The sequence below is a fragment of the Mixophyes fleayi genome, chromosome 5, assembly GCF_038048845.1.
Source record: "Mixophyes fleayi isolate aMixFle1 chromosome 5, aMixFle1.hap1, whole genome shotgun sequence".
NCBI lineage: Eukaryota > Metazoa > Chordata > Amphibia > Anura > Limnodynastidae > Mixophyes > Mixophyes fleayi.
In genome coordinates, this window is record NC_134406.1 from 56,424,585 (window position 1) to 56,485,532 (window position 60,948).

Below are 60,948 nucleotides of genomic sequence, written 5' to 3' on the forward strand. Positions count from 1 at the left end.
TTCTAGAGCAATATTTTGTTAAATTCTATCCTTGCAGGTGGCTTTTGTTTTATGCTAACATTAAAATGGATAACTTATGTTTAGTTAAACATAATCTGTAGATGTTTATAGTTGGGGTGGGTTCTTTCTATTGTGTAGAGTCTCAAATTATTAGTCGGGGTACATCCAGGGTCTGGGAGTAAGCTGCTGGTATGGCAGTGACCATGCATAGTGTTTTTGAGCACCACTAGCTTATTATGCATGTGCAAATGGTGTTTCACAGTGATTCAATCTAAGAAAAATCCTACCTGGGCTGTTTGCTTTGGGACTTTATGATAAGAGATGAGCTGTACTGAAGATTAACATTCTGGTCACCTCCTGATTGGCCTCTATATTTTGTGATGGCATCTACAGTGGATTCTGGCTTTTGTGGAATACATAAGAACTATTTGGTAGACCTTCTCATTCTTCCTTTGAATGATTAACCGCATACTTGCCTACTCCTGGAATGCCTGGGAGAGTGGACTACCCTCTTGCATCATGGCTCTTTTCTTGAAAAGAGGACATTGATGCAATTTGCTTCTTCATTACTTGCTGTCATGATGAAGCAGTTTGATTGTCATTGTGCAGCAGGGGCTGATGACTCGGATTATATCACTAGACCACTTGCATTTGCCTTTTGGATCTCCCAGTGGTGAGTTCCAGAAAGTAGGCAAATTCGAATGACTAGTTGTGCTAGAATATTAATCTGTCTAGGAGCTGGTGGAATTCAGTAATGGAATTAAGTTTATTTGTATTATAACCTTCCTCCCAACTGTCCAGAGGTTGGGACATTGTGATTCACATACCTCAAAAGGGTGGGAGCTTGCATAAGTGGGTGGAGTTTCATAGAAAAGTGGGTGTTAGATTTCTGAAGGTTGAGGTATGTTGGGAATAAAGCATACTTTTGTTTATGGAGTATAGTATAAGGTTAAAGAACTTTAAGTGCTGATGCTCTGACATTGACTAATGTATTCTGCTATCTGGGTGCTTTTGTTATCCCTGTCAAAGGGGGTTGTACTGCTGACAACATAGAAAACTGATTTGACTGTATCAAGTCACATCAGTAATATTCAAGAGCAGTTGGACTCATGGGGGGACTTGTAGAAATACAAGTGGTCTGTCTACAGTTCTTGATTACTATGGAGTTCTTGTCCCTGTCTTGCTGCTGGCAAAACTGAATACAGGAAAGACTTTGATGCTTAGCAGCCACTGAAGAGATGAGCAGATTTTTTTTTGTTTTTTTTTATACTTTGGTGGCTGGGGGATGGAAGTGGCACAACAAGAGGTAGAATGCTGAACTGTATATCTGTACTGTCGTTATGGGATGAGGCTTTGGGCATATGAAACTTCATGTCGTTCTCCTGCTCCCAACACCTTTGTAAAGGTTCCAGCCTGGCTGACATCTTCTGATATTCCACTTTTGGCTTCTTTATAGCCAGAAGAAGGACACCAAAGATGGCCTTACTTTCTCAAATCCTCTCTGGTAGAGCAGCCTGGAACTGCTGACCGATCATTCCCACCTCAGGCCCTGTCCTGGTATTATGATCCCCTGATCTCTCTCGCCTGCAGAAGTGGCGACAAGGTCTTTAATAATGCCCGACCGTGTGGTCCTCAGTTCTTTCCCTCACCTATCTGACTGGTGCAGAGTCTCTGGGCAACTGGGGGTGGAGACAGGCAGCTCAGTCAGTCACAACAAGTGAGAAGCCAGTATGGAACAAATGATCAGTAGTACGATATCTGAGATGGCATCACACAAAGCAGTGGTGAGAAGTGCCAGTGTGGCATACTGCAGTATACCAGCCCACTTTCGTCATTGTGCATATGTGAGATGTTGCTAATCCCTTCTATCCCAATGCCTTTCCAATGGACACCTGATAATCAGAATGAGATTACCTCAGATTGGCTGTTTGTCTTTGCAACAAAACTGACTGCTCCCAGCTCACTATCTACTTCAATGTCTTGTTTTTCAATAATTGGATTATTTTGGATCAAGGAGAGATAATATAAAAGAAAATATAAATTTTAATAAGGGTTATTTTATAAATAAATGGGACAATATTTATTGTTAAATGTATTTACTTCATGAATGATCCCCTCTGTAGTTAGTTCATAATCAAGGTCCTATAATTTAATTGGTTAAGAATCACAGGGCAGAGTTTACCTATTGCTTTAATACAGGGGACACAATTTGTGTTGGCCTGGGACTGATGGTAAGGAAAATTCTACTTGGGCTGTTTACTTTGGAGCTTTATGATAAGAGATGAGCTGTATTAAAGATTAACATTGTGTGTGTGTGTGTTTTTTTTAAATACTGGCAGACAAAAATGGCTCAAACCATCTGCAATTTGAGCCATCAATCGTCAGAACTTTCTGGCATTTTTTTTTTTCTTCTGGGCATGTTTCCAGTTTTCAAAACCACTACTTCATACTAGAGATGGTCACTGACCCCCGTGTTTTGGTTTTGGATTCGGTTTTGGATCTGGATTACCGTCGTGTTTTGGTTTTGGTTTTGGTTTTGCAAAACCGCCATTGCGTGTTTTGGTTTTGGTTTTGGTTTTGTTTGGTTTTGTTTTGCTATTTTGTTGGAAAATACATGTTTTTGTGCCTAAAATAACCCAATTTAGTGCTCCAACTGTTTTAGAGATAAGTAATCTAATTGTTGAGGTAATAAATCATCCAAAAAAACTGTTTAATTCTTCATTGGTAGGCCTTCATTTATTCTACACACAAAACAGATTGTCTTCCTCTCCATCTATGCATATTGGCAATGCAGCCATCGTCTTTGGATGTATATTACACCCTACACTTATAGTTAAATATGTAAAGAAATGGATAAAAACAGTTTGGTTTCTGTCTCTATAGGCCCCCCTCCACTTGTATAAAATACTAATAAATTCAGCCGTTATATACTGTACAATATAAATTGACATGGAGAAAGCCAGTTTGGTTTCTGTCTCTCTAGGCCCCCCTCCACTTGTATAAAATACTAATAAATTCAGCCGTTATATACTGTACAATATAAATTGAAATGGACAAAGGCAGTTTGGTATCTGTCTGCATCAGATCCTCTCTCCACTAGGAGTAAAATAGAAAACTATTCAGCCGTTATATAATCTAGAATATAAATAGAAATTGAGAAAGGCAATTTGGTATCTGTCTGCATCATAATCATCAACATCCTCATTAGCGCCCTCGTCGCCTACACAAATCTCCCCCTCATCCTCTTCTAATTCCAAAGTGGCATCCTCAATTTGGGTATCACCGGCTACACTCGGGCTATTAAGGCACACATCAGCAGAATGCTCACGATTAGACATCCCACTGTTGGATGGACTCTCCACAGGGATTGTTGTCATTTGTGAATCAGAGCAAATATTCTCCTGTAATGCCTCACTGTTATCTTGCAGCACGGCTTTGACGCGTAACAGTAGTTGTGCACCAATTGTAGGCTGGGTAACTTTTTGGGATCTGCCACTAATACCCAAAGGTGAAGGCCTCATTCTCTCTTTACCACTGCGTGTGTAGAATGGCATGCTTGCAATTTTTTTTTTATCGTCACTTAACTTTTGCTCAGTTACACTTCTTTTTCGCTTCAATACAGTAAATTTGTTTTGGGTTTTTGTTTTTTGCACTAATTTGAAAACACTCTGTTGTTTGACATCGCCTTGGCCAGATGACGTACTGGGAACACTAACATCAGGACTGGTGACAGAACCTGGTTGCTCATTCAGATCATATGTGTACTGCTTTGAATCCATTCTGAGCGCAAACCACTGGGGAGTGCTAAAAATTATTTGGTAGATATTGCTGACAGATATGACTTTTGACAGCCAGAAATATTAATGCACAATTAGGGAGGACACCCCAAAAGCACTGAGGAGTGCTAAAAATTATTTAGTAGATACTGCTGACAGATATGACTTTTGACAGCCAGAAATATTAATGCACAATTAGGGAGGACACCCCAAAAGCACTGAGGAGTGCTAAAAATTATTTAGTAGATACTGCTGACAGATATGACTTTTGACAGCCAGAAATATTAATGCACAATTAGGGAGGACACCCCAAAAGCACTGAGGAGTGCTAAAAATTATTTAGTAGATACTGCTGACAAATATGACTTTTGACAGCCAGAAATATTAATGCACAATTAGGGAGGACACCCCAAAAGCACTGAGGAGTGCTAAAAATTATTTAGTAGATACTGCTGACAGATATGACTTTTGACAGCCAGAAATATTAATGCACAATTAGGGAGGACACCCCAAAAACACTGAGGAGTGCTAAAAATTATTGAGTAGATACTGCTGACAGATATGACTTTTGACAGCCAGAAATATTAATGCACAATTAGGGAGGACACCCCAAAAACACTGAGGAGTGCTACAAATTATTGAGTAGATACTGCTGACAGATATGACTTTTGACAGCCAGAAATATTAATGCACAATTAGGGAGGACACCCCAAAAACACTGAGGAGTGCTAAAAATTATTGAGTAGATACTGCTGACAGATATGACTTTTGACAGCCAGAAATATTAATGCACAATTAGGGAGGACACCCCAAAAACACTGAGGAGTGCTACAAATTATTGAGTAGATACTGCTGACAGATATGACTTTTGACAGCCAGAAATATTAATGCACAATTAGGGAGGACACCCCAAAAACACTGAGGAGTGCTAAAAATTATTGAGTAGATACTGCTGACAGATATGACTTTTGACAGCCAGAAATATTAATGCACAATTAGGGAGGACACCCCAAAAACACTGAGGAGTGCTAAAAATTATTGAGTAGATACTGCTGACAGATATGACTTTTGACAGCCAGAAATATTAATGCACAATTAGGGAGGACACCCCAAAAACACTGAGGAGTGCTACAAATTATTGAGTAGATACTGCTGACAGATATGACTTTTGACAGCCAGAAATATTAATGCACAATTAGGGAGGACACCCCAAAAACACTGAGGAGTGCTACAAATTATTGAGTAGATACTGCTGACAGATATGACTTTTGACAGCCAGAAATATTAATGCACAATTAGGGAGGACACCCCAAAAACACTGAGGTGTGCTACAAATTATTTAGTAGATAATGCTGACAGATATGACTTTTGACAGCCAGAAATATTAATGCACAATTATGGGGGACACCCCAAAAGCGCTGGGGAGTGCCAAATATGAAGAAAAAATAATAAACCTCTATCCTCCTCTCTGCACTAGCGATTTTGGTTAGAGCAATTGCAAGAACAATATGGTATTCTCTGTCCCTGCTCTAATTAGCCTATGACTACACCCTGCTCTCTCCCTCTGTCAAATGGCGATGGATTGCTGTGGAGGCGTGTATTTATAAAGTTGAAGTATCGCGAGAACCGAGTCCCGAGATCCGACGACGTCACAATGACGTTCGGCCTCGATTTGGATTCGGAATGGGCGGGAGAGTACCGAGCTGCTCAGCTCGGTACTCGGATACCCAAAGTTCGGGTGGGTTCGGTTCTCGGAGAACCGGACCCGCCCATCTCTACTTCATACATCTAACTACTTGTACGTCTAGAATGACTAAATCGGGACAGGACAGTAATTTGCACTTTTGAGAACTGTAATTTCCCAGCTGTTTGCTCTTTTCATGCATCAGCTGTCTTCATAATGCCCAGTGATCTGGATCACCTTTGATTTTTGTACAAAACAAAGGACAAAAAATCTCCTGGGATGGTAAATGTATCAAGGTGCAAACAGATCTATATTTGTTTAAATTCTATTTCCAGGCACAGGTGAAAATACAATTAGAATGTATTAAACATTCAAAACTAAACATTTTATACAGGTGGTCTCAACCCTGTGAGTTTACAGAAGTGGCCAACTGAACTTGTGACCCATGAATGATGCAGGAGACCATAAACTGGTGGTTCTTGTGGAGAAGGTTAGGGAAGCTTGAGAAGAGGAAGCCTTGGGAAAAGATACATGGGGTGTGTACCTAATTATAAATGGGTCAGGTCAAAGGTAGCTAACAATACTATGCAGAGATAATTTGGACATAAGATAAAGGTCTGAATGTCTTGTTAACAGTTGGAAGATGTTCCTACTAAACACGAACCAAAGTAGCCATATCGGGACATATTTATTTGTTCTGTTTAAATATGCTGTAGACTTCTCCATGGGCACACATGCCAAGGTCTCTGGCGCCGGTCATGCAGCTGCTTCCATCAAGTGTTTTGCTGTTTCACAGGCACACAGTTAAATGACTTAATAAAGACCTTCTGTTTGGTGCCCTATTGGAGACTACCATGACTTTTTGCACCAGGGCTGAACAATTTTGCTGTGGAAATGTTAGGTCTGTTTTTTCCAAAAGATGTATCTTTAATAATGCTCATAAGTAGTAATGATGTCTAATTGATTACATGTTCAGCAGCCTTAAGAGCAGAAACATCAAAATGCAATTGGCTTTAACTGTGGTCAGCAGAGTACAGGGAGCAGATGGTTACAAATAAACAAATGCTTTCTATATACAGCACATATGTAGTCTGTACCACAAGTTTATGATTAGGGGCCCTGGTGCTGCTTTGGGGCATGTTACTCTGCTGCTCCTATAAGGAAGGATGAATAGTAAAATGTAACTCTTAATCTGATAAAATAAGAAGGTAACTGATTTTAAACAGTCTGGATTTGAATCAATTGAACATTGTAATGTACTTACACCCCTTTACTGGAATCATATGACTTGCTAGCATGTGAAGCATCTAATTAACGGACCGGAATCATTCAAATGTAACTTGTCCTGGTGGAAAATTTACCTTCCTATATTAATTAAACTGCAGATTTTCTTGTGTTGCTCATGACCTTTATTATGTAGGGGAAACTGGTTCTATTGATGTGTTCATGAAATCTTTTGACACATTTAAAGGGACTTTAACTTTTGGCCATAAAATAGACTTGGTGCTAGATTTACTAAGCTGCGGGTTTGAAAAAGTGGGGATGTTGCCGATGGCAACCATTCAGATTCTAGCTGTCACTTTGTAGAAGGTACTAAATAAATGAAAGCTAGAATCTGATTGGTTGCTATAGGCAACTGCCCCAGTTTTTCAAACCCGCAGCTTAGTAAATCTAGCCCTAGGTCTCTCTGGGTAGACATTTCTGTGAGTTTGATTTCAAATGGCCTCAATGACTGGGTCTCCCTGGTCCTTCATGCTTCTGCTTTCACTTCTGTCTTCCTGTCCTGTAAACAAAAACACTTCTATCTGCAGTATGGAAGGGAAATTGTGCAGACAGATGCAAGAATTTAGAATATTTAGCATACACAACTCTTGAATGAAAAATAAAAAATTATAGCATACTCAACTGTTATCCAGGTATAATTGAGACAAAATAAGCCTAGTCCTTTCATACAAACCATGCCCCCAATTCTTCTAAATACTCCCTACTCTACCAGTGTCACCCATCTTATTGTGAAGCCACTTATGTTCTGTGAATCACAATTGTTCTGCTTCAAGTGGGACTGTTGGAAGGTATATAATAAGGGTACCTCAAATGAACTGTCTGTAGCAGGTATCACAGAATTTACGGAAGGCCTTTAGTAGACGTGTATATAAAGATTTCTCTAAGTCTATTGGATAGATCTTGAAATGGAAATTGTTAGTACGCCTGAAGTTTTCAATCGCTGGTTCCTTTGCATTAAAAAAACACTGCCAAGTCCTGCTGATTTAAAGATTACTCTTGGGGCTTGAGAGAAGCAGGAATGTCACTGGCATTGTTGGTCCCAGTACTTGCACCCTCTGTTTAGATGACCCATGAGTCACATGAGCAAATCTGGGCAATACCTTAGTGGGGAACTTCCTTTTGAAAAGCAATGTTGCCACAAATTTGCAAAGGGGCTGTCTAGTCACTGTTGAATGCTAATAGCAGTAGTTCATGTTAAGAATTCCAGTATAAAATGGTACTCTGCCAATTCCATGGAAAATTCATGAATAACTATACAATATACTCAGAACTGTCTCTTTGAAATTGTTTCCTTATACCAGCTGTTGGTAAATAGTGTTTTAATGCTTTTAAATGTTACTATGCCTCTTAACCATGACTTGATTTTGCAGTGTCTCCTCCTCTCTAGATAAGATTGGCTAAATCTCTCACCAGAGAGTAGATATCAATGTAGAACATGTGTGGATGCAGAACACTTAAGGGAACTAGAAGTACATGGTGGTGCTTTGTAAAGGATGTTTACAAACCAATAAAGTGGTTATCTGGAAAGGAACATCCCAATCTAACAACTGGAAACCACCCCTGTTCTGTGTGAAAATCAAATTTTAGCTTTAAGTATTCAGGTTGCTGTTGCATATTGTGCACTAATGCTGAACATACAAAACAGGATTTCAGGATGTGATGGAGTTTGGAAGGAGGTCGGGCCGTGAAGGTCACCGTAACCAGATACATGGCTGGTCGCCTGACAGCAGTTCATGGAATGAGAACCTCTATCCTGCCTGGAAATCTGGTGATGCTAGATGGGAAAACTGCTGGAAAGGTAAGAGTGGAAATTGGGTTTACATCTTGACTAAACTATCCTGGCCAAATAATCCCATAGCTATAATATTGCCAGGTCAAAAAAATGTTTAGCTTATAATTTCCAAAGGAGTTTGTCTTGCACTATGTCTAGCACTGAGTGCTGATTTCTGGAGAACTTGCAGATCACTTCAGACTGACACAATCTGCTACTGTTTTACTTGCTCAGAAAAATCAGCTCAAGATAAGTTAATCATGGCCATTTCCGTACAAATAGAATTAGTGGTCTCTAGAGTAAGTGAGCAACTGGAATATGTATATATCTGGCTTCTATACTGGTGTATTTGATTTTTCTGGCTGAATGTTCTTCCAGCACTCACTAGAAAGCTGTCCATTAAATAAATATGATCAGAATTTGAAAGCTTGCATATATTTAAGAGTGAACTAGGGTGCAGCCTGCTGAATCTACAATGATGAGGGATTAGACCTTTTTTTTTTTTAGTGCCACTTGATGATAGGTTGCAAGTCCAAGTCATTTAACTTTCAATATTTCAATTAGATGGCAAAGTTGTGGCACTCTTGACCAGTGACAGCCCTGCACTGATAGGGTCAAATGTCACTTTTGCTGTGATGCTGCAGTTTCCTAGATGCCAAAAAGAAAATGAAGATGGGGACATTGTTTATGAAAGTGGATGTGGAAATGGTAAATATAATTATACACCTGTAACATGACCATACACAAGCATGTCGGTGTTTGTTCAGACCTCTAACATGTCTAAATTGTAGCTTCCTCCAGTTACCAAGACCAATATGTATATAACTGGACCAAGTGGATGGACTTCTGTGATGAAGGAAACTGTAGTTTTGCCAACAAGTATCCAGATGGAAAACCATTCCCACACCACCACAACTGGAGACGGCATAACTTTATCTACATCTTCTCAACATTGGGTTGGTATCAGATTAATGTTTAAATGTCTCAAAACTAAAATGCAATGTTCACTTATTTTGCGCTCCTATAAGTTTCCTGGTGTCTATGAAACTTACACTTAAGGCTAATCTAGTGACTTTAAAATGGCCTTGCTGGTGAAGACTTCCATTTTGGATGGGACACACTTGGCTTAATTGGATCTGTAAAGAGCCATGTACACGGAATATAATTTTTGGGTCTAAAGTGAAATTGTACCAAATCTACATGGAGCCCATGACTTATTTTAGAAAGGTGGTTTTTTAGTGTACAACATAATAACTTGTAAGGTTTGAAAACTATATTACAGTACTGCTGTCTATTAATATATTCCAATTTGCAAGGGGGGTGTGGGTGTAATTATGTCAAAGCTGTAGCAGTCATTTGAGTGACCTAACTTGACAGTGTTTCTATACCCAGGTCAGTACTATCAACAAATTGGGAGATCCTCAGCCATTCTCTCTATAAACACTACAAACATCACAGTTGGCACACAGAAGATTGAAGTATCTGTCTTCAGAAGAGGTCATCGAAAACATTATCCAGTTGCCAAAGCAAGTAGTATCTACATTGTAACTGGTAAGTCTGCACATATGTGTATATATTATTGTGATGAGAGATGTAATGTCAATTTAAGGCCTGGGATCCCCAAGGCTAGGTCTAATAAATGCTCAGAAGTGCTACTTGGTGGTAATCAACACCTTCAGGATGCTAGGGCCGGGTGTGCTTATTAGTTGAACTGTCCTTGAATGTTGTGGTCTTTCTGCCCTGAACCTACACCTGTATTGTCAGAGCTGCAGCATATTTGAAATATGCACTGTACTGCTTATGACTCAAATAATCAATGTTTCAATTCTGTATATCCCAGATCAAATTCCTTTCTATGTGAATATTTCCCAAAAGAATGACAAGAATGCCTCAGACAACATCTACATTAAGGATTCTCCAATTAAATTTGATGTTCAGATCCATGATCCAAGCAATTACCTCAAGCAGTCTAAATTGACATTTGACTGGGACTACGGTGATGGGAATGGCTCCTTTGTCTCCAATAACCCAATATCTAGTCATACTTTCACCTTGCTTGGGAACTTCAGTCTGAATCTGACCATCAAAGCTGCCATTCCTGGACCCTGTACACCTGTTACTCCTACTCCAGTACCTACAACATATCTACCAACAACCACCAATTTTTTTACCACTACTAATTCCACTGGTAAGTTGTAATATTACTAAACTCGTATCCGCTTACTGCAGAGTTTTACAGTATTTCTCATCTACAGCTAATTCAACTGAGTCACTTGAAACTGAAACCCTTCCACTAACCACTGAAGGGCAAAATGTGACCACTGTTTATACAACACCACACACAACCCCTGCTGCTGGCTGCTTTACCTACAGATATGGTTACTACAACACCAAAATGACAGTTGTAGGTAAGCGGTAAGAAGTTGATGATATGCCCCACTCTGGTATGGGGCAAATGGGTTAATTTTTTTCCCCTCTCGCCTAGATGGTATTCTTGAAGTGTATATTATTGAAATGACAAACTTACAAGTGTCTACATCTCAAACGACAAACTTGGTAGACTTTGTAGTATCTTGCCAAGGAAGGTGAGTATCTGGTGTTGTGAGGGTTATGGGCCTTTTTATAACCCAATTGTTAATAATAATACAACGCATCTTCACTTCCAGCCTGCCCACAGATGCCTGCACAATAGTATTAGATGCTTCTTGCATGATTCCTCAGAACGTGATCTGTGACAATGTTCCAGCTTCTGATGAATGCTTAGTGACCCTACGAAGAGCCTTTGCAGAGCCAGGATCCTACTGTGTAAATATTACCCTGAGTGATGGTGCGAGTTTGGCTCTAGCGAGTACACTGGTATCTATAGATGGGGGTAAGTGAAACCTAAAAAATATACACAAAACCAAACTAATCTGTTAAACTGTAGTACAGTAAAATCATAAGCAACTCTGAAATCTCTAAATCCCTCATCTTAATTAAATCTCATTAGTAAGCCCCACCAATATCTCCTTTGACCTATTCATAAACACCCCCACTATAATAACTCCTGCATTATCCCCCTCATAATTAACCTCCTTTATAATCTCAAAATCATTTAGCCTCATTACCCCTCTAAAATCATTAACTCCAGTACCATAATTGACACCAACATCAATCTCATTTCTATTCATTAACCCCTTAATTATTTCCTCCCTTGGAATCTAGGCCTCTTTTTGGATCCCTGACTTTATTTCCACTGACAGCCATACATGTGGTAAGATGAAGCAGGACGTCACCCCTGCAACCCTATGTCTGGGACTGACCTTATCCCAAATCCAGGCCTAACAATGCCCCCTCTGCCAGGTGAAACCTGGAGAAGTTTATCTGCCTACTTGTATGGATTCATAACTGCATGATGCCTATAAACTAGGTTAAATCTTTAAACCATATTGAACTGTCCCAAAACTTTTTACTGATACCCCCTGGACAATGTTGACATTCTTACAGCATAGGTGTGCAAAAAACTAATACTTATAAATGATAAGATGAACAGCTATTTCCAGGTGTGCACTGATACTAGAGAACTGCAGGACATGTAGTGTAAGCCAGAAACCAATCTGCATGCTCTGTTTAGTGGATATAAAAAAAATAATCTACATGACCTTATTGAAACCACAGGTGTTGGCCTGAAATCAAGAAAGATCAGCTTACAAACCCTGGCTGCATAAGTGTCCTTTGATGGAGCTGTAGTGATGTTCAGAGTTAACTAATCACACTCAAAATTAGACTTGTACAACAGGGCAAATCCAAGATTTCTAGAGGGAGATTGCCATGCTGTCATAGTGGACATGACATGCGTACAAGGAGCGTGGCTATCATTTTAGTCAGTGCTAGGATGCACTCAAACATCTTCCCATACACTTCAAATATTGCATTACTGCTGGATGCATGTAACTCCCAGCAGTGTGAAGCAGGCCAAAATTGGAAATGCCCTACTAGAATCAGAATGGCTGGACTGTCCTGCTCTCCTACTTACAGCTGTCACTACCAGCTGCTGGGCTTGCGTCTTGAACAAAGTTCCCACTTGTCTGGATGCTGGAATGTTGGGGCACTATTTGGAAAATGAATCGGAACATGAAATATGTAAAGCCTAGCAATGAATAAACCATCTAGGTCACCCCCACACCTGTCCCACCTTTAAATCAATATCATCCACATTTAATAAAGTTCCCCTCCTGCAACCTGCCCCAACATAAAATACTTTCTCCCCAAATTCATCCCCACACTCAACTCATGGCCCCAAACCTAGTATTAATTTAATAGTTCTGTCACCCTACATAAGAATAAGCATAGCCCCACAACTAAATTACCTTACCACAAGCATTTAATTACACAAATTCAGTTGAGGGAAAGTAAAAAATCTCAGGCTTGAGTATTTTGGAAGGGGATGGCTTTTGCTCAACTGGGGATGTTGAAGAAAAACTAATCTGTACACAAATGCATGTTAATCTGTCAGCACTGCAGAGACAGTCTTTGTGCCTCTTGCATGATGCAGACATGGGATGGCAGCATGTCATCAGATGTGTTGCACCCCACGTGATTGTGACTGTTGGTGAGAGGCAATTTTTTTTTTTTTTTTGTACATTGAGAATTTATCCTGACCTAAAATTAAAAAGATGCTTACAGATAGAGTTTTAGAATTAAATGTTTCTTTTACTAGAGTATTGACTGTAAATCTACAATATTGGTGCTTGCTCAATTTATCCCCTTAAACCATTGGTATCGAAAAGAGGGGATAGAGGTCAGACTAAGATTTCTTCCTATATACTTCAATTGGCAAATTCTATCTTTTAGGTGCTGGAACATCCAGGACTGCATCAGCAGTGCTGATTCCTCTAGGGTTGGTGGTCCTTATTGCTGCAGTGATGGGCATCTTTCTGTACAAGTGAGTCATCTCTCCTCCACTTATAAATGTTCTTGCATGGGGGGGGGAACTGTATTGCAGTCTGCAATTGACTTAAATGATGAAGCACCATAGGCATCCACACTGTAAATGGAAATTTAATTGGTCTTTCTCCCAATCAATCTGATTTGCCAGTCATTTTTGTATATGTGAAAATATCCTTTTTCGTCCCCAGGAAATACAAACAGTACAAGCCCATTGAAGACGCTGCAGACCAACATGGTGGTCATGGAATAGGTGTGTACTTCAGCCAGATCAAAGATGTTCTGTTTCAAGGAAACAATGAGCATGATCCACTTCTGAAGGACAAGGCTGGAATAATATAACTGGTCTCTCCCTATAAATCTGTCTGACCTGGCTTTGATACATATTCCTGCTCTAGATTTTGCCACCTTTATAATGCCAAGTGGTTCAATATTGAAAGTCTCCTGTCTGACTAGGTCAGTGGTTCAAGCAGAAACAGATGTGCATGATCAAATATAGAAGGCTTGTAGCAGCTTTGGGACCTGGTGGTTTGTACATAATCGGGGGGGGCCCCCATGGAAAGGGGTGAATCTTCCTGCTTTCAGTGCTTAATGCATGAGCAAAGTGCAGAACCTCCCTTGGGGTATTATGTCTTAAATGGTAATGGGTGATCTGGTGAGTGGGGCCTATGGACATGCATTTTATTTACTTTCATCTTTAGTACCAAAATCTCTTGTCCCACCATGCAGTTCTGTGTTTTGTTTTTTTTTAATAGCTATTATAATCTAATCTAATCCTTTTATAAGGAAGCTGAAAAGAGAAGTCTAAATGACCTATACTTTATGCTACAACTTGTTTGTTTTGTGTCATGTAATCTTGGGGGTGGAGAGTGCAGGATAATTGCCTTGTAACATTATGCTGTAGAAACCGCATCTTTAATAAAGATAATGTTTGCCCAAGAAACTGGTCTCTTGGTGTGTGTATGAGAAGGGGTATGAGGGGACTTCTCTGATGCCTTTGATTAACTTCCCAAGCTGTCTTATAAAAACATAAATTAAGAACATGGGTGGGAATATTTCAAGAAAAAGTAAGAGTAGAATTTTTTTGCTTGCTTTAAGGCAGCCCTTACAATGGGATGTAACAACTTATATATAGTAATAGTAAATTTAACTAACTTTTTGGATTTGTTTTCCAAACTGCACATCTGCAAACAATGAGACATCTAAAAGGATGTCTAAAGTTATGCAGCTGTTCTGCAGATATCCTTCATTGAGGTCTGAGCTTGTGTAAAATATGCCTTCAGTTTCAGCACATGATTCCTGTGCAATAACATCGCTAATCCATCTTGCCAATGTAGGTTTGGTTGGCGCACATGCTTTGCAGCAACCTCCAGGAAGACCGAAAAGCTGCTCTTGCGTTCTAGAAACATAAGTAGATATTGCTCTAAGAAGATCTAGAGTGGTGTATTTTTATTTGGTTGGTTTGCCAGGATTTCATGGTTAATATGGAAAGGGAAAACTAATTTAGATGAGCAAGAATAGTTCTGCATACTATGACAGTATAGACATTTCAGAAAGGCTCCTCTACAACATAGGGCATGTAGGTCACCTACTTGATGAGCAAATGTAATTGCTACTAGAAACAACTCTTTGAGCAATTTCAAAGAAATATCTTGCAAGGGTTCAAAATGATCTGAAATTAAAGGCCTCCAAAATGAGATCCCAAGGTGCCACAAACAGATTGACCAGTAATCTGTTTACTGCTTGAAATATTGGGTCTTTAAATGCTAGCTTAGCACCAAGAGGTATACTAGGTGCAAATACCTGAAACTTGTGTAGCGAGAACCAAACCATTAATGTATTGCGAAACAAATTGTCATACTGGCAGACGTCTCCTGTTCTTTGGACACAAAATGAATATCCTCGAGTCCAATGGATGTATTCTTTCCTCTGCACTCCTCCATGGCAGCCTCTACTAGAGATGGCTACTATTTAGCTAGAGATGGGTGAAACATGCTCCCTCTTGAGTATAGAAGTCTGCTCCATGTTGGTCAGTCTCTAGCTAGGCAGATCAGCAAGGAATTTGCTATTTTTTTAATGTGTTTGGGCTTACTTGGCTTATTCCAGCAACATTCCACAAATGGGCTAAGATGACAGCATGTTGACCGCTGTGCTTGTACTTCAGGAGAAGTGGTGGTGTAGTAGAATATATTGAAAAAATCATGCTTTAGAGCACTGGAGTGGGTCTGCCTCCTCCCTGCCACAACACTAAACTCCTTTTGTGCACCAATAGGGTCCCTGAGTGTATCTGTCTTGTATCCTATGGCAATGTTTTCTTTTATATATGGCTCCTGGTTTTTTTATGAACAGTCCATGCTACTGGTTAATTCATAGCAGGCTCTCCTGTACTGCCTTTTCTGTCTGTTCCTCAGTGCCTGCTTTCTCTGATATATTCACATCATTGGAATTTCCCACCCCCAAGGCTTTGCATCTCTTTATTAACAAAAATGACATTGTATGCAGATTGATACAGCACAGTGGCTAAGTGGTTAGCACTTCTGCCTCTCAGCCCTGGGGTCATGAGTTCAATTCCTGACCATGGCCTTCTGTGTGGAGTTTGTATGTTCTCCCTGTGTTTGCGTGGGTTTCCTTTGGGTGCTCCGGTTTCCTTCCACACTCCAAAAACATACTAGTAGGTTAATTGGCTGCTATCAAAAATTGACCCTAAAAATTGTGTGTATATTAGAGAATTTAGACTGTAAGCTCCAATGGGGCAGGGACTGATGTGAGTTCTCTGTACAGCACTGCGGAATCAGTGGCACCATATAAATAAATGGTGATGGTGATACAACATATCGTGTTTTCACTATTTTACCATTCTGGTGCATGTTCACTTGGAATAATCATTGTAGCGTTGTATGAAGCCCAAGAAATTCTGTTTGCAGTGATTCAGACAAATGTCTGCTCAAACATCACAAGACTAAGGGAATTTTGATCAGATTTGAAAATGCAAAAAGAGCAAGAGGACCCTCCAATCTCAGCACCTGATTTCACAGGTTTGGGGTTGTTTAAAATAGAAAAAAAAAAATCAAAGGCCCATAATTTTAATGGGACCCATTTGGCAAAGAAACACATTTGCAGGTGCACTCATCCTCAACCATCCCCCAGCACTAGACTGGGCTGGTTTCCACTAAAACAAAGACCATGAGCTCACTACATCAAAGAGTGAAAAAATAAAAACACACACAATTTAAAAAAAAAATAATTAATTATAATCAAATAACTCCCCAGAAACCTTGTTACCCCCTTTATCAAATAATTAAAGGTCGTCATAATCCAAAAGAAAACTAAAACCTAAAGTATACTTATCTGTTCCCTAACGCTAATTCCTGTAGGCGGTGGATGGGGAAGGACCAGGGACGGGTTGGCAAATTTTCGCCTGGGGGCAAGACTCTACTTGGCAGCCTATTAGGAACATTTTAAATGAGAAAAAATGCAGGTGACCCAGCCCAAGCTAGCCTGCCCCTGGCAAGGGCCTAGTTCTAAAGTGCAAAGCATATATTAGTGATAGCATACCTCTCACATACATACAATAGAATTCAGGAAAAATAATCCCCATCAATCAACCAAAACCCTGCCCGATCTGCCCCATAATGCTCACTTTATGATCAAGCCCTGTTCCTTTTGAGATCTTAGATTTGGTACTGTCCTGCTGTGATCCGGACAGTTAGGAGATATGTTGGAAGATATGTGATAATTAGCAGAGCTACTCACATTGTTCAAGGGGTTCTGCATTCCTTGTGGGTACTCGGATGTGGAGACACGGGTGTTCCTGTTGTGGTTGCTGGCGCCATGACCCTCCTACCTCAATACACTAGACTCTGGGCATCCTAGGGCTCTTAACTTCATGGGTGCCAGACCTCTGCTGCACACTGGACTCCACCAGATGCTGGATCTGAACATCTCTGGACAACAGACATATTCTGGATGCTGGATCACTGTTGGGCACCATCTGGACATAGGACCAATGTTGGGCACTTTCTGATTGCAGGATCACCACTGGACGTTGGATACTCGCTGTGCTTTAGAACCAGACAGACTCTAAAGGCTCTTTCTGGAAAGGAGACCAGCTGCTTCTCTAGCTGCAGTTGTCTTCCAGTCACACTACTCCTGCACATTTTCTGCAATACCTCTTCTATTCTCGTTTTATTTACATAACACCACCATATTATGCAGCGCTGTACAGAGAATATGTAATCATCATTCTCACGTTAAAACTTACAATGTAAATATTAACTTACACAGGCACTGACAAAAATAAAGTCCATTCATTTTAACCTCAAGGAGGTTTGCAGCAATTAACTCAACAAGTCCATTAAATATCTTGCATATAAAGGTAACGCACAAACAACTGAGCAATATTACAGCTTTTTTAACCCTCTCTGGGCACTCATGCTCACAACGGTGTGTAGAATGGCCATCCAGCTGTCTAATGCTCCCACATGTTTGAGCTTGTCCCAGTGTAGGCCACACCAGGTCCCAGAATCTTTTGTTTTTGGTGGGCCCAATCATGCTAACTGGATACAGTAGACACTGTACGGTGGTCACCAACTGTTGCTTGCTGTGCAGCTGTCTGAAATTTTTCCCTCCAGAATCATACTCAAAGGGTTCTGTGCCCTACACAGACTTTATATCTTCCCAGAAGTGTAAACTTTTACAAGGGCTAAAAAACTCTGTTTGGAATCATGCCATTAGCTAACAAAGTTTGAGATGGATTGGGCAAAGGTATGATGAAGCTATACCTCCACCTACTCCTGCTGGAATGGCTCTTATGTGGCTGAGATGTAGACCTTGGGCCAATAAGTCACAAATACAGGGACTTAGGTTATGATAGGGCAGTTGAATGCATGCAAGTTTAACCCTGTGGTGGATTTAGCCCAAAAGCATTTTCTAAATCCAAAGCCTATGGAGGGGAACATTTAAAATATGCAAAAAAGTTAGGTGAACATGTTGACATACATTAGAAAACTGTGGGAGGAACAGACTTTGTATAAATTAGCTTAAAACAACATGGTGAATACATTTCTGGCTGTATATCTTGTGCAAAATGGTTCCCAGGTGGTCATGAACTTTATTGACATGGGCACTCCCACTTTTCACATATGTTACATGGTAGCTATCAAGTATTTAAATCTCCATTGCATAGTAGGCACTATCTAAGCATGGGGACTGTATTACATAGTGGCCATCTGATCTGGGATTAATTATATTCCATGGACAAATTTCAGAATCCTAGGACTGTCGATTGGAGATTAGGCAAGTTGAAAACTGAGGCCGAAGCTGATTTGGAGGGATATGCATAAAAAAAAATGCACATAACAATAGTGGGTCTGAGTCATTAAGGAGAGCAAAGCATATAAAAGGAGTAACTTTGCACCTGGGCAAAACCATGTTACATTGGAGGGGAGGTAAATTTAAAATGTGGGGACAGATTTATAGTTGGAATAGGCATGTCCTAGAAGAACTTTAAATTTCAGTGTAAAAATAAAGCTATCAATTATCTGTGTGCTAGATGAAAAAACTGCCAGAATTTAACTTATGTGCAAAATAATAAAGTAATCTGCACCCCTTGCATTGTAACATGGTTTGTCCCGGAGAACATTTACTCCTTTTTTACCTTAATGACTCAGGCCCAGTATGTTTACAGGGATATGCTCAGTTGGACGCATCTCAAGATGTGTCCCGCTCTGCACCAGTAGCATATGTACCAGGTTTATGTCAGAAACATGTTGTAAACACAAGAAAACATTTATAACATTTGTTTTGAAAGAGAAAGAGGCATTCACTATTAGGTTTGCTTTAAGTAAAAAAATTAATCTTGAGTAATACAGCAGATATAGGGCCTGATTCATTAAGGAACGTAAATCCCGATACGTGCAGCATTTTGAGTAAAATTGCTCTGCACATTCTCAGAAACTGACTATACGCCAGTGACTGCAAGTCCATCTAATTCATCTTCGAATGCAAAGGACACTTCTGACAGCCTCCCACTTGAAGGGCGGAATGGGTCATATTCATGTAGGCAATGTACAGTAAAGGCGTGCCAAGGTTTAATCATCCAAATTCAAGCTCTGGGCATCTCTCAGATAAGTGTTTTTCAGCTTTATCACTTGCACCAGCTACAGGGCAGGGGTAAGTGCTGATCAATAGAGATGCCAGTGGGGTATGCATGCCAGAACATGTGTTTGTAATGTAAGTGTGAAATTGTATGATTATTGATTTAATATCATTCATGTGCTAAGCTTTAGAAAATAATGTGCTACAGCCTTAAAAGAAATTATCAGATATTTTACTCAGAATGAGAAAAGAAAAAGAATGAAGCCTTGCAACAATGTTACAAGATGTTCTCGGAGAACATGAACAATTCAAGGGCGCACAACTGAACGTACTGTTCTTTGTAAAAGTAACAAGACTGATGGCAGAATGCCTGAGAAGATAAAAATATAAATAAGAAAGATGCAGAGTACGCATAATTAACTTGTTGTTGTTTTTAATAATTTACTGTCTTATGATTGGTTGTTACGCTTCTATACCTCTAATAATTTACTGCCTTATAATTGGTTGTTAAACTACTATACCCCTATTATTTTACTGTATAAATAAAGAGTCTGAAGTAAGGTCTGGTTGGAACAGAATCAGAATTACTCAGCATTATATCATACAGGTGTTGTGTGTTTTTCTGTTCACCAGTCGACTGAAAATCAAGGGAGATCTGACTGACATTGAAGGTGATTAATAGAAGTATCTGTGAACCCCGATACCCCAACATTTCTGGGGGCTTGTCCGGGATGCCCCAATATCTCCACACCTGACGCCAGACTCCACTGATGTCCAGAGAATTGCTGAACTAAATTCCGTACGGTGAGTAAGAAAAGTGTAGATTTCTACCATCTTACTCAGTTCAGTATTTCTTTGTATGTCTAAGGAAAGTCAGTTGAGGTGATTAGAGGGTATTCTATGAACCCAATGGTCAATCAGAGGAAAGGATAATGAAATTATAAATGTATGGATACTGTAGATTATGATGGGTGTAGACAATTTGAGTTAGAAGATAATAAGAGAGGTGTATGTAAGAATTGTATCTGCTGCATTGTTCTGAGAAAATATTCAGGTTGCAAGGGACCTAGACTAGAGGGTGTTACAACTACAAATGCATATTTTACGGTTGTGTAAGTAATGAAAAAGAACTATATTTTACGTTAGGGTGTCATTTGAATGAAGAAATACTACATACTGGCCACAAAATCATATGTTACCAGATTATAAACCTATATGTCCATACACTGACTTGACGGGAAGAATCGGATCAGCCATAAATGCCAGCCTTTTAATCTAAAGCCGATAAAACTCACATCTGGTGTTCCTATGGCAGACTAGGAGATAAAGGATTAAAGACACTTGGGACTAGATTTACTAAGAAGCGGGTTTAAAAAAGTGGAGATGTTGCCTATAGCAACCAATCAGATTCTAGCTTTCATTGGTTGCCATAGGCAACATCCCCACTTTTTCAAACCCTCAGCTTAGTAAATCTAGCCCTTGAAGTCTGTACAAAGGGGAAAATGATATTACCTTATTGCGCTTACAAGACATTGTATCCCAGATACTGACAGTACTGTGACGAGTAACCCAGTGATGGGGGCACAGAATAGTAAGATGCCTATTATAGATAAACCCATGGATATAATGAAGGAGAGAGAAGGTAGTAAAGCTCTTAAAAGAATTCATAAAGTACTCAAGAGAGCAGGATTTCCCCCAGAAGGATCATTAGACTTGGAGAAATGGTCTTGGTTTTATTTGAATAATGAAGAATGGATAAAAAGACTTGGCTATGAAGATCAGGTCAATGTGTGGATATGCTAAATGTATGTTTGATGCTGCGCAGCTGAAAGAGTGAAATGTGTCCCCCCTTATTCTCTGTAAAAGATTTCAGTGTGTTGAGATAAGAAGAATAATATATTGAAGCTAACTTGTATTTAGTCTAATGCTGGGACTTGTAGTTCCACAGCAGTATGCTCGAAGATATCAGTTAATTTTTCTCTCTCTGTATGCTCCGTCTTACTGCGTGTGAGGGAGATCCCTGTTCGTCTGTCTTGTCCGTTTTTTACAAGAGACATTTAGGATCTAGATATTATGTGGATGGAGTTCCATACACAGGCTATGCCATCACTACTGAGGAAGAGGTGCTTCAATCGGGAACACTGTCTAATGGAACATCAGCACAAGAAGCACAATTGATAGCTCTAACGAAGGCTTGTGTATTTGCAGAAGGACAAATAGCCAATGTATATACAGATTCACAATATGCCTGGGGAGTGGCGCAAGATTTCGGTCCCATTTGGAAAAGTAGAGACTTTTAAGGGTCAAATAGAAAACCCATCAAACACGCCAATTTAATTAATGAGCTATTTAGAGCATTGGAACTCCCTAAACAAGTGGGAATTATAAAAGTTCCAGCTCACACTAAAGAACAAACGCCAGAAGCAAGAGGAAATAATTTTGCAGATCAGGCAGCAAAAAGGCAGCCCTCCAACAAAAGAATACTACATTTCTAGTAGACTCAATGGAAGGGGACGCAGATAAATTTCAATTTCCAGACCTACAAAGCTTTAAAGACTTTCAGAAACAAGCTGTCACGAAGAAGATTGCGGCACCTGCGGGTATTGGCACTGCTACCCTAGGAGACGTAGAGTCTAACACGCCGCCGGTCTTTACCAGGGACCCCCGCAAGGAAGTTTAGACTTCGCGGTGAACAACGTGCAGGTCGCGGCCCTCCCAGGGAGCTACTTGCAAGATGGCGGAGGTAATCATGGTCGTATAGGCTGTAGTCAGGAACCGTGCGGGCGGATAAGGTACAAAATAAGGAAGCAGCGGATAGTCAACAGGCAAAAGGTCAAACCGGAGAGAATGATGCAGGACCAAGGGATAATCCAATGCAAGGTCAGGGAGAGCCGGGTCGGTACACAGGAAATCAATAATCAGGATATAGACTATATGAATATAACGCTGGAGGCTAGAATGAACTTAGTTGCTCTGGCACCATAATGGTGCCAGAGCCATCTTTATATAGGAAGAAGAGGGCGCTCATTGGTGGCCAGAGGGCGGCGGTCAGACGCGCTGACCGCCGACAGGAATTCGCGCAGCGTGTCCCGTTGCCATGGCAGCGGGCGCGCATGCGCGCGGCAAGACCCGGAAGGAGCGTAGCTTAGCAATGGAGCGCTCCGTGGGAGAAAGACGTCCGTCCCCGGCCAGCGGGGAGGCACGGGGACGGCGTCTGACACAAGCATCAAAGGAAGAAAAGAAGAAGTCGAAAAAAGAAGGTGCACAGCTTGATGAGCAAGGAATATGGTCAAAGGAAAATAAATGGTGCCTACCAAGAGCTTTAATTGCATATGGACAAGTACATCATTCCAAAGAAGCAATGACTAATAGGGTATGGAAAAACTGGATTGCCCCTGGATTCAACTCTGCGGCCATAAACTATGTGGCAGCTTGCTGGATATGTGGAATACACAATCCAGTGCAAAGAGTAAAGACCCCAGGAGGAAGCATTCCAAATGTTTTCTATCCCTTTCAGAGACTTCAGATCGACTATATACAACTTCCTAAATGTGGTACATATGAGTATGTGTTAGTAGCCACAGACATTTTCAACCATTGGGCAGAGGTCTGGCTAGTAGGAAAAGCTACTGCCAAAAATACAGCAAAGAAATTAATCTCAGAAGTCATCTGTAGATATGGCATACCTGAAGTTATTGAATCAGATAGAGGTACAACCTTTACAGGGGAGATAATGAAGCATGTAATGAAGGACTTGGTTAGAATGTTTACCAATACTTCTGTGTAACATTAGAACTACACTTATGAAGAGACACAGGTTTAACACCATATGAGATTCTGTTTGGCACAGAACACAGAACTGGCTGTTATTTTCCATAGCAACTACAGCATGTACGTGGTGATTTGTTGAACTATGTTGCCTTATTACAGAAACAACTAACTGAAATACATGGTGAAGTGTTCTCTTCCATTCCAGACCCTAATTTTGATACAGGTACCGACAGACTGCAATCTGGGGACTGGGTGGTCATGATAAAGCACATCAGGAGACGTCTTGAACCCAGATACAAGGGTCCTTATCAAGTCCTGTTGACAACTCCCATGGCAGTGAAAGTACAGGGAAAAAGACACCTGAATTCACGTATCACACTTCAAAGTCTTCAAATCAGGGGAGTCTTGTTGTGATAAATAGAAATGTACTGTCTTATGGTATTGATATGTCTTACCAGAATAGTTGTGGCTGAAGTAGGGATCAAGGCCTCCCTAACCAAGTGTGAAACAGACAGATAAGTGAAAAATTTCAATGCCACTGTGAGAAACAGAAGGGAAAGGAGTGCTCAACAATTTGCACTCATAGGAGAGTAAACTCTGAAAATGCCTTTGTGCAGATGCATAACCTCATTGGCAAAGTTGTCAGCAATTATTCATTTTGGATATTGAGCCTATTGGCATTAGTAGCAAAGGGTTTGGCAATCCTGCTGATTGTATATGTGGTAGTGAAAATTGTTATATGGCTGATTAAGAAAATACTGACACTTGATTGTTGTTCCTGCAGGAAAAATAATGAGCTTCCAGAACCAGTAATGATCACGTAAATTTCTACAAGTTTAATGCCTGAGACAAACAGTGAACATTATGAACAATAGTCAGCAATCAAACCAAAAATCTGCACAGTCTGCAACAAGAAATTGACAGTGACCATCGAGAAACCAGAATGAAAATGTATATTCTTTTTGTGATATTATTATTATTATTATTATTATCATTTATTTGTTAGGCTCCACAAGGTTTCCGCAGCGCCGCACATAGTACAAACAGTAGACTATACAGGGTATAACAATACAGAACAATAAACAAAAAGTACCAATACTTCAGAAACTCCAGGCAGGCAGATGCAATAGACACGGAGCAGAAGAACGGGTGAGGAGACAGGAGGGAAGAGGGCCCTGCTCATACGAGCTTACATCCTAAGGGAGGGAAAACAGATCAGGCACAAGAGGAGCCAGTTAAGGGAATGGGAGAGAGGGGAGAATAATACCCCTATTATTAACCTCTGGTTGGAACAGAATCAGAATTACTCAGCACTATATCATACAGGTGTTGTGTGATAGTATAGATGAGAATCCTAGGGCAGGCGTGGACCCTGGGTCAGATACTAAGTCGGTTAAAATAAAAAAACAAAAACCATAGCACAGGACAGACAATTGTGAGATGGAATTGAAAAATGGATTGTCACATTATTAGTGGGACATATTTGTTAATGGATCTTATTCCATGAAAAAAAGCAATGAATATCTTGATTCATCCATTGATACTAATTCTTCTTGTACTAACTATAATGAGTATATGGAACTGCTACTTAACATGTAATACAAGAAAGCTTTTGAATAGATATCAGCAAAGTATTCCCCTCTTTGGGAATTGTATGATTAATGATTTAATATCATTCATGTGCTAAGCTTTAGAAAATAATATGCTATAGCCTTAAGAAATTATCAGATATTTTACTCAGAATGAGAAAAGAAAAAGATTGAAGCCTTGCAACAATGTTACAACAAGATGTTTTCGCAGAACATGAAAAATTCAAGGGCGCACAACTGAATGTACCGTTCTATGTAAAAGTAACAAGACTGATAGCAGAATGCCTGAGAAGATAAAAATATAAATAAGAAAGATGCAGAGTACGCATAATTAACTTGTTGTTGTTTTTAATAATTTACTGTCTTATGATTGGTTGTTACGCTTCTATACGTCTAATAATTTACTGCCTTATAATTGGTTGTTAAACTACTATACCCCTATTATTAACCTCTGGTTGGAACAGAATCAGAATTACTCAGCATTATATCATACAGGTGTTGTGTGTTTTTCTGTTCACCAGTCGACTAAAAATCAAGGGAGATCTGACTGACATTGAAGGTGATTGATAGAAGTATCAGTGAACCCCGAAACCCCAACAGTAATTATGAGCGGCTGTAAAAATGCATTTTATGCACAGTAGGCATTAATAACATCTTGATATTTGTATTTAATGTAAAAGAAATAAATTAAAAACACACATTTTTTAATGTATATTTATTCATGATTATATTATTATCAGGAGTTAATGTACTGAATACTTTTCTTTTTACCTGTGCGTTCTCATGGCATTGTGCATATTCTGCAGTGTGTTGTGTCTGTCTGCATGTGGCAAGTGCTGTATAGGCAGAGCGTATTTACACCCATATTCAACTAGAAATGTTTCTTCAAATTTGTGTGCAATTTCCGTACAAAAGAACGCAAATTGCTTTCACTTTGCGTTCCTTGAATGATCAGGCCCATAATGTTTCTTTTCCTGTAGAAATGAAAGTAGCATAAATGTCATGCTAAAATATGGCCACTAATTCATGTAATATAGGCATGAGGAATGAAGAAAGTACAATCCGCTTCAGAAGTTCAATCTGGAAGCAGCTAATCAGAAGCAACCAGCTAGTGATGGCAACTGTTATCATCATGAGCGTGTATTTGCACCAGTCCTCAGACACGATATGGCTACTGACAGCGTATCTGTGTCTCCGTGCGGCTCTGCTGCAGTTGCAGTTACTCAAACACGTCAATACTGTTCCTTCCTGCCCACCTCTCCAGTCGTGAAGAGTTGAAGGTGTAAGATGCAACCAAATCTGCATACGACCATAGACATACAATTTAATGTGGGCATGCGCAATACTAATTTGCATAGTTTACTGTAAAATAACAAAGGTGCGTCCAACTCGTGGAACCTATATGGTTTACGTTTGTGATGAGTGAGGTTAGAAGATATTTTTCATATAAGGAATCTTTTATTTTAGGCTTAGTTGCTGCACAGTTTCCCAGTTTAAGCCCTCAAGAACACCAATAGGTCATGTTTATGGGTATTCTCTCTGTAAAAACAGATAGTATAGTTACTCAGCCAGTATATGCTTATGGGTATTCTTAAAACATGACCTGTTGAGATTATTGAACATTGGAGTTCAGCTATGTTAAATGTAACACAAGTTTTGAAGCAATTTAACCTTGAAACTTGAATTGTTATTTTACATAACATAGAAAATACAGTTTTTCACAACTCTGCCATTTGACAAACTCAGTCAAAAGTTGAGATTCATGGGAGTGACTCATAAGCACATGAGCTGGAAGGATAGGCCCTGCACATCAGTCAGGCATCAATCCTTAATTCCATCACATGATTGGCCTGCAGGCTTTTTAAAAAACAGGAGGAGGGCTCATAGGTACTGATTGCTGTTACTTGCAGCTGTGAATTACTGAGCCCAATTTAAATGCTGGTGTTCTGAGTCTACTGGAGCTCAGTCACTGTTCAGGATTGAAGATGCAGGCTGCAATGGTGGGCAGCTTGGTGATCAGTCTCTGGCTGATCTCAGGCATCCAGGCAGGAAAACGTGAGTTGTGGTTGTTTGGAATGTGTGGGATACACTTCTGTTCTTATCAATTAATCTCTTCCAACATCTTATTTCTTGTTATAGGCAAGGCTTATCAGTGGTTATTTTATTCCATACATATTATGGTCAAGGGAAATTTGTTACTACAAGTAACCGTATGTCCAGTAGTTGTGACTTGTAGTTCCACAACAGTTAAATAGCCAGTGGCTGATGTAGCAAGCTTGGGCTTGTGTGTGAGCTACACTTATGTTAATCTTTTCAGTATACTTGTTTAGTGGTATGTAAAAATGGATATAGCTGTGGGTTAAAATGTGTCTAGCTTATTGAGATCAACTGTATTGTTTGCATAATTCTGTGTACAAAGGCCTTAGACCCTTATATTGCCAAGCTCAGTAAATGAGATCCTGGCTTCCAAATAAAGCGTGTTATAATTATTCCACAAGGGTACTAAAATGTGGTACACATGGGGGGGGGGGGGGGGGTACAAAATGCAGTAGAATGACAACATGGCATAAATACAATACTGACAATTATATAAATACAAAACCAGTAGTTCCATACTTACAATCTGCAAAAGGAAAACCACAGGAGAAGGCAGTTCTAGTAAATGCTTATGTTCTAGAACAGGCCTGGCCAACCTGTTGCTCTTCAGGTGTTCTGTAACTACAAGCTCCAGCATGCTTTGCTGGTAGATAGTCAGCTAATGGCTTGCAGAGCATGCTGTGACTTGTAGTTTCACCAAACCTGGAGAGCTACAGTTAGGCCATGCTTGTTCTAGAGCAATATATTAACTTCCATCTTTGCATTGGCTTGTTTTATGGTAACATTAAAATGGATAACTTATGTTTAGTTCTACATAATCTGTAGATGTTTATAGTTGACTTTTATTTTTCTTCTTTCTATTGTGTAGAGTCTCAAATTGTTAGTTTGGATACATCCAGGGTCTGGAAGTAAACTACTGGTACGGCAGTGACCATGCATAGTTTTTTGAGCACCACTAGTTTATTATGTATGTGCAAATGGTGTTTCATACAGAGAATGGTTTAATCTAAGAAAAATCCTACCTGGGCTGTTTGCTTTGGAACTTTATGACAAGAGATGAGCTGTACTGAAGATTAACATTCTGGTCACCTCCTGATGGGCCTATATATGTTGTGATGTCATCTACAGTGAATTCTGATTTTTGTGGACTACATGAGATCTATTTGGTAGACCTTTCTTATTTCTTCATTTGAATGAACAGCATACTTGCCTACTTTCCTGGAATGCCTGGGAGAGAACTACTCTCTTGTGTCATGGCTCTTCTTAAAAAGAGGGCATTGATGCAATTTGCTTCAGGCCTTGCTGTCATGATGAAGCATTTGATTGTCATTGTGCAGCAGGGGCTGATGACTTTGGATTATATAACTAGACCATTTGCTTTTTGGCACTCCAAGCGGTGAGTTCCAGAAAGTAGACAAATATGAATGACTAGTTATGCTAGAATATTAATGTCTGAGATCTGGTGGAATTCACTAATAGAATTGAGTTTATTTACTTGTATTATAACCTTCCTCCCGACTGTCGAGTTTGGTGGGACATTTGCGATTCATATACCTCAAAAGGGTGGGAGCTTGCATAAGTGGGTGGAGTTTCATAGAAAAGTGGGTGTTTTAGAGGGTGTTTATGCCTATTTCACATGTCTAAAAGTTGAGATGTATGCTGGGAATAAAGCATACACTCTTGTTTATGGAGTATAGTATAAGGTTAAAGAACTTTATTTAAGAAGTGCTGATGCTCTAACACTGTCTTATCGGGTATTTATATAACCCTACTAATTCTGCAGCGCTGTACAGAGGCCATGGTTGGGAATCAAACTCATGACCCCAGTACTGTGAGACAAAAGTGTTAGCCACTGTGTTGCCCAATGGATTCTGCAGTCTGGGTGCTTCTGTTATCCCTGTCAAAGGGGGTTGTACTGCTAACAACATAGAAAACTAATTTTACTGTATTGGGTCACATCAGTAATATTCAATAGCAGTTGGACTCATGGGGGGACTTGTAGAAATACAAGTGGTCTTTCTTTTCAGTTTAAGTTCTCAATTACTAGGGAGTTCTTGTCCCTGGTTTGCTGCTGGTAAAACTGAATACAGGGAAGACTTTGATGCCTAGCAGCCACTGAAGAGATGAGAAGATTGATTGGTTTGTTTTTAATACTTTAGTAGCTGGGGGATGGAAGAGGTAGAATCCTCAGCTGTCTATATGTACTGTTATGGGATGAGGCTTTGGGCATATGCAACTTCATGTCGGTCTCCTGCTCCCGACACCTATTCTTTAAAGGCTCCAGCCTGGCTGACATCTTCTGATATTCCACTTTTGGTTTGTTTTATAGCCAGAAGAGACACCAAAGATTGCCTCACTTTCTCAAATCCTCTCTGGTAGAGCAGCATGGAACTGCTGACCGATCATTCCCACCTCAGGCCCTGTCCTGGTATTATGATCTCCTGATCCCTCTTGCCTGCTGAAGTGGTGACAAGGACTTTAATAATGCCCAACCATGTGGTCCTCCTCAATTCTTTCCCTCACCTACATGATTGGTGCAGTCACTGGGCAATCGGGGGTGGAGAGAGGCAGCTCAGTCAATTTCACAACAAGTGAGAAGTCAGTATGGCATACTGCAGTATACCAGCCCACTTTTATCACTGTGCATATGTGAGATGGTCACTATTCCCTTCTATCCCAATGCCTTTCCAATGGATACCAAATAATCAGAATGCGATTACCTAGGATTGGCTGTCTGTCTTTTGAAGTAGATAGTGAGTTGGGAGCAGTCTGTTTTGTTGCATTGTTTTGTTTTTCAATAATTGGATTATTTTGGATCAAGGAAAGATAATATAAATTTTACTAAGAAGGCTTATTTTATAAAATGGGACAATATTTGTTTATTGCTAAATGTATTTACTTCATTAAGGATTGAATCTTTAGTTGGGTCATAATCAAGGTGCTGTAATTTAATTGGTTAAGAATCACAGGGCAGAGTTTACCTATTGCACTAATACAGGGGGCACAATTTGTGTTGGCCATGTATTACGAAGTGTGGGTGCCCTACCCTAAAGGCCTGGGACTGATGCTAAGGAAAATCCTACTTGGGCTGTTTGCTTTGGAACTTTATGATAAGAGATGAGCTGTACTGAATAACATTCTGGTCACCTCCTGATGTGCTTTTATTGAAGGGGATGGAAGGATTTTTTATTTTTTTTAATACTGGTAGAGCCAAAAATGGCTCAAACCATCTGCAATTTGAGCTATCACCTGTCAGAACCGCTTTCTGGCACTTTTTTCTGGGCATGTTTTCAAAACCACTACTTCATACATCTAACTATTTGTACTTCTAGGATGACTAAATCAGGACAGTAACTTGCACTTTTAAAAACTGTAATTTCCCAGCTGTTTGCTCTCAGTTTGCGCTTCCCATGCATCAGCTGTCTTCATAATGCCCAGTGATCTGGATCACTTTTGATTGTACAAAACAAAGGACAAACAACCTGGGATGGTAAATGTATCAAGGTGCAAACAGATCTATGTTTATTTAATTCTATTTCCAGGCACAAATGAAATACAATTAGAATGTATTAAACATTCAAAACTAAACATTTTATACAGGTAGTCGCAACCCTGTGAGTTTACAGAAGTGGCCAACTGAACTTGTGACCCATGAATGATGCAGGAGACCATAAAGTGGTGGTTCTTGTGGAGAAGGTTAGGGAAGCTTGAGAAGAGGAAGCCTTGGGAAAAGATACATGGGGTGTGTACCTAATTATAAATGGGTCAGGTCAAAGGTAGCCAACAATACTATGCAGAGATAATTTGGACATAAGATAAAGGTCTGAATGTCTTTGTAAACAGTTGGAAGGTGTTCCTACTAAATGCAAACCAAAGTAGCCATATTGGGACATATTTATTTGTTTTGTTTAAATATGCTGTAGACTTCTCCATGGGCACACATGCCAAGGTCTCTGGGTGGGGCATGCAGCTGCTTCCATCAAGTGTTTTGCTCTCTCACAGGCACACAAATGGTTTTATAAAGACCTTCTGTTTGGTGCCCTATTGGAGACTACCATAACTTTTTTTGCACCAGGGCTGAACAATTTTGCTGTGGAAATGGTCTGTTTTTTCCAAAAGATGTATCTTTAATAATGCTCATAAGTAGTAATGATGTCTAATTGATTACATGTTCAGCAGCCTTAAGAGCAGAAACATCAAAATGCAATTGGCTTTAACTGTGGTCAGCAGAGTACAGGGAGCAGATGGTTACAAATAAACAAATGCTTTCTATATACAGCACATATGTAGTCTGTACCACACATTTATGATTAGGGGCCCTGGTGCTGCTTTGGGGCATGTAACTCTGCTGCTCCAATAAAGAAGGATTAGTAGTAAAATGTAACTCTTAATCTGATAAAATAAGAAGGTAACTGATCTTAAACAGTCTGGCTTTGACTCAATTGAACATTGTAATGTACATACACCCCTTTACTGGAATCATATGACTTGCTAGCATGTGAAGCATCTAATTAACGGACCGGAATCATTCAAATGTAACTTGTCCTGGTGGAAAATTGACCTTCCTATATTAATTAAACTGCAGATTTTATTGTGTTGCTCATGACCTTCATTATGTAGGGGAAACTGGTTCTATTGATATGTTCATGAAATGTTATGACACATTTAAAGGGACTTTAACTTTTGGCTATAAAATAGAGACTAGGTCTCTCTGGGTAGACATTTTTGTGAGTTTGATTTCAAATAGCCTCAATGACTGGGTCTCCCTGGTCCTTCATGCTTCTGCTGTCACTTCTGTCTTCATGTAAACAAAAGTGCTTCTATCTGCAGTATGAAAGGGAAATTGTGCAGACAGATGCAAGAATAGAATATTTAGCAAACACAACTGTTGAATGAAAAATAAGAATTGGAACATACTCAACTGTTATCAAGGTATAATTGAGATAAAATAAGCCTAGTCCTTTCATACAAACCATGCCCCCAATTCTTCTAAATACTCCTTACTCTACCAGTGTCACCCAACTTATTGTGAAGCCACTTATGTTCTGTGAATCACAATTGTTCTGCTTCAAGTGGGACTGTTGGAAGGTATATAATAAGGGTACCTCAAATGAAATGTCTGTAGCAGGTATCACAGAATTTGCAGAAGGCCTTTAGTAGAAGTGTATATAAAGATTTCTCTAAGTCTATTGGATAGATCTTTAAATGGAAATTGTTAGTGCGCCTGAAGTTTTTCATCACTGGTTCCTTTGCATTGAAAACACTGCCAAGTCCTGCTGATTTAAAGATTACTCTTGGGGCTTGTTGAGAGAAGCAGGAATGTCACTGGCATTGTTGGTCCCAGTACTTGCACCCTCTGTTTAGATGACCCATGAGTCACATGAGCAAAGCTGGGCAATACCTTAGTGGGGAACTTCCTTTTGAAAAGCAATGTTGCCACAAATTTGCAAAGGGGCTGTCTAGTCACTGTTGAATGCTAATAGCAGTAGTTCATGTAAAGAATTCCAGTATAAAATGGTACTCTGCCAATTCCATGGAAAATACATGAATAACTATACAATATACTCAGAACTGTCTCTTTGAAATTGTTTCCTTATACCAGCTGTTGGCAAACAGTGTTTAATGCTTTTAAATGTTACTATGCCTCTTAACCATGACTTGATTTTGCAGTGTCTCCTCCTCTCTAGATACGATTGGCTAAATCTCTCTCCAGAGAGTAGATATCAATGTAGAACATGTGTGGATGCAGAACACTAAAGGGAACTAGAAGTACATGGTGGTGCTTTGTAAAGGATGTTTACAAACCAATAAAGTGGTTATCTGGAAAGGAACATCCCAATTTAACAACTGGAAACCACCCCTGTTCTGTGTGAAAATTAAGATTTAAGTATTCAGGTTGCTGTTGCATATTGTGCACTAATGCTGAACATACAAAACAGGATTTCAGGATGTGATGGAGTTTGGACGGAGGTCGGGCCGTGAAGGTCACCGTAACCAGATACATGGCTGGTCGCCTGACAGCAGTTCATGGAATGAGAACCTCTATCCTGCCTGGAAATCTGGTGATGCTAGATGGGAAAACTGCTGGAAAGGTAAGAGTGGAAATTGGGTTTACATCTTGACTAAACTATCCTGGCCAAATAATCCCATAGCTATAATATTGCCAGGTCAAAAAAATGTATTGCTTATAATTTCCAAAGGAGTTTGTCTTGCACTATGTCTAGCACTGAGTGCTGATTTCTGGAGAACTTGCAGATCACTTCAGACTGATGACACAATCTGCTACTGTTATCTTGAGCTGATTTTTCTGAGCAAGTACAAGTTAATCATGGCCATTTCCATACAAACAGAATTAGTGGTCTCTAGAGTAAGTGAGCAACTGGAATATGTATATATCTGGCTTCTATGCTGGTTTATTTGATTTTTCTGGCTGAATGTTCTTCCAGCAGTCACTAGAAAGCTGTCCATCAAATAAATATGATCAGAATTTGAAAGCTTGCATATATTTAAGAGTGAACTAGGGTGCAGCCTGCTCAATCTACAATGATGAGGGATTAGACCTTTTTTTTTTTTTTAGTGCCACTTGATGGTAGGTTGCAAGTCCAAGTCATTTAACTTTCAATATTTCAATTAGATGGCAAAGTTGTGGCACTCTTGACCAGTGACAGCCCTGCACTGATAGGGTCAAATGTCACTTTTGCTGTGACGCTGCAGTTTCCTAGATGCCAAAAAGAAAATGAAGATGGGGACATTGTTTATGAAGGAGGATGTGGAAATGGTAAATATAATTATACACCTGTAACATGACCATAAACAAGCATGTCAGTGTTTGTACCGACCTCTAACATGTCTAAATTGTAGCTTCCTCCAGTTACCAAGACCAATATGTATATAACTGGACCAAGTGGATGGACTCCTGTGATGAAGGAAACTGTAGTTTTGCCAACAAGTATCCAGATGGAAAACCATTCCCACACCACCACAACTGGAGACGGCATAACTTTATCTACATCTTCTCAACATTGGGTTGGTATCAGATTAATGTTTAAATGTCTCAAAACTAAAATGCAATGTTCACTTATTTTGAGCTCCTATAAATTTCCAGGTGTCTATGAAACTTGCACTTAAGGCTAATCTAGTGACTTTAAAATGGCCTTGCTGGTGAAGACTTCCATTTTGGATGGGACACACTCGGCTTAATTGGATCTGTAAAGAGCCATGTACACGGAATATAATTTTGGGGTCTAAAGTGAAATTGTACCAAATCTACATGGAGCCCATGGCTTATTTTAGAAAGGTGGTTTTTAAGGTACAACATATTAACTGGTAAGGTTTGAAAACTATATTACAGTACTGCTGTCTATTAATATATTCCAATTTGCAAGGGGGGTGGGGGTGTAATTATGTCAAAGCTGTAGCAGTCATTTGAGTGACCTAACTTGACAGTGTTTCTATACCCAGGTCAGTACTATCAACAAATTGGGAGATCCTCAGCCATTCTCTCTATAAACACTACAAACATCACAGTTGGCACACAGAAGATTGAAGTATCTGTCTTCAGAAGAGGTCATCGAAAACATTATCCAGTTGCCAAAGCAAGTAGTATCTACATTGTAACTGGTAAGTCTGCACGTATGTGTATATATTGTTGTGGTGAGAGATGTAATGTCAATTTAAGGCCTGGGATCCCCAAGGCTAGGTCTAATAAATGCTCAGAAGTGCTACTTGGTGGTAATCAACACCTTCAGGATGCTAGGGCCGGGTGTGCTTATTAGTTGAACTGTCCTTGAATGTTGTGGTCTTTCTGCCCTGAACCTACACCTGTATTGTCAGAGCTGCAGCATATTTGAAATATGCACTGTACTGCTTAGGACTCAAATAATCAATGTTTCAAATCTGTATATCCCAGATCAAATTCCTTTCTATGTGAATATTTCCCAAAAGAATGACAAGAATGCCTCAGACAACATCTACATTAAGGATTCTCCAATTAAATTTGATGTTCAGATCCATGATCCAAGCAATTACCTCAAGCAGTCTAAATTGACATTTGACTGGGACTACGGTGATGGGAATGGCTCCTTTGTCTCCAATAACCCAATATCTAGTCATACTTTCACCTTGCTTGGGAACTTCAGTCTGAATCTGACTATCAAAGCTGCCATTCCTGGACCCTGTACACCTGTTAGTCCTACTCCAGTACCTACAACATATCTACCAACAACCACCAATTTTTTTACCACTACTAATTCCACTGGTAAGTTGTAATATTACTAAACTTGTATCCGCTTACTGCAGAGTTTTACAGTATTTCTCATCTACAGCTAATTCAACTGAATCACTTGCAACTGAAACCCTTCCACTAACCACTGAAGGGCAAAATGTGACCACTGTTAATACAACACCACATACAACCCCTGCTGCTGGCTGCTTTACCTACAGATATGGTTACTACAACACCAAAATGACAGTTGTAGGTAAGCGGTAAGAAGTTGATTATATGCCCCACTCTGGTATGGGGCAAATGGGTTAATTTTTTTCCCCTCTCGCCTAGATGGTATTCTTGAAGTGTATATTATTGAAATGACAAACTTACAAGTGTCTACATCTCAAACGACAAACTTGGTAGACTTTGTAGTATCTTGCCAAGGAAGGTGAGTATCTGGTGTTGTGAGGGTTATGGGCCTTTTATAACCCAATTGTTAATAATAAAATGCATCTTCACTTCCAGCCTGCCCACAGATGCCTGCACAATAGTATCAGATGCTTCTTGCATGATTCCTCAGAACGTGATCTGTGACAATGTTCCAGCTTCTGATGAATGCTTAGTGACCCTACGAAGAGCCTTTGCAGAGCCAGGATCCTACTGTGTAAATATTACCCTGAGTGATGGTGCGAGTTTGGCTCTAGCGAGTACACTGGTATCTATAGATGGGGGTAAGTGAAACCTAAAAAATATACACAAAACCAAACTAATCTGTTAAACTGTAGTACAGTAAAATCATAAGCAACGCTGAAATCTCTAAATCCCTCATCTTAATTAAATCTCATTAGTAAGCCCCTCAGTCATTAACCTCAATCATTAAATATCTCCACCTTGACCTATTCATAAACACCCCCACTATAATTCCTGCATTATCCCCCTCATAATTAACCTCCTTTTATAATCTCAAAATCATTTAGCCTCATTACCCCTCTAAAATCATTAACTCCAGTACCATAATTGACACCAACATCAATCTCATTTCTAGTCATTAACCCCTTGGAATCTAGGCCTTTTTTTGGATCCCTGACTTTATTTCCACTGACAGCCATACATGTGGTAAGATGAAGCAGGATGTCACCCCTGCAACTCTATGTCTGGGACTGACCTTATCCCAAATCCAGGCCTAACACTGCCCCCTCTGCCAGGTGAAACCTGGAGAAGTTTATCTGCCTACTTGTATGGATTCATAACTGCATGATGCCTATAAACTAGGTTAAATCTTTAAACCACATTGAACTGTCCCAAAACTCTTCACTGATATACCCCCTGGAACAATGTTGACATTCTTACAGCATAGGTGTGCAAAAAACTAATACTTATAAATGGTAAGATGGACACCTATTTCCAGGTGTGCACTGATACTAGAGAACTGCAGGACATGTAGTGTAAGCCAGAAACCAATCTGCATGCTTTGTTTAGTGGATATATAAAAATAAATAAAAAATAAAAATCTACCTGACCTTATTGAAACCACAGGTGTTGGCCTGAAATCAAGACGAATCAGATGAGACCTTTTTTCTACATTTGACCTTGCAACCAACAAAAGTCAATTGAAAACCAAATGGACCATGTTCAGGAAAAATGTGAATATAAAGCCTACAATCTGTGGCTGCATAAGTGTGCACAACTTTTGATGGAGCTGTAGTTCTGTTCAGAGTTAACTAATCGCACTCAAAATTAGACTTGTACAACAAGGGCAAATGCAAGATTTCTAGAGGGAGATTGCCACACTGTCATAGTGGACATGACGTGTACAAGGAGTGTGGCTATCATTTTAGCCAGTGTTCGATGCACTCAAACATCTTCCCATGCACTTCAAATATTGCATTACTGCTGGATGCATGTAACTCCCAGCAGTGTGAAGCAGGCCAAAATTGGAAATGCCCTACTAGAATCAGAATGGCTGGACTGTCCTGCTCTCCTACTTACAGCTGTCACTACCAGCTGCTGGGCTCGTGTCTTGAACAAAGTTCCCACTTGTCTGGATGCTGGAATGTTGGGGCACTATTTGGAAAATGAATAGGAACATGAAATATGTAAAGCCTAGCAATGAATGAACCATCTAGGCCGTCCCACATTTAAATCAATAGCATCCACATTTAATCCTAGGGTTCCTCTCCTGCAACCTGCCCAAACATAAAATACTTTCTCCCCAAATTCATCACCACATTCAATTAATAGCCCCAAACCTAGTATTAAATTAATAGTCCTGTCACCCTACTTAAGAATAGGCATAGACCCCACCATTAAATAGCCCCACAACTAAATTATTACCTTACCATAATTTATCACAAACAAATTCAGTTGAGGAAAAAAGTATTTGTAAAAGCTCAGGCTTAAGTATTTTGGAAGGGGAAGGCTTTTGCTTAATTGGGGGTGTTGAAGAAAAACTAATCTGTACACAAACGCATGTAAATCTGTCAGCACTGCAGGGGACTGATGCAGACCTGGGAAGGCAGCATGTCCTCAGATGTGCTGCACCCCACGTGACTGTTGGGGAGAGCCAAGAGGAATTTATTTTTTTTCACATGGAGAATTTATCCTAACCTAAAATGAAAAAGCAATTGCTTGCAGATCGAGCTCTAGTATTACATTTTCCTTTTACTAGAGCATTGACTGTCCATCTCCAATATTGGTGCTTGCTCAACTTATTCCATTAAGCCAAATTTATCTAAGAGGGGATAAAGGTCAGACTAAGATTTCTTCTTATATACTTCATTTGGCAAATTCTATCTTTTAGGTGCTGGAACATCCAGGACTGCATCAGCAGTGCTGATTCCTCTAGGGTTGGTGGTCCTTATTGCTGCAGTGATGGGCATCTTTCTGTACAAGTGAGTCATCTCTCCTCCACTTACAAATGTTCTTGCATGGGGGGAAACTGTATTGCAGTCTGCAATTTACTTAAATGATGAAGCACCATAGGCATCCACACACATTGTAAATGGAAATTTAATTGGTCTTTCTCCCAATCAATCTGACTTGCCAGTCATTTTTGTATATGTGAAGATATCCTTTTCTTCCCCAGGAAATACAAACAGTACAAGCCCATTGAAGACGCTGCAGACCAACGTGGTGTTCATGGAATAGGTGTGTACTTCAGCCAGATCAAAGATGTTCTGTTTCAAGGAAACAATGAGTATGATCCACTTCTGAAGGACAAGGCTGGAATAATTGGTCTCTCCCTATAAATCTGTCTGACCTGGCTTTGATACATATTCCTGCTCTAGATTTTGCCTTTACAATGCAAAGTGATTCAATATTGAAAGTCTCTTCTGACTAGGTCAGTGGTTCAAGCAGAAACGGATGTGCATGATCAAATATAGACGGCTTGTAGCAGCTTTGGGACCTGGTGGTTTGTACATAATAGGTCCCCATGGAAGGGGATGAATCTTTCTGCTTTTCAGTGCCTTTAATGCATGAGCAAAGTAGATGTGCAGAACCCCCATTGGGGTATTATGTCTTAAATGGTAATAAGTGATCTGGTGAGTGGGGCCTGTGGACATGCATTTTATTTACTTTCATCTTTAGTACCAAAATCTCTTGTCCCACCAATGGAGATGCACAGTTCTGTGGTGTTTTTTTTTTTAATGGCTATTATAATCTAATCTAATCCTTTTAAAAGGAAGCTGAAAATATAAATCTAAATGACCTACACTTTATGCTACAACTTGTTTTGATTCTATTGTATCTTGTCATGTAATCTTGGGGGTGGAGTGCAGGATAATTGCCTTGTGACATTATGCTGTAGAAACCGCATCTTTAATAAAGATAATGTTTGCCCAAGAAACTGGTCTCTTGGTGTGTGTGTGTATGAGAAGGGGTATGAGGGGACTTCTCTGATGCCTTTGATTAACTTCCCAAGCTGTCTTATGAAAACATAAATTAAGAACATGGGTGGGAATATAGAGATGCCATGGAATATTTCAAGAAAAAGTAACTGAGTAGGATTCTTTCCTTTGCTTGCTCTATAGCAGCCCTTACAATGGGATGGAACACAACTTGCACTATAACATTTGGTGTATAAATGTAACTCTCTATTGAACAACTTTTTGGATTTGTTTTCCAAACTGCAAGTCTGCAAAAGATGAGACATCCTGAAAAAAATGTCTGGTAAAGTTGTGCAGGGGTGGCATCCAGCTGTTCTGCAGATATCCTTCATTGAGGTCTGAGCTTGTGTAAAATATGCCTTCAGTTTCAGCACATGATTCCTGTGCAATAACATCTCTAATCCATCTTGCCAATGTAGGTTTGGTTGGAGCACATTCATTGCAGCATCCTCCTGGTAGAACAAAAAGTTGTGCTCACATTCTAGCAACAGAAGTAGATATTGCTCTAGGTAAGATCTGGAGTGATGTGTTTTTTGGTTGGTTTGCCAGTATTGGACATTGTATCACCATGGCTCTGCCCCCGTTTATGTAATACTGAGATTCACTGCACTGCATAGCGGGGCCTGGTGACGTGATCTGCATCATGAAGCCCATCTCTGCCAGGATCCAGGAGGGTGCCAACTCTTCTGAAATTCGGGAGCCTCCCGGAAATTTGGAGACAGTAGGCAAGTATGAGCTAATATAATTTCTACATTATCATTCCTACAGTTCATAAACCTCTAACAAATTCTCCTACGAATACACAAAAATAAACAGACATTTGGTATTCTTAAACATATTCAAGAACAAATTTTCCTTAATTGTATATGATGAAAAAACAAATTCTAAATGCCTGCCAATGAAAAGCTACTATTTGAAATTCCCTTTATATCAATTATCCTGCACTTAATTTATCAGTTTAAAAATGTTAAAATCCATGAGCATATCAAAAATAAGGATATGAGTTTATGGAGGAAGTCAATAAAAAAAATCAAAGTAAAAAACAATCTCTGATATTACTGTGCAAAAACTGTTTAATCTTCTCGGCCATCTCGTCTTGGATGTTTCAGTGCTTTCAATTCAATATTTCCGAAACTGAGCTAATCCTCTTGCTCCCTCCCTGGGCTCTTCTTCCCCCCCCCCCCCCCCACCCTCTCTATTTCTGTTAATAACACTACCTTTCTCTGTCCCTAAAGTCCGTTGCCTTGGGGTCATCCTCGACTCCTCCCTCTCCTTCAAACCTCACATTCTGTCCCTCTCAAAATCCTGCTATTTCCACCTCCGGAATATATCCAAGATTCGGCCCTTTGTCACCACGGAAGCCACCAAAACACTTATTCACTCTCTTGTAATCTCTTGCCTTGACTGCTGTAACCACCTTCTCTCTGGCTCTCACTTTGCCTCTCTTAAATTTATCCTCAATGCTGCTGCCCACCTAATTTTTCCCTCCTGCTGCTCTATCTCTGCTGCCCCCCTTCCCCTACATTGGCTCCCCATGACCTACAGAATTAAATTTAAACTCCGCACCCTCACCGTCAAAGCTTTCAATCAATCCTCCCCCCCCCCCCCCCCCCCCCTACATCTCCAACCTCATCTCTAACTACACTCCTCCCCGCCTCCTCCGCTCTGCCAATGACTGCCGCCTCATTACTTCACTGATCACCTCTTCCCACTCCCTCCTTAGCCTCTACTCTCAAAAGCTTCAAGTGTGCCTTTAAGACTCATTTCTTCATTTGAGTCTATCGGCTCTCCTCCTAACCCTCTTATCCCAGCTTTCACCCTCAGTCGGTACCACCCTATTTGTGTGCCTCCCTTTCCTTTAGGATGTAAGCTCTCACAAGCATGGCCCTCTTTCATTGTGTTCTTCTAATATTCCATCATCCTCTGTACCTCTTGGCTTGCTTCCCTAGCCCTGTTTTCTTAAGCTTAGGCCTACTTCTCACTGATTACTATCATCACTCTCATTCACTGTCCCACAAATAATTTGATCTACATTACCATGTTACCTGTGTTTTTTTTATTTTTTATTCATACAATATATCTGGTCTTTGTATTTTGTTCTTCATGTATCATGTGTTATGGATCACTGCATTCTGTATGTCATGTATGGCGCTGCAGACCCTTTGTGGTGCCTTATAAATAAAAGATAATAATAATGGTAATCGCTTATAAAATGCAATAAATTAATAGCTGCTGAGCACTTCATATCGTCATTTATATGCATCACATCTTTATGAAGTTGGCCTAAAATGAACGCATAAATAACGCAGGTTCAAGTGTGAATTCCCCAAAAAACTTGTTTGACCTTCTCAACTCCAGAGTCAAATACTCGTTATCCAAGTGTCTTGCCGTTCTGCCGACCTGTTTCAGCATTCTGCACCACTTTCTGGGCGGAGCATAATGTACTATTAAATAGAGCAAAAAGATCACATGACACCAGCGAATTAGCGAGATTATTATATAAAAATACAAAAGGAAATCTTCATGTTGCATACTTCCCAATCTTGTGACTATCTAAACTGGGGCAGACAGGGCACAGCCATGTCATTGGTCACATCACGTCTTTATGTGCCACTCGCTTGGTAATGTTCCAAATGTTTCTGAAGCACTAAGCTGCCCCTTATTACTCTCCTTATAATACCCATTCATTGCCACAGGCACCAGTGGCCAACGTGGCGGCACCCGTTCACCACTGCTTTGCTGTACCTCCAAAACATTACAATCCATACGACAACTGTCTTGATCGGGACAGCGGGTCAAAGTCCTTAAACTGGGATTGTCTGTCTGAAATTGGTGGGAGGTATAATATTCTACTATTATAACTTTGAAATGTTTCTCACATGAGAACTTCCATCAAACAATTCTATCTCAACAAGAGTCACTGATAGTAAAAAAAATTAATACAATCAATTATCTCCCTACATGAATAAGAGGAAAACAATCTGTGCTATTTTACTTATTTCCCTGACTCATGATGTTAGAGCAGCTCTGTTTGAAAATCAGTCAGGAACTGCTCTCTGTATTCTGCCATACTTCTATAAAACTCCATCTGATATGGATGTGATGTGTGTAAGTACATGATTATCTTTCACTTCCTTCCCCTATTAATTTGTCCCTCTTTTACTAAATAAATATATAGCAAGTTCCTCATCTATACTTTCATTATATATAGCACAGTCTCACTTGGAAATAGTTAATGAAGAAGCATTAAAAAATATATGTTAAATTAAATTACAATAAGTGATTTTGTAGTGTCTTTTGTAATCTCTTCTGCACTTCTAAAACTTATCACTTTCTCAATGTTTTAGAAAAGTACATATATATCAGGCCTGATTCTTTAGGGAACGCATTGTGAATGTAATCTGCGGTTTTTTTTTTTAAAAACGGACGGAAATTACATACAGGTATGTCCGAGTTCAACACGAAGAGGTTCTCGTTGAATATGTGTAACTCACAACATGTCTACCCGCAGGAGTGGGACAGGGGGGCGTGACCGAGTCATGATTGGGGCATAGTCATGTCCCCAGAGGGCTGTTTACCTCTCTAAAGCGCTGGGCTGCCCATTAGATACCTCCCTTCCCCCAAAATTCCCACCTATGGAACAAAAATGTCCCTGAAATCAGGACTGTCCCACTGAAATTGGGACAGTTGGGAGCAGGGGAGGGCGGGCAAATTTTAGCCCAGGGGGCGAGACCCAACTCAGCAGCCTATTTTAAAAGAAATAAAATGCAGTTGGCCCTTTGATCCAGCCCAAGCATGGGAGGGTGTAAGTACATGCTGCCTATATGGCACTTGCCACATGCAGACAGGCCCAACACACTGCAGGATACGTACAATGTACCTCAGAGATGCCCAGAGCTTGAATCGGATGGACTCTGTTATTATATATTGACTATGTGAATACAACCTTTCCTCCTCATGAATCGCAGCCTGATGTAAGTGTCCTTTCTAATCAAAGATGAATTGCATACACTTGCCTGTACTGGCGTATAGTCCGTTTTTGTGCATGCGCAGGGCAATTTAAAGTAAAATACGGCAGGTATCAGCATTTATGTTCCTGAATAAATCAGGCCCATCATGTTTCTTGATAACTGGAAAAATTACTGAATAAATTTGTAGGTACATTTTTGGGGATAAACTTATTGGGGCGTATTCAATTGTTAAAAAGTCCCGCGGCGTTAAAACTAGTACAGTTAATACGGTAAAATCTAGCTGGATTTCAGCTCGGGGCCCAGCGAGTAAATTATTACCGTATTAACTGTTTTTCCGCGCACGATTACCGTAATAACGGTAATCGTGCGCAGACCGCAGGATTTTCGCCGTTTCCGCTGACAATTGAATATGCCCCATTGTGTGAAAATTATCACCTACAAAATCGAGGTGTGGTGTAATTTCTCCTGAAGATTCCTGATTTGTCTCACAGCCCCGTCCGAAAACCTGGCCTGTAGGATTCTATTGACAATTTACTAGTGGCCAACATTTACACTGACACATTCCAGTATTTTTGTATTTCTAAAAATTGTATCAAAAGATAAAAATATGCATAGAAAAAAGTGGTTTCCAGAAAAGAGTTTGTGATATTTTAAAGTGATCTATCCGTTCTGTTTACTGAGTCACAATATGTGACCAGGGCGCAATGCTGAAGGGGGGCGCAGTTTATAAATAGTTCAGGTTATTTTGGTTAATATTAAGGGTTACATGGAGTGGCAGCTTTCCGCAGACGCTAAAATTTGAAGGTACAGTTCTGGGACTATTTAAAGCAGGCCTGTCCAACCTGCGGCCCTCCAGGTGTTGTGAAACTACAAGCCCCAGCATGCTTTGCCAGTAGACAACCAGTTGATAGCTGGAAGGGCATGTTGGGACTTGTAGTTTCACAACACTTGGAGGGCCGCAGGTTGGACAGGCCTGATTTAAAGGCTGTCAGTACGTTTACGGAATGCCAGCAATCCGGCTATGTGGAAGCTGCTCAGTAGGTGGCGCTACACGCGGCTCTCTGCCATCTTGGTTACCTCATCCTCACGCTTAGCTACCGCTCGGCCCATCGCATTGCTAGCAATGGCGTCCTAGTGACCAATAGGCAGGCAGCGCTGTCATGCGTTCCATTCGGTGTAGCAGCCGGAAGGTCGTGCAACGCAGGAAGACACACGTGACATGTGGGCCCAGAGAGTGGTTCGGTTGTTCGCTCCTCACACTGCGCGGTGCAGGAGGTCCAGAGCATGCTGTACAGTATATCCCGGTGTCCGCCTGATCTCATCACATACTGGTGTGTCTCCCAGATCCTTTGTGACCTGTTCACAGCCAGCCCCGCTGCCTGGCATGAGGGCATGTTTACTGCCGGGGATAAGCGCCTATAGCACGCATACATTGGATCCTGACAGTAGCTGGGAGGAAGGAGCCGAAGAGAAGATGATTGGTATGACAATGCTATACTGTCAATAGCTGGCCTGGCTGTAACCTGTCATCATTCACAAACATAGTATACCTCCCAAATGTTCCTATTTTGGAAGTCTTTAAGACCTAGTTTTCTAAAATATCCTTCCTCTGTAGATCTGTACTATATAAGCTCTTCTGTTGTATTCAGAGTAATGCTTCTAACATTGTAATGGCATACATACAAATTGCAAAAATAATCATAAGTCTTCAAAAAGGCTTATTTTCAAACTACAAAGAATGTGGGCCTGTACATTTTTTTTTTATTTGTGTAAATGTGTCCGTCCAAATTAATTGTTTTAAAAATGCATATGTTGGAAACGGGAAAAAAAAGAAAAGTTTCTACAAAGTCCTATTTATTTTCACTTTACAATCATCCCCTTCATTAATTTTAAGCTTTATGCTTTTCTTTGTTCTGCCTAATTTATGTAATCCATTAATCATGGGAGTGTTACCTGTATTTATTACAGGTATCAGTTTATTGCACCTAATCCACACTTAACAAGGCATGCCCAGCTCTTCCTATTGGAAGGTGCAAACCTTTGCACCCCTATAAATGCTGTCATCTGGTCCACATTTTTGCACTTCCCTATGAGTTGATGGTGTGTGAAATCAGAAAAGAACAGTTGCACTGCAATTTTTCCCCTTTGTAAATGTTCCCTAAGGAGACTGCATTTGCAGTTGAGGAGGCTGGGACAACAGCAGCTCTCTGATATTTGCTGCGATCCTCAAATAATAAATAGCCTCTTTACTGTAAAATGTGGTAATCTGGAGTTTTAAGGGGATTTAAATAATCATCAACACTTATTTATATAGCGCCAGCAAATTCCTTAGCACTTTACAATTGGGAACAAACATTTATAAGACAATACTGGGTAATACATACAGACAGAGATGTAAGAAGGCCCTGCTCGCAAGCTTACAATCTATGGGATTTAAATCTCTTCAGAGGTTCATAAATAGACCCCATAGTACCCATTTACTTCACACACTTCTGTTTGATACTTGGGATCACCACTGCCAATGATTTATTAGTATTTTGCAGAGAAATTGTCATTTATATTAAAACTAGCACAATTTAAGAGTTTTAAGGTGATGTCACACTGGTGTTTTGAACACTAGCATTTATCTATTTATAAAAGCACTAACGATCATAGCGTTGAAGTCAATCTTGCTGATACATCTTAGTGAATGGGATAGATTCTAATACCCTGTTGTACTGGAGTGATTACACTAAGAAAACACAGCATGTGATGTCTACAGAACTTAATTGAGCCTGTGTGATTGAACGAGTGTAAATCTCTATATATTAAAGTTATCATTGTGATAGATGTGTGTAGTTAAACACATGATAATTGCTTTAAATCATGTGTGCCGTTTAGGGTATGCACCCTGGCATTTGAATTACGTTCTACATGCATTTTTAATGTATGTAGTGCAAAAAATATTTTTTTCAAGTGAGTCCATACTTGTTTGCATTTTATCATTTCCTCAACTGCTACATTTCCATGTGTTTTTCCTGCATTTCAAATTATACAAAACACTAGTTTAAAAAAAATAAACAAAAAAGAATGCATGCATCACAAATGCCAGTGGGTATGTAGTCTTACAGACATTGATGGAAGCCATTTTGTGAGCTGAACCAATGTAGTCTCTGTTTACTAGAACCTCACTGAGGCAAGTTTTTCATAAATGAACCATATCATCTTAGTTATTTTGTAGGTTTTCTGTAGATTTTAATTGCTGTCATAAAATAATGCAAGTATTCCTGATACTGTTTATTTCAGATGAGCCTCTTCCAGAGTTTAATATTAATATACTTGTAAAGGTGCTACAACAGGAAAACGGCAAGGATCTATGCGTCATCAGAGTTCCCCCAGAGGTGAAATACGTTGAATATTTTGTAATTGTTGGAGGAACTTCTTCACGACATCTCCAAGCAATGGCGCAATACACCTTGAAAATGGTAAAAATTCTAAATCTCTATAAGTAGTACTTGCAAATGTTTAGACTTAAAGGAGACTCCCAGGATTATGATTACAAATATATACATGTTTCCATTAAATACTGCCACCCCAAGATAGAAAAATGTAAACTTGGTATTTAATAACGTTTATCTTTAAAGAATTAACAAGCTGTCATTTGTGTGAAGATGATTTTTTTTTTATTTTGTAGCCATAATAACAATTTCATAACTTGCCTAATGTACAGTTGAAAGTCCAATTTAATAAAGTCACATAAGACTCTGCTTGGAGTAGTGAAGATCCCAAATCTCACTTCTGTTTAAACTCCGTATGGAAAGAAATTGGGGGTAGAATGGCACCCAGAAAAATATAAAAATAAATGGCTAACATATTGTGTACAGCTCAATTAACATGAACATCATTAAATGTGTATAGTGCCCTCACCAAGTGTTCATGTGCATCATGTCTCATTGATTTCACAAATTACTAATTAATTAATAGGCCTAATTCTCCTGAATATTGACTTATCCCTCAAAATGGCTGTGTAAATTTTGTATAGGTAACCGGTACAGTCACCCACACCCCTTCTCACAGACATAATTTATTAATCTGACCTATTCCTTGGAACCTTCACATTCTATTAGCACAAAAACGCTGTGCATAACTTTTTTTTTCAGAAAGTTATGTGTTGTTCCAGTGTGTCACTTTAATTTATTTTAGTGCTTTGAGGTGATACCTGCATGATCCTTTCTCTTAATGGAGAGCAATGGGTTACATTAAATTTATTGTCCGTGTTAAAGAACAGTTTGGAAGAATGCAATCCGTAAACCTCCCTTTATGCTCTTTCTCAGTACAAGTATCTGAAGGAGAGAAATAAATCTCAACTTTGCATAGAAGGAAAGGACACGGATGACTGGATGTGCATAGATTTTGGTTAGTATTCTTTATTTTTGTAATGTAAAAACCTTCATCTACTTGGGAGTAAAGTATTGTGACTACAAAGTTGAAAATAAAATTAATGCATCAAGCGTTTGTTTTTTATATTAGTCAGGTTATTCCAGGTTGCTATTAATTATATAATTTTGCATTGTCAAGGACTACCATGGCAACCACATTCACATGGCAGATGATGTAATGGGCAGTGAGGCTTTGGAACACACCTAATCTGTCTGCTCTGTGTACTGTAAAATATTCCCCCCTCATTTCACCCCCTTCTACCTTCATAAGACATGCTGCGAGCCTTTGTGTGACCTGCAGCCATACTTTGCCCCCCAGGAGAGATTATGAAAAGGAGATAATGATTTGTAGGAGGACAGCTATTAAAATGGATGCTTAAAAGGTACTTAACTTGCTATTTAAATAAGAAAAGAAGACCTTGTATTTTGCTACTTTAACCGTACAGATCTGGGGGCTGTGGTTCAGTGCACATGTTGCAGCTAAATGCAAAGTTTGTCACTAAGTGAGACCTGCAGTCTTTTGTAAACTGTACAGCAAATCTTTGTTTTTGATCTTGTAATGATCATATTCTTTTTCAACAGGTACTATTGTGGTTCATTTCATGCTGGCAGAAACCAGAGAGACCTATGAATTGGAGAAGTTGTGGACTTTGCGATCCTATGATGACCAGTTATCTCAGATGGTACAAGAGATTTTGCCAACAGATTTCATATTTGGACTTCAGCAGCATAAAATGTGATCCAACTGCTTTGATTACTTTGTATATTGAGCTAAACTGAATGGTAGGTGTCATTTAAGATGTCCATGCTCCATGACTTGGCGATTTGTTTAGGAAGCTGGTGCAGACAATCTATCCAGGGAGTACTGCACTAGATTTGGAACAAGAAGAAAGCAAGAACATTGTTTTTTTTGTTTGTTTTTGTATAGATGATTACTATATGTATATGGGTCCGTCACTCCCATAAACACTGGTACTATGCTGATAGAACAACAAGATATTGGATGCAATCAACTTGGTGTTTTAAAATCTTCTTGTCCAATTGTGTCCTTTTAGCAAAAAAAATTACAGTTGCGAGTGTGCAGACTGTACTTTCACTAAGTCACACAGACATCTGTCAAATCAGAAAGAATGAAGCTCACTTTTTTATCTTTTACATTTTGGCCTGAGCAGGATTCATTCAAGAAGATCATGGTCTAATTTTTAATTAAATGCCAGTCCATATTAAGTGCATTATCCTTTTTTTTTTTACTAGTTATTTGTGCACAAGAAACACACCTGTTAGATAGTGTGAATGTGTTTAGGATGTCTATGCAGAGTGTACATATGCACTTATGAACTTTCAGAGTCAAAAGATTTCAATATAATCCAGAACTAGGGAAGGAGCTTTGACTAACAATTTATATTTTCTTTTGTGTATTTAATTACTCATTAACAGTTCTCTGTGAACAAATCCTGTTAATAAAGGTAACATTAAAATAAATCTGCTAGCACGCTACCTTGTCATTGCTTCTAGAAAATAATGTTGGTTGGTAGGTAGTAAAATAGTTATAGGTTAAATTGTACATGTTCAGTGTTCTCCCCAGCACTTATTTCCTGGTGGTCCACCTGGCTGTTTTTACTTGCCAAACAGCTCTTGGAGCCCAACAGATTCCTGTTATAATAGAATAAACCATTGTTTCTCCTATTAGAACAGGCACTATGTGAGCACTACAGCCAGCAGTGTGTGTTGGTCCACTGACCACCAGTCTGACCAGTCCTGGCAGGTGTGGGCAATAACCGCCAAAGTTTTTTAATATTACTGCTTGTATTACAACTGCCCCACCCAGCTACTTCTAAATGCCTCCCGGCTGGCAAGATTTTCTGGGGAGAACACTGATGTTGCCTGCACACTCTGCAGACAGTCATTTTTGTGGGCTTAACCTACACAGAGATCATGATCCCTAATTTCTGAAAATTTTAGATTTGCCTACAAAATGTTTGCCTTCACTCTGCAAGAGGATGCATATACTTTAAAATACATGTAAATTGGATGAGGAATATTATAAAATGTTTCTTACATTTAAATATGTTACTAAAACTATGGTATAAACTAGCTAACAAAGGAGACATTGTTAATGCTTGTATTTAACAAAAATACTACACACTAAGGAGATACAGAAAAGAAACTCCAAGAAATATTTTTATTTTTTTATAGTGAGTTGTCTACTCATGAAGTGTATAGTTCATGTTCACCTCTTTAGTTGTTAACACAGAAGTTTTTTATAATCTGTTATAATGTTTTGTGTGAGTTACCAAAATGGTATCTTTATCCTAACAAATTATTAAGAAAGAGCATAATGAGCTTTTACAAATCCTATCAGGAATTATCTGCCTGTACACAACACTAGGCTGACCCACTCTTGTATTAACTGGATGTTACACCAATTTGGGCAAGGGCTTAAATAGAGACCTACTTGATCACATTAGATCAGAGGTGTGCAACCTGCAGACTATGATTCCAAACAGGGGTCCAGAATCTGATTTAGGAGGTTCCCTAATTGTGGGATTGCAGAACAATGGTGCATTTAATTTAACATCTAGCACCACTAGTTTAGTCAAAAATGTACTGCTGTATGGAAGATTCATCACTATTTGCAGAGATTGCTGTTCCCATTTTACACAATACTTTACAGCAGTGGTCAGGGAACAGGGGTAAATTACCCCAAATGGGGTAAAAATGAAATTCCTGGGGGTAATGCTGCCGATTCACATGCTGTCAGTTGGATTGTAGACCCCTTTAAATGTGAAATTGCTGTTGTACCAGAAGAGCCTCAAGGGTTGGCAGAGGCACTTCTTGAGCTTCAATGCAATAATGAAGCACGTATTGCATTTGAAAACAAAGCAGATCTGTCATATTTTTGGATGTCAACAGCTGCAAAGGCATTCAAAATTGCCCATGAGGAGGCAGTCGAAAAGTTGCTGCCTTTTGCAACAACCTACGTTTGCGAACAAGGATTTTCCACTCTAAAGAACATAAAAACAAAGCAGAGAAATCAATTGGACGCTGAAGACTGTATCCAAATTGCTCTGACATCAAAATGCCCCAATATTGATGCTCTCGTATCAAAAATGAAGCAACATCATTTCTCCAAAATCTGAAGTTTTGAAGTTGAAGCTTTCAAAGAAATTTTGAATAGATTCAATAAAATTTTGAATTCCAATAATTAATAATATATGATTTCCTTCCTTTCAAATCAAGGGGGTAAAGTTGGCGTATCTAAATATATTTGGGGGTAAAAGGTAAAAAAGTTCCCTGACCCCTGCTTTACAGGTTTACAGTTTATGCAAAAATGTGGGCACAGAAGGAACAAGTACAATACAATAAGTTATTAAGAAGTGATCCAGCCACAGTGTTACTTCAGCTATTGCTGGATCTCTTAGTAAAATTCCCCAGCTGTTTGGAATAATATAATAAAATAAATTTGTAGCGCAGATTGTATCATTCTCAATATATATAATTTAAATAGAGAAAACTGAAGGATTCCCTACTGATGTGAAAAGACAATTTTATGTTAAAATGATTCTTATTTAGATAATTACAATACTCCTTTAATCTGTTCTCATCACCTTCCCACACAAACACTAAAATTCTTTGTATCATGTTCAAAATATCAGGTTCTGAACATTTTCTCTAATTGTACACGTGTGATAGTCCCAATTAGTTATTTGTTTTTTCATTTGTTTTACATTTAATAATAGTAAATGCATACATGTAAATACATAAAAAGTACAAAACACAAAAAATGCAGACAAAACAAATGAAGAAAAGTACTAAGAACTAAATGTAAAAAAGTGTATCTCTAATTGAACTGTCGTGAACAATCGTATGGACATTGTGTTTTTTGGAGGGAGGCTGTGCCAATAAAGTGTAAGGTATGATAGAAAAATGAAAAATGATGGTGGGGGACTGTAGTATCATGGCAGCCAGCGGCACTGACTGGGGAGAATGAAGTGCAGGAAGTTTCCTGTTGTCCACGATTGTTCCCAAGCTGCTTCCTCCGTTCTGTGAGTGGGAGCTATTGCCAATATTATGACTGTGCACAAAGGTGGACACTCTGGATGCCCCCTGATGGGGCAAACATATTTATATATTCATTCAGAGGAACAGCGAGTGAGCTGGAGCCTTTTAAGGAAATGGGACACTGCTCCATTGTATTTTTGCCACCAAGCAACATAATTATTTGAGAAAGGGTTTCAGTAGCATCATTAACCAGAGTGGTAAAAATCACAAACAAATTGGTAATGGACAGGAATTATTGAGGCAGGGAACAAGTTTCCAACATATTGGGCTGCTTTTGTGGTCAATAAAAAAGAAACTGTCCACCAGAGTGATAAACCATTACATTTGGAGGCAAGCTGCAGAGTATCAGAATGGAGCAACAATTATTTATACCAACATTGAGAAAATAGTGCCAGAGGGAAGGATTAAATCCAGAAGGAGTGAGCAAAATCAGATCCATTGCTGCAACATCCATCAAGTGCTACAAAGGGTATTGAGGAATCCTAGAGTCCATCGCCAGTGTTGTCCAATATAATTAGACCCGTGCATCACAGTTGTATAGGGAAAAGTTTGCACTATTAGGAAAGCAATTCTTAGAGAAAGAAATAATGGAGCTCATAAGGACGGTTCACTACGAAACACAAAAGGAGACATCTTCGCAGCAGGGACCAGCTGAGCTGATGGTCTTGAATTGTTGAGAACAGGCAGCGCTGTGAATTTGACACATGCCTCTCTTACAATGTTTGACAAGTGGAAGGAGATTGATGCTTTCTTCCAATTATCTTAAATTATGAGTGAGGTGTACATGAGGATAATTTGGTCCTGACAAGAAAGTTGCGTGGACTATTCAGTGACATGTACTTTTAAGCGCTAAGCTCTTAAACCAGTCATACCAACAGGAGTTCTCGATTCTACTTAAAGGCTCAAATTTTGGCACCAAGATATAGGCTTTTGAACAATGTGTACAAGTCTTGGTTACTGAGATGATGGAGGATTTGAAACAACTGTGCCAGTTAAAGAAGAGTACATTAGTGATGACTGTTCCCCCAGCAACCAGGGGAGTTGAATGAGATTTCTGGATACAGTCTATTAGGAGGTCTAACCCCATATCACATTGCTTCTGATGCAGGTCATCTATAGGTTGGATGTGCTCACAACGTGCAGGAAACTGAGCCAACTCCAGTATCATGGCTGAATGTAGGTAGTGTCTCAAACCATCCCCCACAGCTCCATACCAATGCCATATATAGACACTGGGACCTTGATGAATTTTATTTCTGTTAAAAGCTGTGGAGATCCAGTTTAAAGACGTCAAATCCCCATTAGCCTGTGCAGGGGACAGAGAGAAACACATATGGGAAGATAGAGACAGTGGTACACATACAAAATTAGAGACAGAGACAGACATGGGGATACAGAGGGAGAGAGAAAGAGGTACATATACACTATTGGAAACAGGGGGCATGAATTGGAAGCTATACTGTAGAGACACAAATATGATAAGCTCCACCAAAAAATGCTTGCAACCATACATCGGAGATTCCATGGCCCCAAAGCACCTTAAACCCGCACACCCAAATACTGGAGGGACAGCCTGGTCCTTTTTCCCTAAATGAAAGCCGCCTGGGAGCTGCAGTGGAGTCGTGGGCCCACTATTCGCCAAAGCCTCAGTGTTCTCCAGGAAATGGGCAACAACATGACAGACTTTAGCTTAGGTCTTAAAGCCTCCCAACTGATTAATGCAGGCTGGTGAGTCACATTCATTTACCCAGCCACACTGTAAGCTTCATCAAACCCAAGCAAACAGAGAAATAATACAAGCACTCACCAAAACATAGCAATCCCTCAGTTTATACAGAGAGTTACCCCAGTCCAATTCAAGCTGCAAAGTACCAGTCAGCAGAGGGACTAAACCAAATACTATTAGCAACTGCTGCACTATTATTAAGCCAGCAAACTACATCTCACTCACAGGTACTGAGACCGTCACAAGAACTTTCTGCCGTCATAACGCAGATTAACTTTTCACTATTTCTGAAGTTCTGCTGCCATCTTTTGACTACTTAATAATATAACCATTCATGTGCTGCACTGAGAAAATCTTATTTATGTCTTTTATAAACCTGTTATAACTGTGAAACGACATCACCATCTACTGGTGCAAGTTCAGAGCACATCCTGATTTATTTTGAAAGGACAGAATAAGCTAAAGAAAATCCAGAGGGTTCCTGCGCTCCTGACTACTAAATAACAGTATCTTCTGGCAAGATTAATCTTCTAATTGTGTAACAATCTTCAAGTCCTGTTAACAAGTAGTCTAAGTATGAAAAAAACATATCTCATTGATAAAAAAAAAAATCTTCCATCTTTACAAAAAAAGAAGAAAAGATTAGCCATCTCTACTAACCCTTCTCTGACCACAGATTCAGACCATGTAAACATCAGTAATCATTGCCCAATTAACATATCTATGAAATAAGGAACACCATTAAAGCTACTATACAATTTGTAGTCAGTGCAGTCATACAAGAAGAGATTAGGGCACTAACAGTGGAATTTAAATAAGAACTTGCAGCACTAGCATCCAGGACCTCTGCGTTGGAACAAAAAGTCAACCATGTACAGTATGCCACATTCATATCAGTTCATGGAATGGGATCTAACAGAAGTTCACACAGATGGAGGCCTTTAAAGAGCACATAGGAAACATGGAAAGGTCACTCCATAACAATGTACACATGGAACATCCCCGAATCAGTAGGCAATGAGGTTCCCACTGTTTCACCAATGTCTCCCGGAGGCCTCAATAAAATAACTTTAATTAGATCAAATGCATAGAGCACTCAGTCCAAAACCACCTTCTAATCTCACCCATTGGGACGTAATTGTGGGGTTTTCATTGCTTCCGGAACAAAGAACAATTCCTGTTTGCCGTTAGAAAGTCACACAAGAAGGAGATGGTCTCCAGATTGTCCAGATTTTTCAGGATTTGGCCCCCTCATTGTAACATAAATTGAGAGATCTCATACAGATTGTGAAAAGTCCACAATGTTCGCTATAAATGGAAATTTCCACTCCATCTATTAATGCTACATGGCGACAGACCCCACATGATCAAAAAGCTTGAACAAGGACTGGCCCTCCTCTCAGAAGAATTATTATTATTATTATTATTATTATTATTATTAATTTTTATTTATAGGGCGCCACAAAGTATCCGTAGTGCCGTACAAGGACAAACAATGGCACAGTACAAGGTGAAACAGCACAGTACAAGTAACATTAAGCATGATAACTCTGGGGGCTCAGGCACAGCAAGAAAGAGAGGGAGGGGAAAAGTGAGTACAGGCAGGTAACTATGGCCCAAGAGGGTGGGCACGGATGACGGGTTAAGAGTCACTGAGGGGAGCAGAGAGACGCGAGAGGAGGCAGAGGGTCCGAGAGAAGGTGAGCTGAGTAGCTGGAGAGCGCAGTTAAAAGTGATGGAAACAGGAGGAGGGAAGAAGGCCTTAACTCACCAGCCTCTCCTACTGCAGCACCACTAGAAACATAAGACTTGCCTTTAAAGATGATCATAGAAACCTATGAATGTCAACCATTAGAAACACAATGTCACATCGCCTGCCAGTCTGGGTTCTAATATTTTGCTCTGTTTTCTTTCAGATCCATGACTTGAGCAACACCCCAAGCTATAGAGACCTTCATTATGACTCTTTTTGTACCTGTGAGATCTGTTTAGTTTTCCGTTGTAAGTTTAGATTTAAATAAACTTCTAGCTGCGTGGATGGGCTCCTGTGAACAATCAACGCTTAGGCCTACTAGAACCTACTGGAGTTGGCCCTTCCATGAACATTATCCTTAGGCTTAACCATTCTATAAAGTAAACAATTCTACCTAATGTTAATGTTCATTTATTTAGTTATTTTCATTTATAATGCAGTGTTACCCAAATAACTTTTATCATAGTGATGGTTGTTGCCCAACCACTACTCCCCCCATTCCCCAAATACACATGTTTTACTGCATTTCTAAGCTGGTAGATAATTATTGCCAGTCAGGATATCGCCTCCCTCTTTCCCTTTAGCTTCTCCTATCCTGATTAGCCGCTCTCCCGTCAAATCAGTCAACAATCTGGCCATGTTTAAAAGTGCTCATATAGTAGAAAACCACCACGAGCTTTTAAATTTTATCCCTAAATGTAAATGGCCTCAATACTCCTCAGAAACATACAATGCAAATACAGTATCTGAAATGTCAAAAAGCTCACACAGTAATGATTCAAGAAACTCACTTTAAACATGTTCCCCTTGATTTAAAATGTAAAGCATTTTCTCATACATATTATGCAACCACAAACTAAAGGAACCACGATCCCAATAAATAACACAGTTAACGATTGAGTACTTTCACATCCGCACTTATGATTCATCATACAAAGCTGCACACTTAGCCAGCACCCAGGAACCTTAGCTACAATCTACCCAGTAGCATAGACGAAGTTCTCAGAAATTGCAGTGGGTCGCATGCTAGTTGGAGGAGACTTTAACATCATCCTAGACTCTAAACTCGATCATTCAGAACCTGCTAAAAAATATGGGAACTGTAGTCTGGGAAAGTCAAAAGCTGGTCACACTAAATATTCTCTCCGAATTTTTGGTGTGTCCTATATTCCAATGATAAAACATTCACTCATTACTCATTTCCCATAATGTCTATTCACAAAGACATGATCTTGACTGATGTAAACACAACACACTCGCTCAAGACAGATGAGTTTGATCAGTCAGCCATATAAATAGAACTGGAAATTGTATACCATGCAACAGATGGTGACTTAATGACCATATTTTCCACCAAATAAAAGAGAAAATGTAGAAAAGATTACGCAAGCAATTAATGACTTTCAGGAAACCAATACAACAACTCTCCTACAATAAGATCTGAAGCTAATCTCTACAAATTGGTCAATGACTTTGAAGACCAAATGAAGTACCTGACTACCCAGCATCAGAAATACCCAAACTTTTGGTACTGAGGAGCTGGCTCGATCAACTCTTAGCGAATACAGCTGCCAAGATCCTTCAATGGCTTCAGCAATGATTCTATGAGAGGGGAGACAAAGCAGAGACAATTCCAGCATGGAAAATAAAGGGCAAGCATACTCGTAACAGAATTATCTCTATCAAAAACGTATTGAACCAATCTATTTATATCCCTCAAGAAAATTGCAGAGATATCAAACATGTAGCTCCATGTATAATTTGCACCCTACATTAGCAACCCTCGACCAACTTGCAAACAAAAATAACAGATTTCCTAAGTGTTATGGCTCACGCCCCAGGTATCAACTCCTAGAACCGCTTCAGAGGTCTTCGCCTTTAGCAGTCACCTTTCCCGTAGAGCTAGACGCGCTCACAGGTACTCGGATGCCCCCAGGTCTTGTTCTCTAGCAGTAGGAGCAGATAACCTGAGAACGTAGTGCAGGTGATTACAAAGAGGAGGAATCAGGTATCCAGGCAAAGGTTTCAGGGTCACAGGCAAATCAGCAGCATCAGTATCCGAGCAAGGGGTCAGGGTCACAGGCAAATCAGCGGAGTCAGTATTCAAGCAAGAGGTCAGGGTCACAAGCAAATCAGCAACATCAAAATCCAGGCCAGGGTTCAGCAACAGCAATACGGAATACAGCAGGAACACAACAGAAGGATAAGTATGCTTGGGAGCAGGGACTATAACCGGCAGTGAGGCCCAGTCCTCACTGCCTTATATACTTTGATGGACAAATCAGAAAGGAGCAGGACAGGGCTGACAATCAGCCTCAGGAGGCTGCTAATTAATTACTAGCTTAGAACTAGCATAGGTCATATCACAAACCAGGAACATGTATGAAAATATAACTGACAAATTAGAATCATGTGAGAGCTCCCCCTGGAGTTGGAGGATGTCCCTACACCCTCCTACTCTATGCCACAAAGATAACAGTGCATTGTACTAATGCACGTTCTCGGCTGCTACCTCAATTTTTGAACCAGTAGATATATATAGTTTATAGCTTATATATAGTTTATTAACAATTCAATATCAAATTATCATTGTAAGTCATATATTCCTTTTGTAAATATTATTATGCTTCCACACACTATCAAATATACTTATCATGCAAGGTTGAGCTTAGTTTGATAACTATCATCCCCATTATAGTGTGTAATTGTTCCACTGTAAGCAATGATAAATAATCCTATTCAGTATTAATCACTCCCAGCAAGTAGTATTGCTAATACATCAATAGCATAGTTTTTCTCATATAATTAATTTACTCGCTGTGACTGTAGGGGGAAAATAAAAAGTCTGTATTAATTATTAATATCTTTTTGATATATATATATATATATATATATATATATATATATATATATATATATATATATATATATATATATATATGTACTACAGATTTTGGTAGGGTTTGAGCAATTCACAAAATGCATTAGCATCCAGGATAGCCAGGCCTCGTCCCTGTGCAGACCTTTGTAAAATCCACAGCTGAACCCAGGGGTGCTTTTTTCACAAATTAATTGGGAGGTATTATGTTGCAAGAATTTAAAAATGTCAGGAGGGACACTAATTGTAAGAGTCTGAAATAAATATAGAAGTCTAGGGAGGACATTCATCCTGACAGCATTGATCCAAACTATCCAAGAGATAAAGTGTTGGTTTCAGGTGTCCAGGTCCATTTTGATTTGGGAAAGGAGGTGGGAGAAGTTGGCCAGGAATAATTGATTGTAATGTTTAGTGATCTGTATAGCCAGATATTTAATTTTGGTTTGGTGCCATTTTAATCTTCATTTTAATTTTGTTCTTTTAAGGTTTTTCTCTCATCTGTAATGTAGAAATTCAAGTCATGTTCCTCAATCTGCTTAATGAGCAGGGGAAGCTAGGAAGTCAAATCTGTTACCGCCAAGGGTAATGTCATCTGCATAGAGGAATACTTACTTGGGACAATACTGTGGCATAGTATGAACTTGGGGAACTATTATGTGGCATTATATGAACTGGAGGCACATACAGTTGTCATAATTTAAACTTGGGGCACTACTGTGGCATAATTTGAGCTGGGACACTAGTGTGGCATAGTATGAACTGGGGCACTACTGTAACATAATTTAAACTGGGAGCACTACTGTGTGGCATACTAAGAACTTGGGGCACTATTCTGTGGCATAATATGAACCAATTAGCTGGTATTCAGTATAGAAAATGTTATGTTAGCTAATTACACTGCAGGTTATCTGCTGTTCATGTCTGCCAATGAGGCTGGTGCATTAAGCAACTATAATTGTGTTGGGTTTTTTTTCTCTATGAACATGCCTGTTCATTAGGTGAACGTATGACAAACATGTGGGCACCGTATGGATTGGCAATTCTGGTATTGGGGATATGTGGCATGGATGGGCTTTGCTCTTTATACTCATTGAAACCTTTGGTTTGGTGAAATAATGCCAAAGAGTAGTGTAATTCTTTCCAAAAGCTGACTGGTTATAAGGGTATAGCTGCTATAGTCACATCCATTCGGCATTGCTTACACTAGTTGTGTGGGGTAGAAATACAGAGCTTAGTGATTCTTCCTATATGAAACATTGTGTTGTATATCGGTCAATTGGATGCTCTCTGTATTGTATGGTGGTCACTAGGATGCTTTCTATATTGTATATCTTTCACTCTGATGCTCTCTGCATTATATATCAATCACTTATACTGGGCAAATTAGTATGCATAAAAGTATAATACCTGCTTTGTCTTACTTGCAATACATTGTAATGTGCAGTCTCCTGTCTGTACTGACTTAATTCTCCCCACACTAATTTGATTGATACAGTTTTTTATGCAGTCTGCAGTCTATGTTGATTGACATGATTTATATGCAGTTTCTGTTTTGTGATTATTCATCTTCCATAAAATAACATAACTTTACCTCACAACTGTCCTGATTCCATCAGGATAGTCCCGATAAGTCCAAAAGCAAAGTCAATGCACATAAAAATATCACAAATACAGAGGCTGCATAAATTTACCACAATTACCTAACAATATTTGCATGAAGGTGGGTCCCTCTTATAGTACCTGTTAGGTGCATGTTGGTGACATCAGCAGGAAACTTCAAAAAATGAATCAGAAGTTCTGCGCAGGTGCAGAACCACCGGCAAAGGTTTCTAGGTAAAGCAGGGAGCCCGATATGAGTTCTGACGTAGATTCTAGCTGTCATTTTGTAGAATGTACTAAACAAATGATAACTAGAATCTGATAGGTTGCTATAGACAACATCTCCACTTTTTCAAACCCGCAGTTTAGTAAATATGCCCCCCAGGAGTTGATAATGATAAGTTGTTGATAAATATCCAAGTCCAATGCATTTCCCGAGAAAGCCCATAATCATCCCAATGGCGAAATGCGATGGTAATTTTTATAATCGTTTACATACACTTCGAGAAGGACGGCTGCAGAAACATGACCAGCCTGCACAGAATACATAAGGATGACTGGGGACTGGAATCTCCAGGAATAACCACTTGGAATGATAAGATCTTTAACAGTGCATAGTTCTATGTCTATTCCAGAGATCAAATCTAGTAATGTGTTACCCTATTTTGCTGCTAAGTTAACTTTGTGTTTCATTAATCCTCTAGAGTGTGTGTGTTTGTCGAAAAGATAGAAATATTGTAGATGAATGGTCTATCTTGTAAAACACAGAGACTCTGCAGCACTGAAACGGGTACTTCACCATTGACATCCTTTGGAAGTAATTAATCATAAACTGTAAAATGTATTAGAAACACATTTACATGTGGAGACACTGGGTACATATCTCCAGGTAGAGACATTTGGCACACAGTTACATGTAGAGAGACTGGGCACACATTTATCAGAACACACACCTGGGGGAGTGCCCAATCTCGAAGGGGGCTCAACATACAGGCTTCTTTGTATTGCGTTAGGTTGGGGAACATTAGGCCTTTTCGTGGCTTAGGTAAGGTTATACTTTTGTGAGAAGGGGTCATTTCTGTCTCTACACATAAGTCACCATTAGAGTATGGAAGCAGACCATCAATATTTTGGGTACAATATATGGAATAGTGCGGAAAATATACATAGGTTTGGGTAACAACATAATTTTAAAGGCAGCTATGCGACCCAGCTAGGAGACCTCAAAGTTAATCCAATTCTTGGCCAAGGAAGAGAGTTGGAGGAAAATTGGGGAAAAGTTAGTATCAAAAATGGTAGATAACGTAGATGGTATGTGTATGCCCAGGTATGGCAAAGACTCTTTTACCCAAACAAAGGGGAATTGCTTTTGCAGAGCTGAGAGTAAGGGTTCTGGTATGTTGATAGAGAGGGCTTCAGATTTGGTGATGTTCAATTTGTAGAGCGAGGCCTCG

General features: G+C 39.6%; 3 protein-coding genes across 3 annotated transcripts in view; all 3 read left to right on the forward strand.

Annotated features, from left to right (window-relative positions):
* Positions 1-14,384, forward strand: part of LOC142158341 (protein QNR-71-like) — a 15,320-nt gene extending 936 nt beyond the window's left edge. Inside the window, exons 2-11 of the mRNA XM_075212224.1 lie at positions 8,390-8,542; positions 9,080-9,223; positions 9,307-9,471; positions 9,908-10,066; positions 10,356-10,703; positions 10,771-10,923; positions 11,001-11,100; positions 11,182-11,387; positions 13,349-13,439; positions 13,633-14,384. Of these exons, the coding sequence (XP_075068325.1) occupies positions 8,390-8,542; positions 9,080-9,223; positions 9,307-9,471; positions 9,908-10,066; positions 10,356-10,703; positions 10,771-10,923; positions 11,001-11,100; positions 11,182-11,387; positions 13,349-13,439; positions 13,633-13,783 (1,670 nt within the window). The 3' untranslated portion in view covers positions 13,784-14,384. The remainder of the gene's footprint in view (positions 1-8,389; positions 8,543-9,079; positions 9,224-9,306; positions 9,472-9,907; positions 10,067-10,355; positions 10,704-10,770; positions 10,924-11,000; positions 11,101-11,181; positions 11,388-13,348; positions 13,440-13,632) is intronic.
* Positions 14,385-26,798: 12,414 nt separating this feature from the next.
* Positions 26,799-39,047, forward strand: LOC142158343 (protein QNR-71-like). Its single transcript, XM_075212225.1, has 11 exons — positions 26,799-26,952; positions 32,934-33,086; positions 33,629-33,772; positions 33,856-34,020; positions 34,456-34,614; positions 34,904-35,251; positions 35,319-35,471; positions 35,549-35,648; positions 35,726-35,931; positions 38,001-38,091; positions 38,286-39,047. The coding sequence occupies exons 1-11, from the start codon at positions 26,883-26,885 to the stop codon at positions 38,446-38,448; spliced, it is 1,752 nt and encodes a 583-aa protein (XP_075068326.1). The 5' UTR covers positions 26,799-26,882; the 3' UTR covers positions 38,449-39,047.
* A 5,188-nt stretch (positions 39,048-44,235) lies between these two features.
* Positions 44,236-48,958, forward strand: MALSU1 (mitochondrial assembly of ribosomal large subunit 1). The gene is made up of 4 exons (XM_075212226.1): positions 44,236-44,539; positions 46,344-46,522; positions 47,372-47,453; positions 48,059-48,958. The coding sequence occupies exons 1-4, from the start codon at positions 44,278-44,280 to the stop codon at positions 48,214-48,216; spliced, it is 681 nt and encodes a 226-aa protein (XP_075068327.1). The 5' UTR covers positions 44,236-44,277; the 3' UTR covers positions 48,217-48,958.
* Positions 48,959-60,948: the final 11,990 nt, after the last annotated feature.

Bases quoted from the DNA above. Each gene is read 5' to 3' on its own strand.
- LOC142158343 (XM_075212225.1), top strand. From the start codon at position 26,883: ATGCAGGCTGCAATGGTGGGCAGCTTGGTGATCAGTCTCTGGCTGATC. The intron at 33,773-33,855 runs GTAAATATAATT...TCTAAATTGTAG, and splicing joins TGAAGGAGGATGTGGAAATG to CTTCCTCCAGTTACCAAGAC. The intron at 38,092-38,285 runs GTGAGTCATCTC...TTTCTTCCCCAG, and splicing joins ATGGGCATCTTTCTGTACAA to GAAATACAAACAGTACAAGC.
- MALSU1 (XM_075212226.1), top strand. From the start codon at position 44,278: ATGTGGGCCCAGAGAGTGGTTCGGTTGTTCGCTCCTCACACTGCGCGG. The intron at 44,540-46,343 runs GTATGACAATGC...TGTTTATTTCAG, and splicing joins AGCCGAAGAGAAGATGATTG to ATGAGCCTCTTCCAGAGTTT. The intron at 47,454-48,058 runs GTTAGTATTCTT...CTTTTTCAACAG, and splicing joins CTGGATGTGCATAGATTTTG to GTACTATTGTGGTTCATTTC.